The sequence below is a fragment of the Dasypus novemcinctus genome, chromosome 8 (assembly GCF_030445035.2).
Source record: "Dasypus novemcinctus isolate mDasNov1 chromosome 8, mDasNov1.1.hap2, whole genome shotgun sequence".
Classification (NCBI taxonomy): Eukaryota; Metazoa; Chordata; class Mammalia; order Cingulata; family Dasypodidae; genus Dasypus; species Dasypus novemcinctus.
The window spans coordinates 2,571,319-2,643,407 of NC_080680.1; positions in this window are offsets into that span (position 1 = coordinate 2,571,319).

The window sequence follows — 72,089 nt, forward strand, 5'->3', positions numbered from 1 at the left end:
GAGAGTGTTATTTAACTTCCATATATTTGTGGATTTTCCAGTTGTCACCTGTTATTGATTTCCACTTTCATTCCAGTATGTTCAGAGAAGATTCTTTGATAATCTCAAACTGTCTGAATTTACTAAGACTTGTTTTGTGATCCAATATATGGTCTATCCTAGAGAATGAGCCACGTGCACTTGAGAAGAATGTATATCCTGCTATTTGGGGATATAATGTTATGTAAAAGTCTGTGAGGTCTAGTTCATTTATCATATTATTCAAGTTCTCTGTTTCCTGTCTAGATAGTCTATTTATTGCTGAGAGTGGTATTTGGAAGTCTCTCACTATTATTATATAGGTGTGTCTTTCTCCCTTCAGTTTTCCTAGTGTTCACCTCATGCATTTTGGGGCACCATGCTTAGGTACATATATATTTATGACTGTTACTTCTTGGTGTACTGCCCCTTTTATTACTATATAACATCCTTCTTTGTCTCTTATAAAGCTTTTGAATTAAAGTCTATTTTATCTAATATTAGTACAGCTACCCCAGCTCTTTTTGGCTACTATTTGCATTTCCATCCTTTCACTTTCAACTTATTTCCATCTTTGGGTCTAATGTGTGTCTCTTATAAACAACATATAGTTGGATCACACTTCCTAACCCATTCTATCAACCAGTGTTTTTTTATTGGGGAGTTTTATCTTTTAACATTAGTGTTATTACTGTAAAGGCAGTACTTACTTCAGCTATATTGTCCTTTGGTTTTTATATGTCGCATCTATTTTCTCTCTTTTCCTTTATTGCAACTTCCTTTTCTATATTTTTATCTTTTGTCATGTATCTAACTGAAATCTTTCTCCTTTATAGCTCTGTATATTTTAAAAATAATTTCTTTGTGGTTACCCTTGGGTTTATATTATACAACCTACATCTATACCTACTAATTTGAAAAGATATCAACTTAGTTAGCTTCAGTAGCATACACATTTTCTGCTTCCCTCTCTTTCCCCTCTTTATGTTGTTTTATCCCAGTTTACTACCTTATAGCTTGAACATTTGAAATCAGGAAATATATATTTCTCTTGTTTATTTGTACTCCAATTCTCATAAAAATTAGAGTAGATTTGTATTTTGAGGATACAGTACTATTTTGTTTTGAATTTACCCTTTAATTACCCTTACTGTTGATCTTCATTTCTTCACACTACTCCAAGCCGCTCTCTCCTGTCTTTTTCTTTCAACCTGCAGATCTCCCTTTAGTAATTCTTATAGAACAGGTGTTTTGTTTACCAGCAATCTCAGTGTCTGTTTATCTGTCAATATTTTAAACTCTCCCTCATTTTTGAAGGGCAGTTTTTACCAGACAATGCATTTTTGGCTGGCAGTTTTTCACTTTCAGTACCTTAAATATATTGTATTTATACTGTCTTCTTGCCTCCGTGGTTTCTAATAAGAAATTGGCATTAAGTTTTATTGAGTTTCCCTTGTATGTGATGAATTACTTTTCTCTTGCTGCTTTCAGAATTCTCTCTTTGACATTTGACATTATGGTTAGTATATGTCTTGGAGTAGGTCTAGAAGTATTTATTCTGGTTGGAGTATGTTGTGCTCCTTGAGCATGTATATTTATATCTTTCATAAAAGTTGGGAAATTTTTGGCCATTATTTCTTCAAAAATACTTTCTGCCCCTTTTCACTTCTCTTCTCCTTCTGGGACACCTGTTATGTGTCTATTTATGCACTCTGTGTTGTTGCTCAATGCCCTGAGACCATGGTCAATTTTTTTTCTATTCTTTCCTCTCTCTGTTCTTCTGACTGTGTAATTTTCAATTGTCCTATCTTCTAGTTCATTGATTCTTTGTTCTGTCTATTCTACGCCCCTAGTGTATTTTTTAAATATACTTTTTAAATTAAAAAATATATATACTTAGATTATATAAATGCTACATAAAAAATATAGGGGATTCCCATATGCCCTGCTCCCTACCCCTCGCACATTTTCCCACATTAACAGCATCCTTCCTTAGTGTGGCACATTTGTTACAACTGATGAACACACTTTGGAGCATTGGAATTACGGGTGGATTATAGTTTACATTGTAGCTTACACTCACTCCCACGCACTTTTGTAAGTTATGACAAGATATATAATGCCTGCATCTGTCATTGCAATGTTGTTCAAGACAGTTCCCAAGTCCCAAAAATGCCCCATATTACATCTGTTTTCCTCCTCCCTCCCCTCACAACCTCCAGTGGCCACTGCTTCCACATCAATGATAAAAGTTCCTCTTTTGCTAGAATCACAATAAGTTTATACTAGAATACCAGTAAGTCTACTCTAGTCTATTGTCCATTCCCCAATCATGTGGATTCTGGGATGGTGATGCCCACTCCACCTTTAATTGAGAGAGGGCTTAGATCCCATGGGGCAGATGGATGGGACTATCTTGCTTCAGTTGTAGACACTCTATGTTCCTTGGGATGGTCATTGATCATCGTCTCCTTGTTAGTTGTCCTGGGTGAGTCCAATGAACTGGAGAGTAGGTGTTGCAACTCTGTTGAGATTCAGGACCCAGCTGGCATATGACAGCCCAAAGATTCAAGTCTCTTGGATAAGTGTATACCTATCATGTGGGATGGGGTGCACCTGGGGCAGGCTTCTAGGGACTGTGTGTATGTTCTTCTAGTGTATTTTTTGATCTCTACTATTGCAGCTTTCCTTCCCATAATTTCTGCTGTGTTTCTTTTTTTATACTTTCAAATTCTTCTTTATACCTTGTCTTCTTAATATCCTATAGCTCCTCATAAATATTCTCCTTCAACGCCTTGAATTTATTTAGATTTCTTTGAACATCTTTGATTAGTTGGTCCAACTTCTAAGTCTCCTCTGAAGTTTTCATTTGTTCCCTTGACTGAGCCATATCTTCCTATTTCTAAGTGTGGCTTGTAATTTTTTGCTGAGGCTAGGAATCTGATTGTTGTGATAAGTTAAGCCTGAAGTTCTGTTTCTCCCTCTTGTCTAGGGTGTTATTTTTTATTAGTTTTGTGTTAAGGCTTTTCTTTGATACTTGGTTCAACTCTTCTAGATCTTTAGAATAGCCCATATTAACTGTTCATATTTTCTCTGCTCTTCTTCATCTTATTCTAGTCCTGGTGCAATCTTTAAGATTGCACTTTTTGTGCAGTTGTTTCACCTCCTTAAGAAAGCTTCCTTTCCTCTGTTCTTTCTCCAGGAATCTTGATTTGATCTGTTTCTTGGGCAGAATTTTCTCCCCAGCTCCTGTGATTTAAAAAACAAAATGTTCTCCCTCACTCAGTGCCCCATTTTCTTTGTACTTTTCCATTCTGGGAACCTCCTATCTTAAAACAGCTCAGTTTTAAACCCCCCACTTTTTTTTTTCCATGAGAATATTCTGCTGCGACTTTTTCCCCATTAGGGCCTCCTGAAATGAGGAGCCAGATGGGGTCAATCCAAAAAGTGAGTCACTTCAGAAAAGTTGTTTTTGAAATTATGTGGGTCCAGTTGCCTGAAACTGGATTGAGTGTGAGCTGAACAGCTCTTGCCAGCAGTTCTATTGTGGTCTCTCTTCCCAACCCCAGGGGCCATTTTGTATGCAGCATTCCTTATTGGCTTGTGTTCCACCCTGGATAACTGTGGACTTCATTCCAGTGCCTGGATATGAGTGCAGTTCTAACTTGCTGCTGTGAGTCATTCTATATACTTTGTCTGCAGTGAGAAGGACCTGGGCTCTGGGGAACTCCCAAGGTGCGTGGGACCAAGTGAGGGGAAGGGAATAGGAATGAACCATCGTTCTGGGATGAAATTTTCCTACCTGATCTTTTTCTTCTTTTTCAGTTAAGTATTTGTGGAGTCCTTCTCCAGTCTCTACCATACTCCAGAATCCTAAGTAAGTGGAATTTGTCCTTTTTTTTTTCACTAAAACTCAGGGCTGTCTTTCAATGGATGTCTTATGCTGCCATGTTGATGATATCACTGCTTGGTACATTTTTATATCCTTTTTACTGGGCATATAGTGGTATTTCATTGTGGTATAATTTGCATTCCTTAATGACTAATGATGTTCAGCATTTCTTCATGCTCTTATTAAATATTCATTTATTTTCATTGGTAAAATGTTTAATCAAATCAATTATCCATTTGAAATTTCTTTACAGCCTTATAAATGAGTTTTAAGAATTCTTTTTATATTCTTGAAATTAATTCTTTATCAAATATATAAATTGTAAATGTTTTGTCCTGCTTTCCATTTTTTCCTTCCATTTTCTTAATGAATCTTAAGAAGGACAAAAATGTTTAATTTTGCTGAAGTTCAAATTCTCAAGGTTTTGTTATAATGATCATGCTCTGCTGTTGTACCTTAAAAATCATTGCCTAATTGAAACAAGATTTCCTCTTGTATTCTTTCACAAGTTTTACAGTTTTAGCACTTACAGTTAGGTCTGTGATCCACTTTTAGTTTATATTTGTATATAATGCAAGATAAAGGTCTAAGCTCATTTTTAAACATGTAGGTATCTAATTGTTGAAGCATCATCTATTGAAAAGATTATCCTTTCCCCCATTTAATTGTCAGCACCTCAAAAACATCAATTGCCATAAAGGTTTTATTTTTTGACTCTATCTCTGTATCTTGATGACTATGACTTTAAAGTAAGTTTTGAAATCAGGTTATTTAAGCCCTCAAATTTTGTTCTTTTCAAGATTATTTAGGTCTTGTGGGTTCATTGCATTTCCAATAAGTTTTATGACTACCATGTAAATTTCTTCAAAAATAAATCATGGTAAGATTTTGATAAGGACTGCATTGAATGTTTTTATCAGTTTAGGGGGAAATTGCCATCTTGATGATATTGAATCTTCCAGTACAGTGTTGAATTGAAGTGGGGAAAGCAGTCACTCTGACTTGTGCCCAGTTTTTGAGGGAAAACATTTAGACATTCTCCAATAAGTATTATTTTGGTATAGGTTTTATAGCTGTCCTTAAATCAAGTTAAGGAAGTACCATTTTATTCCTACTTTGCTTAATTTTTTATCATAAATTGATGTTGGATATTGTCAAATGCATTTTCTACATTTATTGAAATGATCATTTGGTTTTGCCCTTTCTATCATTATTGTATATGACCTTAATTGATTTGCAGCAATTAAAACAATTTTGAATTCTTGGGTAAAGCCCTCTGGATGATATTATTATATCTTGTTAATAACTTTTACAGTAATGAAGGATATTGGTCTGTAATTTTCTTGTTGTTGCTGCTCTCCCCTTGTGATGACTTTTTCTCTCTTTGCTACCAGGGTAATGGTAATACTGGCTTCATAGAATGAAGTGGGAAATTTTCTTCAATTTTCTGAAAAAATTTTGTGAGGATTGATATTATTTTATTCTTAAAATATTTAGGAGCAGTCAATAGTGAAACTCTCAGGGCTTGGGCTTACTGTCATGAAAAGATATTTAATTATTAATTCATTTAATTGGTATGGACTTTTTAGGTTTTGTATGTCTTCTTGAATCAGGTTTTGTAGTTTGTATTTTTCTAAGAATTTACCATTTCATCAAAGGTGCCAAATTTGCTTGCATAATGTTAGTCATAATATTGTCCTATATTCTCTTTAATTTCTATACTGTGAGTGATGATGATCATATTTCATTCCTGCTTCTGCTAATTTTTAATCTCCTCTCATATTTATTGGTACTTTACCTAAAGATTTGGCAATATTTTTTTCATCTTTATAAGCTGATTTATATTTACATTTCATATAAATGGAATTATACAATATGAAGTACTTTTACTCTGTCTGGTCTCCTTCACTTTGTATAATTTTTTTTTTGTCTGATATTAACATTTTTGTAGTATTAACTTACATTTGCTCATCTTTAAAGAAAAATGGTCTTATGTACGCATTTCTACCCATATTCATATTTCACATAATATATTTATATTTCACATAATATATTTAGTTCAAAATAGAGCAATCATACCATGTTTGTCCTTTTGTGTCTGGCTTGCTTCATTCAACATACTGTCCTCCAGTTCATTCATGTTGTCATATGTTTCATGACTTCATTTCTTTTTATGACTGCAATTGCATAATATCCATCATGTGTTTACTCCACAATTTGTGTATCCATTCATCAGTTGAGGGACACCTGGGTTGTTTCCAGCTTTTGACTAACATGAATAACACTGCTATGAATATCAGTGTGCAGGCATCTATTCATGTCACTGCTCTCAGTTCTTCTGGGTATATACCCAGCAATGGTATTGCAGGATCCCACAGCAAGTCTACATTCAACTTCCTTAGGAATTGCCAGACCATCCTCCACAGTGTGTCTACCAATCTACATTCCCACCAACAGTGAATAAGCATTCCTATCTCCCCACATCCTCTGCAAATGAAGATGGGGAAGTGTTGGATTCCTTTAGATTATTGGCTGTGTTGCATAAAAGAATTTAAGACCATGCCAGTTTAATCAGATCAGTAAAAAAGACTTTATTGGGAAATGGGAGAGAAGGACAGAAGTACACACCCAGATTTGGAACAGGCCCTTCTAGGCAAAAAGAGCAAGCTCTGCCTTGTGTGATTACCTTTTGAACTGTTAATTATTCCTCCCTCTTGCTAATGTTAAGAGGAGGGACCCCAGTTGTTACTGGTTACTCCGCCAATGGTGGTGGACAATGGTGAGGACTGTTTGGAATATCCGGGGCCAAGAGGAGGTCCGGGAAAGAGAAACTGGGACCTCAGGTTTAAACTCAAGGTCTCAGCAGGTCTTGCAGCCCTGTTGTCTGTTGGACATGTTGTGACTCTTCTCCTCACTTCCCAGGCTAACCTGCCTCACCTCCCCCCTCAGAGAGCCCATGCCCTTATTCCTAAGGGGGTGCCGAGAGGCAGTGATCATTCTTCTATAATTACTTCCTGCTGGTTAGGACAGACAGGGTGTAAACCTCTTTGGCTATTCTATTGAGGTTGAGGAAAGACGGGTTTGACACTTGGCTGGAACTGGCTGAAATACCCGTGCAGCTAATATCTTAATTTAGAAGGCATTCGTTCTGGAACAAATAAACTTGGTTAGAATTTTGAAGATACATGGTCCCACTGAAAGGGTAAAGTATATGGTGGTAAGTGGGCCCCAAAAGTGGGCCTGCCATAGTATATTAAACCATGAGAGTGAGAAAGGCCGGTGCCTTCAGGGGCTGCCTCCGCCAAAGATGGCGGGTTTTGTTTTGCAGGTGTTGAATGCTGTTTAGAACTATTTCAGAGTGATTTACATAAAGACAGCATTCCTTTTTAAGGAATGGCCATGTTCCTCTCTGTGCTGTTGTCAGCATGCTGAGTGCCCTAAGGTTCTGCAGCACCACAGCAGCAAGAAGGTCCACTTGCTGTCTCAGAGCTTCTAAGGCGTGACTAGTTTCTTCTACGCTCCTAGCTATAGGGAGAGATTGTAATTTATCTTTTCATGAGCTACCTTTTGGTTTTATTGATATTCTCTTTTGTTTTCTGCTTTCTCCTTCATTGATTTCTTCTATGAACTTACTTATTTCCTTTTGTTTGCTTTCTTTGGCTCAAATTTTCTCTTCTAGTCTTTAAGGTGGGAGCTTAGGTATTCATTTGAGACTATTTTCCTTTACTTACTTTGGCATGTACAACTATTAATTTCTTTAGCTGTATCTCATACATTTTGACACACTGTTTGCTTTTTTTTTCATTTAGTTCAAATTTTCCTTGTGATTTCTTCTTTGAACCATGGATTATTTAGACGTGTGTTGTTTAATTTCCAAATATTTGGGGATTTCCAAATTCCCAATTGTTGATTTTTAATTTAATATCATTGTACTCAGAGAATATTCTTTGCATGATCAATCCTTTTAAATTACAAACTTAAAAAACTACCTAGACCAAGAATTATCTGGATGTTGTTCCATGTGCTCTTAAAAAGAATATGTATTTGGCAGTCATTGGCTAGAATGTTCTAAATTTATTATTTAATTCAAGTTGGTTGATAGTATTGTTCAAATCTCCTTTATTCTTCCTAATTTGCAGGCTATTGTTTGCCCAGTTACTGTGAGTGGGGTATTGAAGTCTCCAATTATGATTTTATCTATTTATTTTTATTAGAGAAATTGTAGGTTTACAGAAAAATCATCTGGAAATTACAGAATTCCCATGTGCTGTGACTCCCTCACACACACAGGTTTCCAATAACTAACAATTCACATGAATGTGGTATATTTGTCACCATTGATAAAACAATATTTTTATAATTACACTTTTAACTGCAGTCCAAGTTTACATCAGGGAACTCTGTTCCTTTCTACAATTCCATGGTTTTTAGAATTTTTTATTCTGGTAGCATACTGACAACCTAAAATTTTAACAATTTTCAACTATACATTTCAGGAGTGTTATTATATTACCATTACCACTATCCACTACCAATTATAATTTTTGAATAGTCTATTTCTCCTTTCAATTTCATCATGTTTGCTTTGTATGTTTTGAGGCTCTGTTTGTAGATGTATATACACTTAAATTGTAATACCTTTTTGATGTATGTACCTTTTATCATTACAACAAGATGTACCTTTTATTACAAAAGGATGTACCTTTTATCATCACAAAATGTCCTTTTTAAAAAAATCTAATAATACTTCTCATCTTAAAGTTTGTTTCCTCTGATGTTAATACTGCCCTTTAGTTCTCTTATGGTTACTGTATGCACAGTACATCTAATCCCATCTTTTTACCTTTGCTTTCAAACTATTTATGTCTTTGCATTTAAGTATGTGAATTATGATTGTGTTCATTTTTTTTTTACTTAGTGTGACAATCTTTGTTTATTTACTGGGTTGCTTAGACCACTCAAATTTAATGTGATTATTGATATAGTTCATTTATAGATTCCATTTTGATGCTTGTTTCCATGTCTTCTGTCTTCTCCCGATCCTCCAGGACTCTCTTCATTCACCTGGACCAGGATGCTGGGCATTATCACATGTCCTGGATGTTGGACAAGAGCGCCCAGGCGGGCACCTCTGAGATCAAGTTCTTCAAGTCTACGGCCTGCTGAGGATGTTCGGAGAAATAGTGAGGCGAAGCCATAACCCATCCTATCCACAGTTATCGTGGAGCACCAGGGCACGGGGTGCTGGCCTTGGGCATCAGTGTAGTGGTCTGCTACCTGGCCCTTAGTGCCGAGATCCACGCCCAGGCACGAGGCTAGGCCCCAGTCCTCCTTCCTTCTTCCAGTAAATGACCTTGGGCCGCTGTGAACACAGTGGGATGGGGATGATTACTCTGCGGATTTCAATGTAATCATTCCCTTAAATGATTATCAGGCATCCTGGAAGCATGCTCAGTTTTTTATTAGAAATGCTCACTCCCTCTGTGTTCCATGTCCAAGGGAGCCACAGAACTCTCTCGGCCAACCAGGAGGCTGTCCCAAGTATCAGATCCTAGAAATGGAACACATCAGAGGTTCCACCACTGACTCGCAATGCACACCTCAAAGACATGCATTTTTCTCAGTTATGCCCTTCAAAGTCCTACTTTATAATAACTATCTTATTTATAGGACTTAAGTGAGAACTAATGAATAACAATCTCCTTGCAAGCAGAAAAGTCATAGATGACCAAATGAAGCTATGCTTTACACTTACAGATATTATTATAGTTGTATTCATTAGTATGGAGCAAAAGTATACCCAGTTCTCACCAGTAGAGTAAGTGGGACAACTCTCTCCTCCACTCCAAATGTTCATCTCAACTTTAACAACCATGTAAGATTGGACAAACCTGACCTAGGAACAAATAAAACATTCCCAAGAATAATGCAAACTAATGGTAACACAAATCCTGCATTTATAATGATTCCCATTTAGGTTTTGAATGGATTATTCACTTATTGTCTGGTATATTGACACCGAGCTCTAATGTGATGATTTTTATTTATCCTAATGAAACAAGCTCTGCTTGGCTCCATGGGGGCTTGTTGGTATTAAAACAGCAATAGCCAACACATTTTTCTCCTATAGTTCACAATATCAAGGAACACACAATGACTCATCTATAGGCAGCAGAGGGAATAAAAGGCAGATTTTTAATCTATATTATTCTCCAACCTCACTGCATTTTTGTTTTTCAAAAAACACCATGACTAAGTGTACAAACCTAAACTTATTAATTACACAGTGTAATGTATACCACATTAAAAGCTGATTTCTTAAAGTTTAATTCTAGATCCATTTAGGAACTATATTTATTGAATATTTTATAATTAATTATGCTTCACTATTATAGAGGCAAGATTATGGATTTTCAATGAATTATGAGTAATCACATTGATTAAAGTTAAATTAAAAATCTACTCATTGGGCAGTATTAGATTTCACTGTTTCATTTCCTATCTTACTTTAAAGACATCAAAAGCCAATGTTGCCTAAATTAGTAACATGGAAGTATATGTGTATACTGAAAAAGATTTAAAGACTGCTTTTTTCCTTTGATGAATAGTAAGCATTTCTATTAAAAAATCTTATAAAAATGCTTGCCATAGTAATTTTTTTGCATTCTGTGTAGTACAGTAATTTTATTGATAGATATTCTTTTGCTGTGTGTGTTTCAAAATATTGATTGTGTATATTTCGTTAAGAGTGGCTATTTTCCAAGGCAGTTGCTCTCCTGATTAAGGATCCTTTGATTAAGGTTTTCTAGATAGTGCTTACACATGATTGCCTTAAATATGAGGTGTCAGAAAGTAGTTCATAATATGGGTAAGTATTTAGCCTACTGAAGGGCCACGCAAATCGATCTTCCTGAACATCCTTCCAGAGTGGCAGTTCTTGGCCAGCAGAGCCTCTGCACACTCGGGTCTACAGTCTGGTCCAGAAGCAGATGTAGTCTTACATCTGCCAAGGAGTAGCTGTGTGACTTGGACAAACTCAGGAACGTTTCTGTCCTTTGTGTCCTCTTAATAGCTCATTCATTGGGTGGCAGCAAGGATTAAATGATGTAGTGTACATAATGTGCTATAGACCATGCCAGGAACAAAGAAGTGTTATTAGACATTGTAATCACTGCCTGTGTTATTAAGACAACCATCCAGGCCTATAACCTTGAGTGGCTTGACCTCTGTGGGTCTGGGTTCCCGCATTTATAAAATAGGAGTATTGCACTGAACAGCCTTTGATTTTATGGTTTACTTCTGAACAAGGGAAAAAGCAGCCCTTGACATCCAGAAATGGATTTGACCTCATGGCTAGGCTTCAGTGTTGTTACAGACATTCCCCAAATTACCCAACAAAAACCCAGTCATATTTTTGGTGGTTTGGAGCTATGTACCCCAGAAAAACATGTCCTTAAACTTATTCTATTCCTGTGGAAGAAAGCTTTGTAAATAGGACCTTTTGATGCGGTGCTTTAGATAACACATGACCTAGGATGGGTCCTACCCTAGTGCTGCAGACCTCATAGGGAAAGCCATGGTGATAGTGTGAAGCTTTTTGTGGATTCCAGTAAAGATCATGTTCTTGGAGCTGATCTATTCCTTTGGGACCCTTTGATTGGATTGGATTCAGTTGGGGGGCCATTGATTGAATTGCTTCAGTGAGACATGACCCAAGATGGGTCTTGGAGCTCTCGTGGGAGTCCTTTATAAATGGAGGACTGAAAGCAGAGACACAGAAAAAACCCCACAGAGGCAGAGAAACCCTGAGAAGGAAGTCCCAGAGACCAAAGGCAGGACTCAGCAGAGCACAGTTGCACAGAAAGAAGCCCGCAAGAGCCTGAAAGCAAGGAGGCCAAGAGGAGATGGGAGAGGTGAGTCACATGGCCAGTCACCTACAGCTGAGCTCAGGGAGTGACCCAGACTGGACAGCTCACTTTCCATGTGGAAGGAGTCCAGGATCGCCTTCAGCTGAGCTTCGATGAGACAGCATCTCTGATGATGGCTTGATTTGGACATTTTCACAGCCTCAGAACTGTAAGCTTTTAACCTAATAAATTCACATTATAAAAGCCAACTCATTTCTGGTGTATTGCTCCCAGCAGCTTAAGTAAACTAAAGCAGTCACACACAGAGAAAAAAAAACTACAGAGGGAGCAGCCAGAAGCTGAAAGTCAAGGGAAGCTGAAAGACAAGGCAGAAGCCAGGAGAGGTCACCATGTCCATTGCTATGTAACAGGGGATCTCAGGACCAAAGGCCACTGGCATCCAGACCCAGAATGCCAGTCTTCAGGAAGAAAGCATTGCCTTGATGAAGCCTTGCTTTGGACTTCTGCTAGCCTTAATACTAAGTTTAAGTCAATCCATTGCATAGTGTTTGCTTGAGCAATGAAGAAACTAAAACACATATATTAGGTTGTTTCTAACACTCTCTTAATGAAACTTCCCACAGTTCCCCATGGTGTGTGTTCTCCATTGCAGTTATGGGTAATAAGCCCAACTTGTTCTGGTGTCTTTGGATGAATGATATTAACCCCTCTTTCAGGCAGTCACTCAGAGATAGACATCATCCCAGTCCTTCTCCACGAAGTGCTTCTGTCTGATGTCCTGGCGGTCATGACGTTTAGCTCTGTGGATACCTAGACCCACCACCATCACATTATTGGCTTTGGGGAAAGGAAGAAATCACAGATGACCCCAAACTGGACTAATAAAAACTCCTAAAATCAAAACTACAGAAAAAAATGCGAAAAAGCTAGTTTAATGCAAAGCCTGGGACTATGAAGTTTGGTTGGACTTTTCAAGACTTCCACATGCTCATAGATGTAAGGGGGTGAGCCAAAAATTTCATAGCCTTCCCCCATCTTGTACCCCATTTCCCTATGAAACCTTCTTCTGCCTTCCCCTCCCCATCTAGAGTCTTTTCCCCAACTTCCTTCCCAGGGACTCAGCTAGCATTGCTACCTTCATGGCCTATCTGAGTGTCACTAGTAAGGATGGGCCTCCTTCTGCCTGGACCAGAAGGTACTGAACACCTGGAATCCTGCAGAGCCAGCAGGTCCATTGGGCAGACATGAGACACCAGTGGATGAGACGGAGTAAGGATGAAGGTGAGGTGCCCTCAAGGATGTCCAAGGTCCAAGGGGTTACAGAGGTGGGCAGAGGGGCCAGAGTAGCTTTCCAACAGATCTTAAAGCATTTTAGAAGCACTGGCAGCTTTCATGTATGAACCCCCCCCCCCAAAAAAAAAACCAATACTCTGCTAACCTTAGCAGCAATAATTATTTTGGCTCCCTTCCCTACCCACCTAGCCTGCTTGCCTTTATCCTGAGGCCCATAGACTTTATATGAGTCTGGTCAGACCATCTGTAATTACTTTTCTTTGTCCTTAGAAGGATTTTCTCACTCTTTTATAGCTGTCTCTCATTAGAAAGCCCTGGACTTGGCAGTTTGTCCTCTGCCTGAGATCTCAATGCCATCCTACCAGGTTCTTCTCATTCAGTTGGGGCCAGTAATCTTTCATTAGACCTTGTTTCACATGGTCCTGCTGGGGAGTCAATGTAGAATGATGCAGCAGTCAGCCAGCAGAAGTCGATGTAGAATGATGTAGCAGTGGGCCAGCAGGATTTGATGGAGAAGGGGACAGCAGCGGACCAACAGGAGTCAATGTAGAATGGTGCAGCAGTGGACTCATGTCAGGGGAGTGAGAAGAATGGTCCAGGTGCTCAGGATGTGTACTAGCTCAGCACTCAGGTCCTTCGAGTGCTGATGGGGAAGCATTTCTCCAGGATCTTGGTAAGTTTTCTCAGGCTACACTGAGTGCTCTTCCCATCTGCAGCCCTCTATCTCACTCCACCCCGACTCTATCCCCTTGCCCTACCTCCCCACCTCCCCTTTGACTGACTGGTCCTCATTCATCCTTGGAGATGAAGCTTAGAGGTCCATATTTATTCTTTTCCCCAGAACCTTAGTCTTTGTTACCTTGCAAGCGCTAAGTTCCAATTCTTGTCTCCCCAGCCACTTGCAACTGTCAAGTCTCTCGGCCCCCAATTTTGCATGATCTCTTGACCCCTCACTTTCAAAAGTGGCAATTCCCTTGAGAGGAAAACAGTGGAGAAAACCAGGACACTGTGATGATTTCCTCTTACTCTGGATTATAGGCCCTCAATTCCTGGATGGCTTGTTTGTTCTGTGCTTTTATCCAGTCTTCCTGTTTTTTCTTGGGTAGAAGTTTGGGCTAGTCCATCATACTTGGTAACAGGTGTCATCATCCAGGAAAATTCATGTTGTTTTTCATAGGGGGACCCACCCTCAGGACTGCGGGTGCAGCCATAATAGAGTGTGTCCTTCAAAGTAATTTGTAAGCATCAGAAATTTGCCCTAACTTGGTCACAAAAGGAACATTGAGGAAAGATTGCTTTTCCTAACACAATTTTTTAAAAGCTGTAAATCTTCCATCAGTTTGTTTTTCTATGTCACTTCCCTCAAGACACAGATTCAAGGAGAGTGTCTCACTGCTGTGACTTACCTAGATGAGTGTGGGCCCTGTGGTTGATATGTCCTTATGGATCACAGCCAATGGAGGAAGTAAACTGAAGTGCTGTTGCCAAAAGAAAAGGTGCGTGGGTACTTCCGCAGATCACAGCACACCTACCTAAAGTGAGAGGGAGATCACCAGCAAAGCAAAATACTTCTCAAAATATGGACCATTCTCTTTAGAATCAATTATGGTTGGTTGGAAAATACCCTAAGGGGCTCAGAGAAAGAAGATAAGAACACCCTGCTCTGGAGTGGCCAGGTAAATTCTTCTGGTCTGTTTTTGTTTCCTTATCCTGTTAGCTCTAGCAGATGCTCTGGCCTGGAGGTGAGGGCTGTCTTCTTTGCATCTCAGCAGTGTCTAGGGATTCACAAGAAGGTGTGCTAGTGAATAGTTATGGAACTCACCAAAACCGCTTTTATAATCAACTACAAATTCTCAGAACCAGAAGGTTCCATGGTAAAAATTGTTTAATATTATGCATATCTAGATAAAATTACATACCAGTAGAATAAATGAGTTCCAAATATGTAACTTTCTCCACCAATATGGAATCAAACTGGCATGTGATTTCTCCTGAATTGTTCAGTTTTTAGGTTCTCTTGTATTCCTTATATATGGATTTGACTTATCAAACATTTTTATAGATGAGAATATTGATCACTTTTATTAGAAATAATATTCTACAAATAAAATGAGATAATCTTCACCTATTCAGTTTTCATTTCAAATTCAATTTAAGGTACATTATTATATTAGTACCTTAATTTTTTGTAGTCTTATAACCTATAACCTGCTTTGTGAATTCAAAATTCTGAGAGTAATCCCTACCACACCCAAACGTAAGTTTACATCTGAATCCTCTCATGAAAGTGGCAACATACAGATAATGTCTCTAGTACAATAAAAGTTTATTGGATTTTCCAACCCTGTGCAAGACAATAAAGATCAATGTGTCCTAGAATCTTACTAAGCAGGTGCCAGAACTCTGCTCTCCCTAATAAAGAGGAATCTGACACTTGTCATGAATCTAGCTTAATAATAGTAGAAGAGTTCCAGAAACATTTAACTTCTACTTTTAACATGATTAAATACACATTCCCTGAGCACAGAGGGACCGGAAAGGGCCAACCCACGGGTCTGAGGCCCAGTCCCAGGTCCCGTCCTCGTTTAGGCTCATCCATGTAGAGCACCTGCTGAAAAGGTCCTTCTGTTCCTGTGCTTGCAGATTTCTGTGGACATCCTGAAGGCTGAGAAAAAGTCATTCCATGGGTGGGTTAGTGTTTAACACTCAATGGCTCCCATGAACTCTGCAATTGAATGATGTCTCTGAAGAGTGTGTAGGAGAATGCAAACTCAGGAGGTCCTAAGAGAGACAAAGCCATTCAAAGAACAAATGCAAGCTTACTTATTTCACTGCAGAATTTTAACCAAAATCATTATTTTAGGAATTTGAAAATATTAATTTGTCTTTCTTCCTAGGTAGGGTGAGCATTGTTTTCCCAGCTGTGTTCATGCATAAGAACCGAAGCAAATGCTGTGTGGGGACTTTTCATCCATTGACCATGTGGTCCTCATGGAACCTCCATGAGATGGACACTGTCATTGCCCTCGTTTTACAGATGAGGACACCGAGGAGCATGAAGCATGTGACAGCTGTGATTTGAACCCAGGCCATCTGGCTTCTGAGTGCACACTCTCAACTGCTGGCAGCCATTTCTGCATTTGGCTATGAAACTTTGGTTCTAACATAAAACTCCACATCTAATCTTTAATATCAAATTTATGCTTCCATTAACTTGAAAAGTCTTTCTTTTAATATGGCTGGGGATCTGATTTTAAAAGAAAATTATTCTTGTGGACCCTGGCAGCTATTAAATATTTTTGTTGTTGGTCATGTTTAACAGCTTTGGGTCTTGACTCTTCTTGAGCAACTGAGAGGAATCTGCGAGAAAAGAATTCATTAGGAAATATTACGATCAGATTATGCCTTGGATGATAAATTGGGAATAATTCCCAGGCATGGGTCTAGTCTGATATTGACTTGTCTGACTCGGTTATGGAGTTTGCATCCTAATGTGCACTATAACATTTTGTAAAATCACTGGACAACTGCAGGAATAATTTTGTTCAGAAGTCAAGATGGAATTACCAGAAGAGAGGATAAATCTATACTGGAGAATGTTTTAGCACTGCAATTAATTTTCTTAATTCTAAATTTCTATCATCTTACTTTCAACTAGCTGCATCTAAATTTGTTTCAGATTAAAATTCTTGACCTTTATGCACAGACCCTGTAGATTAAAATAAGAATTAAAAACAGGGGAGCAGATATAGGTCAAGTAATTGAATGCCTGCTCCCCATTGTATGAGGTCCTAGGTTCAATCCCCAGTACCTCCTTTAAAAAATTTGAAACAGGCATTTGAGAAAGTGGAAGCTAATTCTACAAGTGTTCAGGTGCATCTGCAATCCATATTTTCTGGCACATTTCACTTAGGTCTATGTAACAACAGTTTTAAACATCAGGCAAAATCTAATTGCTTGATTTATTGCTTATTCAGACAGAAAAAGAAGAGACAGAAGAACTAAGAACAGTGATTACTGGTTAGTAAAAGATCCAATCAATCCATTCTTTTAAAAATAATAATACAATGTTAATCTCATTGTTTTCCTCAATGCACCCCTCAAGAATGAACACAGCTCCAGAGAGATTGTTGGTGATTCACATCTCATTTAATACTCAAAAATAGAATATAAGAAATATGATTTGCTTCATTTTAGAAATGTGCAATCTGAGTCTAAGAACAGTAAGTAGCTTGTGGTGGCCTCTCTGAGCACACCTGCTGGGAGCAGGGAATTTAACCTGGCCCTCCGGATCTAGAGTCCAAGGGCTTAAATTCTCAGTCAAAACCACAAATTATTTGGCAGAAGAGGTTTCCAGCTTATGCGCCTCAACTTAATGATTTGTGACAAAGGGCTTTTAACAGACAAGCATCTTTCAACATTACTGTTACCATCTATTTAGAAATCATTTAAAAACTTATCGCTCACAGAAGGAAGGCAAAGGAGAAAAAGACACTGTTCTTGCCTTTAGAGAGGTGGCAGATAAGCGGTGGGTCTGTGCTATGCGTGGTCTAAGTAGGAAATCAGGTAGGAAGCAAAAAACCCTACTAGAGAGTTCTAGAGACAGAAGGACCCCATCACAGGAAATTCTAGCCTTATTTCTGCGTGGAATGAGTAAAGGTGTCAGAAGACAACATTGTCTGTACACATAGATGAGGAGGCTTATTTCGTTCACCTCAAACAGCAACTCTTTACCCATTAAGCTATAGCTGTCTCTTCCTACCCCACACCTGGTAATGTATAGGCTATTCTACCTGTCTCTATGAAGCTTGCTGCTTCTGGGTATTTCATATACATGAGAGCATACACTTGTCTTCCTGTGTTTGGCTTCTTAAATGCAACATGATGCTAGCAAGCTTCATCCATGTGGTAAAATGAGTCAGAACTTCTTTTTTTATGGCGGAGTAATATTCCTGTTTATAACACATACTGTTTCTCTGTCCACCTGTTGAAGGATACTCAGGTTATTTCCACTTGTTGGTTATTGTGAATAATGCTGCTATGAACTCTGGTGTACAGACATCTGTTTAAATCTATGCTTTCAATTCTTTGGGGTATATATTAACAAGTGGCATTGCCAAGGTAAACAGAAATTTTATTTTCAATTTTCCACAGTGCCTGCTCTGTCTTACAGTGCTACCAGCAGGACATAAGGATTCCCATTTCTAAGGAGATGCTTTTCAAGTGGAGGAATGCAGAGCTCTGTACCTAGCCTGCTTAGCAGGGGAAGAAGGTTAGTGGCAGTACTTTACAGTGGTGCATGTGTCACAGGTAATTCACTCATTCCCAACCACCATACTGAGGCACAAAATATGAAGTAGAAGGTAAGGGACCAAAGGCTTCAGCGTTCTGACAGGCGCACCCATTTCTGCAGGTACATTAAATATGTCATAATGATGTGGGCTATGGGTGGAAGGCTCTTTGTCTCTTCAGAGATAACCGAAGCTGAAGGCTGTGGGTGTGGAACAGTAAGAGGCTGCAGTCCTGCCCTTAGGAACAATGACAACAGGCTCCAGTCCCAGGAAACAGTTTAACAATGCAAGGGCTATAAACTTTAAGTATTTAGGGGAAATGCAAAAAGTAAATATGCTAAAAGGCTTATCTAAAATGTCTGGAGTCCATGCTAAAAGCTTACCTAAGATGTGGAAGATATATATGCTAATTGAAGCCTATTGAGAACTGAAACAAAGGGACCATTTGGCCTTTCCTTTCTGTATAAAAGACGTTTGAAAATCTTGTTCAGGGCTCGGGATTCAAACAGAAGTTCCCGAATCCGGTCGGCTGGCCGTCAATAAACCATTTTTCCTTCTCAAAATCATTCCTGAGTCCTGGCCTCTCTATACTCAAATAATTGAACTTCTCTTAAATTCTACAACAATAATAATAAGGCATGATGGAGAGAGGCAATGGTCTTTTAGTCACATTTAGTCAGACGGGTGCTGCACTTTTAAAACATTATCACCATTATGCGGAAAAACTGTCAGCCAATTAAGGACAAAATTTCATCCTATAATTATCTATGACATCGTTGGATCTTTAAATAGTGCATCACACATTAAGGATCCCAGTGTGTACTTTGAGATTCTCTAGTAAGGTTTAATTCACATACCATACAAATCACCCATTTAAAGAACACAAGTGGAGGTTTTTTAGTATAGTCACAGGGTATGCAATCAACCATCACCAAAATCTGATTTTAAAATATTTTTGTACTCTCAAGAAGAAACCCAGCTCCCATTTTCAGTAACTCCCCTTCCCCTGCCCCCTCTCTCCTGGCTCCTGGAACACAGTAATCTACTTTCTGTATTTTGGATTTGCCTAGTGTCGATACCATACAATACATGGTCTTTGTGATTGGCTTCTCCCATTAAGCATAATTCCTCAAGGTTCATCCAAGTTGTAGCATGTATCAGTACTTCATCCCTTTTCACTGCTGACAAATGCTCCAATGTGTGGATAAACTGTATTTTGTTTATTCATTAGTTAGTTGGTGGAAATCTGGGTTGTTACCTCCCCACTTTTGGGCTGTTAGGAGCAATGCTGTTTTGAACATCCAGGTCCAAGTTTTTGCACAGGCATGTGTTTACATTTCTCTTGAGTATATACTTAAGAGACCTACTAAGGCACATGGTAATTCCACATTTCAACATCTGAGAGACTGCCAAAATATTTTCCAAAGTGGCTGCACAATTTTAAAAATTCACCAGCAATGTATAAAAGTTCAGATTTCCATCGCATTTTATTATCTGTATTTTTTAATTATTGCTGTGAAGTGGTTTCTCGTTGTGGTTTTGATTTGCATTTCCCAAATGATTAATGATGTTGAGCATCTTTTCAGATGCTCTTTGGCCATTTGTCTTTCTTCTTTGGAGAAATGTCTATTTAGATGTTTTGCCATTTTAAAATTTGATCATTGGTCTTTCAATTATTGAGTTATAAGACTTCTTTATATATTCTCAATACAAGTATCTTATTGGATATATAATTTGAAAGTATTTTCTTCCCTTTTCTGAGTTTTTTTTTTCTTTTTACTTTCCTTGGAGTGTTCTCTGACCCACATAAGTTTTTAATTTTGATGAAGTCTAATTTGTCTAATTCCTCTTTTGTTTCTTGGGTCTCTGATGTTATATCCAAGAAACCATTGCATAACCAAGATCACAAAGGTTTACAACTGTATTTTCTTTTATGAGTTTTATAGTTTTAACATCTACATTTGGTTCTATTGTCCATTCTGAGTTAATTTTTGTATATGGTATGAATTAGGGGTATAACTTCACTGTTTTGCATGTGGACATCCAGTTGTACCATTTGTTCAGCAACATATGTTGAAAAGACTATTCTTTCCTCACTGAATTGTCTTGGCATCCTTGTCAAAAATCAATTGACAAGAAATGTAAGGTTATTTCTGGACTTGATTCTATTTCATCAATCTATATACCCATCCTTCAGCCAGTCCCATACTCTCTTGATTGCAGTAGCTTTGTGGTAAATTTTTAAACCAGGAAGCATGAATTCTATAATTTTAACCTTTTTTCCCAATATTATTTTATCTATTTGGGTTTACTTTAATCCCCACATAAATTTTAGGTTCAACTTGTCAATTTTTGTGAAATGTCAGGGCTCAGTATACATTTGCTTATTTATAAACACTAAATGTTAATAATAACTGCCATTTACTGTCTGTCTATCAAGATTATTCACTCATTTATACTTAAGTAATTATTCAACACCCGAAGGCACTGAGCTGGGTAAATAAAGATGAAAATGGCCCCACCTCTTCCCTCAAGCCCCATACATCATGATGGGCATTTGATTGTATTTCTCCTACCTTCACTAATCCATACAACAACCAGGAAGGCTTAGTATCATTACCAATTATTTTCAGTCAGAAAACTGACTCTAAAATTTAAATAACTTACCAAAATCCTAATACCCAATAGCCCTAGTATTTCACCATATGACTTTTTCCCCCTACAGTCTTCTGCCTGCACAGTCTAACACATCTTGGCAGGTAAGTTCAAGAACTGTATTAAAAATCACTAAAAAGTTTTTTAAAAAACCTCCTATAAATAGTGTCTCTAAAACTACAAGTCCAATTTCATTTTTAATATCATCACCTCCAATGTCAGCCGACTTCCAAACAGTGGCCAATGACCCATTGCTGTGGGTGAATCTCCATGTGAGAACCCTAAAAATAATTTTATTAGTCAGGGTTATACAGCGAAACAGAACTAATAAGATATACAGATATAGACATAGACAGATGTCATAGACACAGATGTAGATACAGAGATAAATACAGACATAGCTATAGATGAAGACAAGACACAGATTAAGGAATTGGCTTACCCAACCATGGGGATTAATAAGCATGAATTTTGTAGATCAGGCCATAAGTTGGGAACTCTGATGAAGGTGACATTGAATTCCCCAGCAGAAGCTAGCAGACTGAAATAAAGACAGAATTTTTTCATTCTAACTTCTGAAATCCTCAATGCTGATTTTTAAAATATATTTTTATTATAGAAGTTGTGAACTTTGAAAACAATTGTGCACACGTGTAGAATTCCCATACAGCAACCCTTCACCAACACACCACACTGTTGTGGAACATTTGTTACCGATTATGAGATAATATCATCAGATTATTACTACTAATTATGGTCCATAGTATACATTAAGCATATTTTTTCCATACCCCCTATTATTAACATTTACATCTTTGGCATTGACACAAGAATATTACAGTATTGCTGTTAACCATGGTCCATAGGTTATATTAATTACATTTTCCCCATGCTTCTCCACATTCCCACCACTTGCAATAGTGATGTACATCCTCCATTCTAGTTCCCAGAAGGGCATTCGTGCATTTGTACTGTTAATGACAATTCTCATCTACGTCTGGTTCACTGTGTTATTCAGTCCCTAGATTATTCTCATCTGACATTTTCACCCCTAGACTACCTTTTTCAGCCATAATCCCATTTATAAACCAGCTGCTACTCACTATAATGTGTTACCATCAACTCTATCCATTTCCACACTTTTACAGTTATTTAAAACTTCTACATACATTAAGCATCAGTACTCCTTCACAGCCCTCCTCATCTCCTAAAAATCTATACTCTAGGTTTTAACTCCATGCATTTATTTTTCATATTTAGTCATATTAGTGAGACCGTGCAATATTTGTCCTTTTGTGTCTGGCTTATTTCACTTAGCATAATGTCTTCAAGATTCATCAATGTTATCATATATGTCCAATTTCATTTCTTCTTACTTCAGCATAGTATTCTATAGTATGTATATAGTACATTTTGTTTATCTATTCATTGGATGATAGACACTGGAGTTGTTTTCATCTTTTGGCAATTATGAATAATACTGCTGTGAAGATTAGTGTGCAAATGTCTGTTTGCTTCACAGTTGTCAGCTCTTCTGAATTTATTTCTAGTAGAGGAATTGCTGAATCATATGGTAGTTCTATATTTAGCTTCCTGAGGAGCTGCCAAACTGTCTTCCACAGAGCCTCACCATTATATAATCCCACCAACAGTGAAGGAGTGTTCCTATTTCTCCACATCCTCTCCAGCACTTATTGTTTTCTGTTTTTTTTAATGACAGCTATTCTATGTGTTGGGAGATAATATATCATTGTTACTTCAATTTGCATTTCCCTCATACCTAGTGATAGTGACCATTTTTTCATGTGCTTTTTGGCCATTGCTTTGGAGCAATGTCTATTTAAGTCTTTTGCCCAGTTTTTAAAATGAATTGCTTGCTATTTTATTGTTAAGTTGTCTGATCTTTTTATATAGAATGGAAATCAAATTCTTATCAGATATGTAGTTTCCAAATATTTTCTCCCTTTGAGTGGGCTGCCTTTTCACCTTTTTGACAAAATCCTTTGAATATTGAAAGTGTTTAAGTTTAAGGAGGTTCTATTTATCCATGTTTTCTTTCATTGCTCTTGCACTCATTGTAAGGTTTTTGAATCCACCACCTACCACCAGGTCTTGAAGAAGTTTTCCTACATTTTCTTCTAGGAACTTTATGGTTCCAGTTTTTTCATTTAGGTCTTTGATTCGTTTTGAGTTAATTTTTTGTATATGGTGTGTGATAGGGGTCCTCTTTCTTTTCGATATTGATATGCAGTTTTTCCTGCTCCATTTGCTAAAGAGACTGTTCTGCCCTACCTGGGTGGATTTGACCACAGGTGTGAAGGTCTGTTTCTGAACCATCAATTCTGTTCCATTGGACTATATGTGTATCTTTCTGCCATACCACATTGCTTTCATCACTGTAGCTAGGTAATACAATTTAAAGTTCCAAAGTGAGAGTCCTCCATTTAGCTTTTCCTTTTTAAGATGTTTCTGATTAGTCATGGTCACTTGCCCTCCCAAATAAATTTGAGAATTGTGTTTTCTGTTTGTTTAAGAAATGCTTGTGTAATTTTTATCAGGCTTGCATTGAATCTGCACTTCGGTTAGCACTGAATTGACTTATTAATGATATTTAATTTTCTAATCTATGAGCATGGAATGTTCTTCCAATTATTTAGGTCTTTTTAAATTTCTTTTTGCAATGCATAGTAGTTTTCTGAATACATTTGCTTTTCATCCTTGGTCGTTTATTCCTAAATACTGATTCTTTTAGTCACCATTGTAAATTTAAATTTTTCCTGACTTTCTCCTCAGATTCTGCATTACTATTGTATATAAACACCACTGATTTTTGTGTATTGATCTTGTACCCTGACACTCTACTGAAATCGTTTGCTAGCTTTAGAAGCTTTGTTGTAGATTTTTTGGAACCATTCTAGGTAAAGAATTACATCATCTGCAAATAGTGAAAGTTTTACTTCTTCCTTTCCAATTTGGAAGCCTTTTATTTCTTTTTCTTGCTTGATTGCTTGAGCTGGAATCTCTAGCACTATATTGAACAACAGTGGTGACAGTGAGCATACTTGTCTTGTTCCTGATCTCAACAGGAAAGCTTTCAGTCTTTCACCACAGAGTACATTGTTAGTTGTGGGATTTTCATACATGGTCTTCATTAAGTTCAGAAAGTTTCTTTCAGTTTCTATCTTCTGTAGTATTTTTTCAAGAAACTATGCTGTATTTCATCAAATACCTTTTCTGCACCAATTATAAGATCATGTGATTTTTCTTCTTTGATTTATTGATGTAGTATATTATGCTGATTGATTTTCTTGTGTTGAACCACCCTTGGATGCCTGGTATAATATCCACTTTATCATCCTGAATAATTCTTTTAATGTGTTGTTGGACTTGATTAGCAAGGTTTTTGTTGAGGATTTTGCATCTGTATTCATTAGGGTAATGGGTCTGTGATTTTCTTTTTTCGTAATGTCTTTATCTGGCTTTGGTATTAGGGTGATGCTGGCATCATAGAATCAGTTTAAGTAAGATTGGTATAAAAATCTTTGAATGCTTACTAGAACTCACCTATGACACCATCTTGTCTTGGGCTTTTCATTTTGGGGAATGATTTGATGACTATTTCAATCTCTTTACTTGTGATTGGTTTGTTTTGAGGTCTTCTATTTTTTCTAGGGTCAGTGTATGTTGCTTGTACATTCCTAAGAATGTCTCTATTTCATATAGATTTCTATTTTGTTGGTGTACAGTTGTTCATAGTATCCTCTTATGGTCTCTTTTATTTCTGTGGAGTAAGTAGTAATGTCCCTATTTTCGCTTTTTATTTCACTTGTTTGCATCTGATCTCTTTTCTTCTTGTCAATCTAACTAAGTGTTTGTTGATTTTGTTAATCTTCTTGAAGAACCAACTTTTGGTTATGTTAATTCTGTTTTGTTGTTGTTCTCAATTTCACTTATTTTTGCTCTGATCACTGTTATTTCATTTTTTTCTACTTGCTTTGAGAATAGTTTGCTGTTCTTTTTTCATTTCCTCTGGTTGTGCAGTTAGATCATTGATTTTAGCTCTTTCTTCTTTTTTAATGTAAGCCACTGAAGGCTATGAATTTCCCTTTCAGCCCTGCCTTTGCTGCATCCCATAGGTTCTCACATGTTGTATTCTCATTTTCATTTGTTTCAAGATAAATTTATTGATTTCTTTTGCAATTTCTTCTTTCACCTACTGATTATTTCAGAGTGTGCTATTAAATATCCATATATGTTTGAATTTTCCCTTTTTCTGCCTCCATTTGATTTCCAACTTTATCCCATTATGATCAGAGAAAATGCTTTGTATAAATTTCATCTCATTGAAAATTATTGCAATCTGCTTTGTTACCCAACATATAGTCTATCCTGGAGAAAGATCCATTGACACTTGAGAAGAATGTATATCCAGCTGTTTATGGGTGCAATGTTCTATATACCTCTATTAGGTTTAGTCACTTTATCATAGTATTTAAACTCTCTTTTTTTTATTGATCCTCTGCCCAGATGTTCTATCCAATGCTGAGAGTGGTGTATTGCAGTCTCCAACTATTATTGTACAGATGTCTTTTTCTCCCTTCTGTTTTGTCAGTGTTTAACAAACACTTAGTTGGACTGACAAAGAACAAAAGAGAGGATGCAAATAAATGAAATAAAAAATGAAAATGGTGAAATTACTACTGACTCCACAGATATAAAAGAGATCATAAGAGGATACTAGGAACAACTAACTGTACACCAACAAATTAGAAATGAAGGGCATCCTCCTTCAGTGCATATACATTTATGATTGTTATTTCTTCCAAGCAAATTTCCCCTTTTACTAATATATAATGTCCTTCCTTGTCTCTAATAACTTTTGATTTTAAAGTCTATTTCATCTAATATAAGTGTAGCTACTCCAGCTTTGTTTTAATTTATTTATTGGTTATTGCATTCATGAAATATCTTTTTTTCCAGCCTTTCACTTTCAATCTACTGGTATCCTTGGGTCTAATGTGAGCCTCTTATAAACATGATATAGCTAGGTCATATTTTCTAATCTGTTCTGCCCGTCTTTGTCTTTTAATTGGGTAGTTAATCCAGTAATATTCAACGTTATTACTGTAAAGGCAGTTCTTATTTCACCCATTTTGATCTGTGTGTTTTATCTGTCATATTTATTTCTACCACTCTTTTTACACCTTTAGTTACTTTTACTGTTATAATCTTCATTTCTAGACTCTTTTCCAAACCTCTCTCTCCCGTCCTCTTTTCAGGGTATAGCATTCCCTTTAGTATTTCCTGCAAAGCCAGCCTCTTGGTTGCAAACTCTCTTAGTTTCTGCTTTCTGCAAATATTTCTAAATTCACGCTCATTTTTGAAAGACAATCTTGCCAGATATAAGATTCTTGGCTGGCAGTTTTTCTCTTGTAGTGGCTCAAATATATCACATCACTGCCTTCTTGTTTTCATGGTTCCTGATAAGAAATTGGCACTTAGTCTTATTGGGTATCCCTTGTATGTAATGCATCACTTTTCACTTGCGGCTCTCAGAATTCTCTATTTGTCTTTGGTATCTAACATTCTAATTAGTGTCTTGGTGTTGGTCTATATGGATTTATTCAGATGAAAGTATGTTGTGCTTCTTGGGCACAGATATCTATGTCCTTCAATAGTGTTGGGAAATTTTCTACCATTATTTCTTCAAATATTATTTCTGCCTCTTTTACCTTCACTTCTCTTTCTGGGACACCCATGACATTTATGTTTGTACATCCCTTGTCATCATTTAGTCCCCTGAATCCCTGTTCATTTCTTTCCATTCTTTTCTTCATCTGTTCTTTTGTATGTTCACTTTTGAAGGCCTTGCCTTCAATTTCACCAACCCTTTCTTTTGCATCCTCAAATCTGCTGTTATATGCCTCCAGTGTATTTTTTTATTTCATTTGTTGTGACTTTCATTCCCTTAACATCTGCTATTTTTCTATGTATGCTTTCAAGTTCTTCTTTGTGCTCTTAATAATACTTTTAATATCCTTAATCTCTTCTAAATATCCTTAATCTCTTTAGCCATCTTGTTGAATTTGTTAAGGAGATTTGCTTGAACACCTCTAATTAGTTTTCTCAACTCCTTCATGTCATCTCAAAACTTAAATTGTTCCTTTAACTGGGCCAGATCTTCTTGATTTTTGGGATGGACTCTAATTCTTTGTTGGTATTTTGACATCTGACTTACTAGATGTATTTATTCTGGGTGCAGTTTCTCTCTTTTGTTTAAGGTTTGGGCTTTCTTTCCCTTCTCCCTTGATGGTTGTATAGTAGGAACTGAGGATGTAGTTGGTGCTGCAAACTGTGGAGGCTGAAGCTGTCCCCATTGCTCCAGGAACTGATGAATCTTCTTCTACATTTCTCCTCTACCAGAGTTTAGCAGTTTTATATGGTTATTAATTCCAAAAATAAATATTGGATTATGTTTGTAATCTAGTCTGTACCTGGGTGTGATTAAGTTATGATTAGGGCTTTGATTGGGCCATGTCATTAGGGTGGGGACTCACAGATAAAAGGCATGGCAAAGGACAGATTTGGGGGTTTTCGATGTCAGAGTTTTGATGTTGGAGATTGATGCTGAACCCTTAAGCTGGAACCTGGGAAGTAAGCACAGAGAAAAGAGAAGCAAGCCCAGAAAGAGAGGAATTCTGAGCCCAGGAAGAAGCAAGCCCTGGGAAGAGAGCTACCCTTGACTCAGAGAAAAGGCAATCCAGAAAGAGAGAAACCCAGGAAACCTGAATCCTGACAGACGTTGGCTGCCATCTTGCTCCAACATATGAAAACAGACTTTGGTGAGGGAAGTAACTTATGCTCTACGGCCTGGTATCTGTAAGGTCTTACCCCAAATAAATACCCTTTATAAAAACCAACCAATTTCTGGCATTTTGCATCAGCACCCCTTTGGCTGACTAACACACAGAGTTAGGGAGAGAGTTGCAGCCATGTGTAATAATCCAAGCCATGCAGGCCAAGACCATCTGTAGCTGCCCAGAGAGACTGAGGAGCTTCATGCTCCTTCCTCCCCTGCCTAGGCTGGTGATGGAGCTGCAGGTATGAGCAGCAATCTATACCATGTAGAGCTAAAGTTATCACATTTGCCCTGGTAGCCTGGCCCAGAACCAGCTCCTGCTCCCACCCCCACCCCCACCAAGGGTGGGGATGGTCCCTTTGGAGTTGCCATAAAGCTAATCCATGTGGCCAAATGTGCCTGCAGTTACCCTGAAAGACTGAGGGATAACTGTCCCTTCTGCTCTTTAGGGGGTGGGAATGGACCCACAGGTGCCCAGCAGTTCAGTCCCTATAGGCCAAAATACCTACCATTCCCCAGAAAGGCTTAGGAAACACCAGCCCCTACTATCTATTAGGGGCAGGAATGGGACTACAAGTGTCTATTTATTCAGTCTGTGTGAACCAAAAGCACCTGCAGTTATCCAGAGAAGCTGGAGAAACACCATCCCTTCTTGTCCTATCAGGCATAGGGGTCAAGCCATTGGTGCCCAACAGTTGAGTCCATGCAGGCCAAAATTATGTACAGCTGTCTTGAAAGGTTGAGGAAATACCAGTTCCCTCCTATCCTATGGGGGTGGAGAGGCAAAGATGGAATCAAAGTCATTCAACAAATCAGTTCATTTAGGTCAAAAGTGCCTGTAGCTGCCCAAAAAACCAAGGAAACACAGTCCCTTCCTATCCTATTGGAGTGTGGGGATGGAGCCCCAAGTGTCTGATTATTCAGTCTTTGCTAGCTGAAGGCACCTGCTGTGTTTGTGGAGAGGCTGGTGGAAGTACCCCCAGCTTCTTCTTTGCCAGAGGTGGCGCTGGGGTTTAAACTAAGCTTTCAATCTGATCTGGGTGGAAAAAAGCCAGTCCCTACCATCACTGTGATTTTCAATCAGCCCTACTTTCTCTCATGCTCGGGTTGGAGTTAAATCGTGGCTACTTGTCTCTTTCCAACTTAGGCAGTTTCAAACATTAGCTGTTCTTAGGATTATATTTTAGCCAGCTGGATTTACTAATCAGTAGCTGAAATCAGTGTCTGACTGTTTCTTCTTCCCCTGTTTTTGGGAAATAGAACTTCTAACTCCAACCACAGAATAGCTCCCAAGGTGGCTTGTGCTGCCAGCGGAGGATGGGCACCAGCCTTCTTGGTGTGGAATGCACTACTCTCACAATTCACTGCAGGTTGGCACACTCCTCCTTCCATTCCTTCAAGGATGTTGCAGGATGCTCTTCTGGTCTCCTGGGTCCCCCAAACAAGTGCTTTAGAGAGCCCTGGGTGATTACTAACTGCCTGGCAGGACATGCTGACTCTTGGAATACCTCATTTAGTCACCATCTTGCCTCCCATGTAATCATCCTGATTTTTTAAGGCCTCCAACTAATTGGATGAGAACACATCCTTACTATAGAGGGCAAGCTCCTTTGTTGATTGTAGATGCAATCAGCTACAGATGCAATTAACTGACTATAGATGCAAGCTCCTTTGTTGATTGTAGATGCAATCAGCTACAGATGCAATTAACTGACTATAGATGCAGTCAAGCCAATGCTTACGTAACCAAACAACTAGACACCATAACCTATCCAAGTTAATACATTTGGCAATGTTCAAGCATAGTTTGTAATGAATGCAAAGAGTTGGTGGAGGAGTGAGGTATGAGACCCCTGTATCATATTATTCATGTTTATTTTGTAAGTTTGCAATCTTTACTATAAACTTATTGTTTATGTGTGTTCATGTATGAATGATATACTTCGATAAAATGTAAAAAAATAAAAATAAAATAAATAAATGAGATAGGATGCAGTCTATGACTTGTTTTTTGAACATATCATTTTTCATGCTTTTGATGAGTCATCACAGGAGATAAGTTAACTCTGCATATATATTTAAATTTATGAAACATGCCTATGCTTTCACCTTTACAAATTACTCTAACACAATAAAAAACTCTAAGTTTCATTTACTACACACTTGCAATATATTTCTAGCATTGTACTAATGAAATAAGCAAATTCCGTGATAATGGTTATGGGCATGATAATTTTCACATTAGATATTCCTGGAGAGGGCTTAATACAACTCTACCACCAAATTCAGATATATTATTTCCATGAAGGACCATGAAGTATCCATTTTTTTCCTGAACATGATAATATTTAATAATTTAAATATTTTATGCTTCAAACAGTTTTTAAAATGCTAAAATCTAATCATAACACTGGCTTATGAACCTCAAGTCATTTGATTCATTGGCCTTAATTACTTTTATTAGTAAATTTCTTTATGGATGCATGTGGGATAGAATCAAATTAATATAACAGCCACTGTATGCTTTATTCAAAATTTTCTCTTTAATTTCTATGTTTTACACTCTTAGGGTAAAAAATGAAAATATAAAATGGAAGATGTCATGTACAAATGAACTGATTGGGGCAGGTTTCCCAAAAAAAAAAAAAATTGGATCCCATATTTCCATGGTAAGATGAACAATTACAGTTTAAGAAAGTGATAAATGAAAACTTTTTGAAAAACCTCCATAATGAGAGATGAACTTGACATTTGTAAACATCAACCCTGCTACTAGAGATCCCAGCCTAGGATCTTTGAAATGATGCATCATTCCTTGTATTTTTATGGAGTGGTCACACAGTGGTGGACAATGATAAGTTATGAAAATAGTGGCTCTATAATGAACTGACATCTGGCATCATAAATAAAGGAACAAAAGGAAAGCTGGTACCCCATCTGATGCAAGGGAGTTGGAGGCAATCCACAGATTACCTGGCATACCTACCAAAGATTGGGCCAGCATCTGGGAATGCAGGAATCAAGTCAGTTCCAAATTCATACAGCACTGGAAACACCATCATTTATATCACCTAAATTTTGAATGATTGGAGAGTCCTGTGAATATGAGTCAGAACAAGCATTGGAAAGCAAAGAGGGAAATCATGAGATGCCGGTAGAACAAGACCAAACAGGACCAGGAATAAGTGTGATTCTCGCTTCTTGGGAGAAGAAGCCTTATTTTTCATCTTTTTCTCCTTTGATTCTGCCTCTGGAAAATTGCAGTATATTTTTAAAATAACACCCAATAAAGTAAAAAACAAACAAAATAAACAATCAGAATTGGAACTGACATGTAATATAGACATTACCAATCTGACTTTTATTACAGCACTCTTAGCCATGTATGATATACAAAAAAAATGTCTTTTGAGCACACTCTGAAACTTATAAAGAGGGTTACCAGATATAGCTTTGTATCCTTCAGGGAGAAATAATACTTTTCAAGGAACCCATATGCAAAGACAGACAAGAGAGAAAAGAAAAGAGAGAGGATATAAATGGCTTATAAATATAGTATAGGTATCAATATTAATATTGATAGATACAGGTATAGCTGTAGGCATATAGATAAAGACAGAGACCTATCGAGACCTAGATAGATACACATATATATCCTACTGGATCTATAGAGAATCCTGACTGATTCACGTCCCAAACATTGCTCTCGGCTTCTTACTTTTCCTTACATGTGATTTCTGTGGAAAAGTGAAAAACTCAGAGGAGAACTTCCACAAGTTGCTGTCCTCACATTTATCTGCTTACCAGCATTTGCACCTCACTTTAGGGCCTTCCCGACTTTTACTGAGATGAACTAACCATATCCATTAATGATATTTCTCTCTCATCCTGAAAATTTTCTTTCTCCTGGAACATTTCCAGTTGGAATTCAAACTTGCTATTGTATCTCCTATCTTAAATAAAACTCTTCTTTTGGCCCCACTCCATCTGCTAACTACTGGCCCACTTTGCTCCCTTTTGTAGCAAAATTCCTTGAGAAAGTTGACTGTGCTTGCTGTCTCCAAATCTTCTGCATATTTTCTTTTGTGAGTGTGTGTGTTTGTGTGTGTGTGTTTTAATTTATTGAAATATATCACTCATACATAAACATACAGTGTATTTTCTTAAAGCCACTCCAATGAGATGTTTGACTCTCCACAAAAACTACTCTTGTCAGGTCACCAACAGCCTTCACATGGCCAAAGCCCATCATCAATTGCCAGTTTCCACATTGGATACAGCTTACCACCCTGCCCTGAAACACATGTTTCACTCGTCCTCCAGTAGGACACCCACAAGGTGTGTAAGTGCCTCACAGCCTGACAGTGCAGAGCACCCATGAGAGAAACGAAGGAGGAAGTGGAAAGCCATATCGACTCAATCACACGGTGTCCTTCTGCCATATGCTTTTTCACTTGAAGCGAATCACAAAGTCAAGCTCATGATCCAAGGGAGAGGAATTAGCCTCTACCACTGGGCATGCCAAATAACTCTGGACATATTTTAAAACCACACTCTGATGAGCTTAAAGCAACTTAAGTTACTAAATCTAGGCTCATAATGATTTTCATTATTTCCATGGTAAACATAAGAACCAATGGAGAAATGAGGGAAAAACAATTTGGAATGGTGAGATGGGATATTATTATATTTTAAATATTTCTTAGCTATGAAGTTGAGACTAGTGCTACCCCCGAAAGAATTTATTGTCAGGAAAATCAAAACCCAAAACTAGACGGCTGGTAAACTTCCTAATAAAAGACCTTTATCCTCTTAATATTCAAAGATGTTTTCATGTTATATGGTGTGATACAACATGTCAGCACACAAAAAGATGATTCATAATCATTCCCTGTTCTAATTATTTACCAGCCACATTCTGGATATTTACCATGTTTTGAATGGCCCCATTGCCTAAGAAATGGAATCAGGTTCTCTGAAATGTGCATGAAAACCAGTCATAGTTTGTGTGAATAATGGGGCTGTCGCTTTGGAGTATGAACAGAGAGCAAATATCAGATAGTTAGAAATTCCATTTCCTTGGACTGATTTAATCATACAACATGCCACACTCCTTTTCCTTTATTAAAACAACGAAGTGTTATACTGTTCTGTGTCACAAACTGCCAAATGTCACAAAATAATCTTATTGTCTCCTTGAAGTCACTGATGGCCTTGAGGTTCTGGAAGATTTAAAGTCATGGCCAAATCATAGAGAATCTTGCAATAAACTTTTCTAAAGGTAAATCAAATAAGGAAAATTGACGAGCTGGTATTGAAAGCCTGATTCCTTCAGAGATAAACTGTGTGGGTTCTAAGAAAATGGAAATTCATCAGAAAAAAATTGCCGATCCTCCCATGGCACACGCACCTACGTGTGCTCCCCAGTTGTGACAGATGAACTGTCAGTGCCTCCTGCAGGAACAGCCCTCCTGATGTGCACACAACCTCACCGGGGATTCTCCCCAGGTCAAGTTCTCTCTCTACCGTATCTGCATGGATACAAATATGCGACCATCTCTGCTCTCTTCCCTCCACTTTCTCCCATAGCTCTGTACTGTTTCCCCAATTCTCTCCTTCCTTAACAAAAGAAGTTCCCTCGAGTGCAGGTGTTGTAGATTAAAGGCACTTAAAAGACACAGGTTTCTCTCTGGCTTGCAGATTCCCAGGGTCTCTCACCAGGCACTTTGCATGCAGGTGATGGAAATGTTTCTGGGTTTTCTTCTCTGCCTGGTAAACCCCTCCTGGTTCCTCAAAAACCACTTCTTCCACACAAGGCCATTCTCCCACCTGTAAGAGGCAGTCACTCTTGCCTCTGCACGTAACGTTGCCTTCATCCTGCCCCTTCCGCCATGTAATCCCACAGTGAAAACCTAGTATGTCCTCCAGTCCCCGGTTGCCACATATGCACTTTAGTAATGCAGGGGTCTAGATCCATTCAATGGAGCCCCAAAACACATGACTAACCCTTGGAGAAGAACAGCTGATTTAGAATACAGAGGCTGGGTAGGGTACAGATTAATCAGGGGGTGAAAGTGCTCCTAAAACTGATGTAAGCCACGATAATTTCCATTTGTTCAGGGGAATAATGTTTGAAAATTTTAAAGAAATGCCAAAAGAGGTACAGCATGGCATACTTAAAATGGTAACATTAAACAATTAGGAATGTCTCATGATGATGGAGGAGATTGTTGTTATGGGGGGAGGAGTGGGGTGAGGCGGGTGGGGGGTATATGGGGACCTCATATTTTTTGAATGTAATATTAAAAAAATAAATAAAGACAAAAAATTAGCACTTTAACGTGAATCAGTATATAATTGTGCTGTTTACAAGATGACCGCAGAATGAATAAAAACATGAATTCCTCATGTAAGGCAGACATTGTGATCAAGACTTCAAAAACATGTTTAAGGAGCTTTCTTTCAATCTTGTCTGGATATCTCTGTGGCTAGACAAGTAATCACAATGGGAAATGACATCCAGAATATAAATTTGCAACCCTTCATGAATATTTAGCTCAGGGCAAAGGAGTCCCATCTCTCCCTGTGGAAAGCGTGGGAGAAGAATCAAGGCTAGATGACCAAAATCGGGGAGGGGCCTGGTCTTCTCCTGGAAGAAGATGCATATCCTTGTAGGACAACCTTTCATCTAGGCATGTGTGACTACATGTGCTAAAAACATTCAGCTGTAAGACCAGGACATATGTTAGATCAATAAATGCAAGGAAAGGGTCTGCAAATACAAAGCAAATGTTTCCATTTTATTTGTAAGATAGAAATGATCTCATTTAATAGTTGAGTACGATGATGCTTTCTTTTAGACGGACTTTTTGTTGCTTTATAAACTGACTGAATTTTATATATAAGTTGAGTTGGCCATATCACAAAGTCAGTCTTTAAAGCTTGCATGTGAATTGCCTTATAGTTACAAATGCATTTCATATGCTCCTTTTTATCTGTGTAGAAAATAGAAAGAAAACTGAAGTGCAACTCTGCCCTGTACATACTGCAAGGAGAGACTGCAGCAGACCTTGACTCAGTGCTGAAAACAGCTCCCTCCTCAACTGGGTTGCACTTCCCTTTTTTCCAAAATTCCCACTCACACACCCATAGGTAAATGTGTATTCTTAACAGCTCCAGCCTAACTACCCTTTACTAGTGTTAACCACAAAGATATGTGCAGTTAAAATTAAGTCAACCTAGAAGAAAACTTTGCTTAATTTTAATGGTAAAAATCACACTTACTAAAACTGCCACCTACTAAGGCAGAAGAATAACCCCTCCCTTCTCAACTTGTTGAAACTTTCATTTCTCTCTTTTAAGAATAATGAGGGACTTATCTAACCCAAGGACAAGTTCCAGCTTTTTTCTTTCCCACAGAACTGAGAGTAGCAAAGCATGTGCAAAGCTTAAAATGAGTGTAATTGAAGTGGACAAGACACCAGGAAAGAAAATACAGGGCCTGAGAGAGAGCAGGAGGCCCCGGTGCAACTCTGAGCCAAGTCCTTAAACAATCAGTCGTTAGTATTGATGCTTGCTAGGCAATCCCAGTGTGCCAACTGCTCTAACAGCCCATCCCACCTCCTTTGTTTAAATCCATTAAATATCCCTCAACTTCCCCGCTCAGGACAACTGATCTGAGGGAATTCCTGTCTCCCTGGAGGCTAACCTTTGCTAAATAAACATTTTCTCAGCTCAAAAGCCCTGTTATCTACCACATAAATCGAAGCACATTGAACAGAACTCATTTGGATACAAACAAGCTTAGGGCCAGGAATGGAAGCTGGGGCCCTTGGCTGCCAATTTTTATTCACTAATTAAATCTGAATGTGTTTGCCCTTATAAATGTCATTAATTAAATTATTCACTGGAAGAAATAGTATTAATTGTGACATCATTGGAATGCCTTTTTTCCAAAGGGCAGTTTCAAATTAATCACAGTAGCTAGATTCATTAAGACTCGTCCTTAATTAAATGAGACATAACAGAACTGATTCCAAGACTTCCAAGAAAATTCAGAGTGTTAAATCACATTGCTGATGATTCCATAAATGACAAATTTTCTTCAAAGAACGAGATCTGTGATTCAGCCTATTGAAGGAAGAGCTCACACTCGGTATCTGAGACCAAGGGGTGAGCATATGATTAAAGCCGGAGGGAGGCTGGCTTATATGGCGCAGCTTCTCTGGCTGGAGAAGAGAACGTCCCTAACGTTGGGTGTTTCCTTTGGTTTTTAATATTTTGTTTATTTACAAGTTAGAATCAACAGACAACGAAAAAAGATGATCATCCAGGGGCCTTACCTGGAGAGGGAAAGAAAAAGGGAAAGCTGAGTAGAAAAAATAAGGTTGGCATAAAAAAGGAGAGTCCCCTTCTTCCACCCCCGGAGGCTCAGGGTCCCCCTCCCCAGCCTCACCTAGCTTAAATCCCCTGCCCTTACCAGGGATGGGGAGCCCCGGTCTCCGGGGATCCCCTGCCACGACTTTGCCCACCCCCACTCTGCACCCCTACCCTACCCGCGTCATTCTGAATGGGGGCTCTGTGCCCAAAGGTCACCTCAATGGGGATGGGAACTCAGAATCTTATTTTGTCCTTATGTCCCCTCCTTTGGGGACATTTGGTGGCTGGCTGACTTTAGCTGTGGAAGAGTGGGTGCCAGCATGGATCTGAGGTGACTCGTCATTATAGCAATTAAGCAGATTTAAAATAGGGTTTAGTGGTTACTTGTGTCCCCAGAACAATCAGTTTTATCTGAGGACCCTGACTTGTTCTTTCTCAAGCTCTCTTCATTGCTCAGCATCTCCCTCAGCCCATGTGGTTTGCACATGTGCCTTCCTTTCCAACCCCTTGACTGTCAGTCTTTATTTTCACTCTTTCATGCTCTTTTGCCCCTTTTAACCACTCTATAAATGTGTTCGGTAGACGCACATTAACACACGGTAAACCTCTATGGAAAAACCCCTCTTCTGGTCAAACAGTCCTGACGGATGGTAGACCTTCCATTCCACTTTTCATATTAAAAGGCGAACGAAGAGCAAACTCACGTAGAGGGCCTCGTCTTCCACGTGACTATCCTACAGAGCAGATTAGCGTGGTCCAAACCGGGGCAGAACCCCTCTCTCCACTGTCACTCTCTTTATTAAACATTTAGATAACTTTAGGGAAAAGGAAAAAGATGAAATTACAGAGGGGACTAAAGAGATTTTGAAGTTGTTTTTGTTAAGAAAAATATATGTGAAGTGTTGGAAACAAAAGTGTGAAGTGTTGGAAACAAAATATATAATATTATTAGAAGAAATATACATGAAACTTTGAAAATACAATTTATTAAACAAGAAACAAGAAGGTATTAAAAGAAATTGAAATTGACTAAAACAGGAAGCAGATTTGGCCCAATGGTTAGGGCGTCCACCTATCACATGGGAGGTCCGCGGTTCAAACCCTGGGCCTCCTTGACCCATGTGGAGCTGGCACATGCACAGCGCTGATGCGTGCAAGGAGTGCCGTGCCACACAGGGGTGTCCCACCCATAGGGGAGCCACGCGTGCAAGGAGTGTGCCCAGTAAGGAAAGCCGCCCAGCACGAAAGAAAGTGCAGCCTGCCTAAGCATGGCTCTGCATACAGGGAGAGCTGACATAAGATGATGCAACAAAAAGAAAACACAGATTCTTGGTGCCACTGATAAGGATAGAAGCGGTCACAGAGGAACACACAGCGAATCAACACAGAGAGCAGACAACTGGGGCAGGGCGGAAAGGGGAGAGAAATAATTTTTTTTAAAAAATCTTTAAAAACAAGGAAATTGATTAAAAGGATAAACAATGTAAAACTGTTAAAACTAGTTCATACTAGTTATATTAATTAATAAATATGTTTGTGTTTGAGTTCAGGGATACGGAAAGAAAGAGAGACAAAGTGTCAGACAGATGGCTTCGGCTACAAATTTGTGGGACTTAGTGTAGAATGAAAATTTGGGATCTCTTTTTCAAAGAGCTGGGGAAAGTTGCCTTTAAAGGTTCTAAAGTACAACGATTTTTCTTTCTTCCATGGCCTATGAATAGTATCTGAAATCAGATCTTCCTAAAGCACTTGTGATTGTGAATTTTCTGAGCCAGGAGATATGTCACTAATCATAAAAGATTCTAATGGCATAGATGATTTTTCAGGTTACAGATGAAGATGTAAAGACATTTTCCTACCCTTACATTCAGCAAACTTCCACCTCTTCCCCCAAGATCCAGACTAAAAGAAAGAAAGGCAAATCTGCTGAACCTCCGATTCCCCAGAGTGATACGCGGCAAAAGACGCCAATAGAGCAGAGCCTACAAAGTTTGGGAAGAGAGAAAATATGACCTAAAAGCTTAGCAACAGCTAGCTTATCTGCCAACTGCAAGATAAATATATATAGCAAGAGTTTCAGAATATACCGCTGGAAGCCTCCTTGGAGCCACTGAAATCCAGTAATTTTAGAGATGAATTAAGGTCAAGAACTCAGGGAGGGAGGTGGGAATAGGGCTCGATATTAGGCAAGGAATCCTTTTAAATAAAGAATGTAGTACCCAAGTCTAAGAAGCGTGGGGATTAAGATGAGAGAGGAGAATAAAAAAGTCACAGTTCACAAGTAAATATATAGTAATAAAATTAGGATGTGGAAAAGTCTAGTGACCTAAAGGTCATGTTTCATATAAGGTAGTCAGTAGATACAGTCTAAACTTACAGTGTGTATTTTGAAAGGGACTTGCTGCTATTACTAGCATTCAAACTTTTTTTCATTATTATGTAGAAATATTTTGGGCACTAACATATATCATATTAAAGAGATATGCAGTGGAAGTTTAATAATCACTTCATATTCAGACAAATGAACAATTATCCTGCTCACATAAAATTATTTTCACAACTTTTTATAAAAGTAGGATATTTGTAAATAAAATTATATGTTGACTGTATTTCTATTCACTCATATTAAGAGACATCTGGAATGTGACTTAAAGAATTCAAGTTAATTCTTGGGAATGAGATTTGAAATGCTTTGTTTTCTACTTTCTTTCTATAGTTTTCTGTAATGTTTTCATTTTGAAATGAAACCATAGCCATTTCACAATCTATTATAATTTCTATCTCTGGCTCTACCAAACCTGCTATTTGATATGTGTCACATTTGAGAACTTTCTTTTCTATATCTACAGACTGAAAGTTGGACGAGATGATCTATCCTCTTCTACATTATGAAAAGTGTGATTCTCTTTTTCATTTAAATAAGGCTTTCATCATTCTCACTTTCAAGGGTATGAACTCTAATGTTATACAGAAACATCACCAGCCCTTCTATTATATAGAAATAATATAGGTACTCTTACAATTCAAAGAGGGTTGCTTTTAGCCAATGACATTTTTTAATTAAAATTTAAAATGTCCAAACATGTTACTGTGACTGTAAAATTAAAGTCCAAAGATTAGTTCTTGACACAAATGAATAGCTGGGAAAATAAACAATCAAATGGGAAGATGGCAGAATGCAGCAGACCAGAGAACAGTTGATCCCATGCACAACCTGATTGATGTCTTCATCAAGAAAGAAGTGAGCCTAATGAAGTTTGGGTTCATCATTTGAGGAACAGGCTCTCTGCTGTGTCACACAGAACTGGGGGAAAAATGTAAAGCCTGAAATCTGTCAAAGGAAAATCCCAGTATATGTAATGATACCATCTTTGATAGATTTTCACTAAACATGCCTGCTGACTTTTGGAAGAATTATAATTACATGAATGGAATGATAGGGACTTCCAGCAGTTTCCATGGGTTTTATAGTTGTGATGGTTATAAAATTGTGATGTGTCAACTTGTGTATGCTCCTGGGTTGAGTTGTTTGGACAAGTACTCGCCTGCTTGTTCCTGTGAGGGTATTTCATGGATGGGATGAACGTCTATAATCAGCTGTTTGCATCTATTATCAGTGGATTGTATCTATAAAATTGGCAAAGGATAAATAGCAATGTCAGGAGTCTCCTTGTCCGATCAATAGGAGGTCGTGAAAAGCAGAACTGAGGATTTCAGAGGTCAGAGGAAGAATGGCTGCTCCAACTTCAACAACGGCTCTTGCTGGAATTTCTAGCCAGCTTCCCCTCTGGAATTCAGACCATGGACTTCCGCATCACCTTCATCAAAGTTTCCAGACCTGCAGCCTTTCTTCTGGAGTGGGGACTTGATGGCCCCCAAGGTCGTTGAGCCAATTCCTTATCCCAGGAGTCTGTTTTCTGGAGAACGCTGACTAGTGTAATCAGATTTTGTCAAAGTTCTTGACTATGCTGCAGAAATGAATTTCGAGAGCATGGAGGGTTAGTTAGGCCAGTAGTTTATTAGGGTAGGGAGGGAAGAGAAATAGGAAAAAGTAACAGATCATGGGTCCCAGGTAGAGAGGAAGGGGCTGAAAAGTGATAAAGCGGGCTGATTTACCTACTACAATTCCCTGTTACAGATGATAAATGCCCAGGTTTTACTTGCATGGCCAGCATGGCAGGGGAAAAGTGGTGAGAGCAGGGCGCAGAGGGCAAGGACAGGCACATGGATGCACTGGGGCAGATTGTAAGCAGAAGAGCTCACGAGAGCTTGGCCTTGCATTTTAAACCATTAATTAATTATTCTGCCCCTTTGCTACTGGCACAGGTGTCCCAGCTTTTTGTTGTTTTGATTGATTACCCAACCCATGAGTCCCCCGGGAGAGCTCAAAAATAAGCCTCTGGAGAATATTCAGGGTTTCTCCTGGCTTCCAGAGAACTCATTCTGAATGGCAGGATCCTATGAGGGCCTCCCAGCAGCCATCCTGGGGTTCTTGATGTCCATGTGGACTTCTTGCCAGGGTCCAGGTCCACCTATTGATTCCCGATCTTACTAGCCAGCTTCACTAGTAAAACAACACACAACATAGGAGGGTGATGGGAGCGCAGGAGCATTGATGATTAATGGTGTTGGATGTTGGAAAAAGACATAGCCTAATGCAGAGGAAAAATGAATTTTGACAAGTTCAGATTTCCTCATGTCCAGTGCATTCAAGATATATGGGATTTCAAAAGTAGGATTGTTGCAGAAGTTGAGAGAGGTTCAATTATTTGCGAATAGAAAGGCCAGGACTCAAGAATGATTTTGAGAAAGAAAAATGATTTATTGATGGCTGGCAGGATTCAGGAGCTTTCTATTTCAAACCCGAGCCTCGAACAAGATTTTCAAGTGCCTTTTATACAGGGTGGGAAGGCAAATGGTGCTTTAATCAAAGAAAACCACTTTCTTTGTTAGTTAAGTTTTTGCCTGAGTACCAGATAGGTTTTGAATTAACATATCGCCCACATTTCAGGTGAGCCTGAATTAGCATCTTGCCCACATTCCATCTGGATGCAACTTTGAATACACATTCAGTCTTTCACCTTTTCTGAACATTCAAAGCCCCTATCACTTAACTGGATTTCTAGAGACTAGGCACACTTGGATACAGAATTAGATGATTTTGAATTTATGCACAGGCTATATTATATTTCTCATTTGAGGCCAAGTCCAAGTTCCCTTAAGTTTCGGCATCACCACCATCAGAGTTTCCCTGGACTGACTGGTATGTATATAGTTTACACTACTAAATGGCCTCCTGGGACTGGAGTCGTTGCCATAGTCACCAAGAGCAGGACTGAAGCCTCTTACCGTCCCACACCCACAAGTCAGGACAGACAGCTTAGGTTAAGGTTATCTCTGAAGAGACAAAAGGGCCTCCCACCCATAGCCCACATCAGGATGAGATCAATAGATAAAAAAAAGAAATACAGAAAATACAGAATGTAGGAAAATATTTTGGTTGTGTACCTGACAAGCAATTTTCAGGAAAAAGCATGAAAAGTCCAGTCTATATACATTTACCATGTAAAGAGCCCAGAGAAAGCTTTCAAAGTGGACAGAAGAACCTGAGACCTGGGAGGTGAGGTGGCCAACCAAGCCCAACAAAAAATTTCTGGTTGTGGGTCCTAGGAACCCAGGGTTCCCAGGCCTGGACTGCTGCCGACTTTTGGTAAAGAAGTATTTGGCTCTGACTGATGAGTGAGTCTAACATAGGGAGGCAAGGGTGAATCCCTGAGTCTCATCTAAGTTGTAGTGGGGAAGGTGATTCTTTTCAATAACCCATTTTCTGGAACACAAAGGGTGAAGGGATTTCTTAAACATTGCTGTTTTCTGGCACCATAGGGCTCAGGTAAAATTCAACATTGGCAACTTACATATTTAACATAAAAATGGATGCTTATTTGGTGTTTACAGTTCTGTCTACCTCTTTTCCATTTCTTTTCTTTTCATTCATCATATGCCTTTGTAAGAATCTCCCTCCCTGAGGCTCTAAATTCTTCTACCTTTTTACGTTTTCTCCAGCTCTTTGATGATGCCTTTCCTGTTTCATATGCTGGATACAGTGTCTTCTCTTGTTCTTACTCTGTGGATAGTTTATATTCTAACATATTTTTTTAACTGAACCACTTCCATGATGTCACACCTCTAAATCTCTGGCCCCAACTTCCCACTCTACCATCAACACAGCAACTAATATAGCCTGTGCATGAATTCAAACTTACCTAATTGAGTATCCAAGTGTGCCTAGTTTCTAGAAAGCCAATTAAGTAGTACAGACCCTATATGCTTTAAATATTCAGAAAGGGTGTATGTAGACTAGTTGTAGAATTTGAGAGAGGTTCAATTATTTCAGTAGAGAGAGGCCAGGACTCAGGAATGATTTTGAGAAGGAAAAATGGTTTATTGATGGCTGGCCAGACTCGAGAAATTTCTGTTTCAATCCCAATCCCCGAACAATATTTTTTAGTCCCTTTTATACAGAGAGGAAAGGCCAAATGGTCCTTTTGTTTCAGTTCTCAATAGGCTTGAATAAGCATATATTTCCACATCTTAGGTAAGCTTTTAACATGAACCTCAGGCATTCTAGATAAGCTTTTAGCATATTTGGTTTGCATTTCCCCTGAATACTTAAAGTTTATAGACCTTGCATTGTTAAACTGTTTCCTGCTCACTAAGGGCAGGACTGCAGCCTTTTATCATCCCACACCCACAAGTCACAGTAGTTTAGGTTATCTCTGAAGAGACAAAGAGCCTCCCACCCATAGCCCACATCATTTCCCCCTTTTGCCAAAGTTTAACTTGCTAAGCTTTGGCATAATTATTGTTGGAGCTATGAGGTGGATGGCTGTTTGTTGTTTTGATTGATTATCAATCTTTAGTGTAGCATCCAGGACTGTTTTTAAAAGTTTAGAAGTTTTCATTCTGGACAGCAGAATCCTGGGGCGGGGGCCTCCTGCAGCTATCCTGCAGCCACCAGCGCTCACGTGGATTTCCAGTAAGGTTCCAGATCCATCTATTAATTTCATTTTACCCTTGAAGAGTTTACACCTTTAATTTAAAAGGGGTGCTGAAGGGAGACGATCTCTTTTTTGTAACTGCTTCCTGCTGGCCATGGGCTGTAGTCATTGCCTAATAAGGTGTAAAACTCTTAATTTATTTTAACTGGAGGAAGATGGATCTGGTGTTCTGTACAAAGTTGGATGAAGTTTTCATATGGTTAATAAGATGTTCACTCTGAAAGAAACAAACTTACTTAAAAATTTGGAATACCTGTTTTTAAAAGAGGACATTGGATTACAGAGGTAGACAAGGTTAGTTGCCTATAAAGATGGCACTCCTTCTTAAAAGCTGGTGGGAATAGCATATATATTCTTTTTAAGTTATTTATCTTTAGAGAGAAATTGCAACAGACACTTAGCTTTGTCTGAAGACACATTCCAAGCTGTTCAATGATTGGCATTCATTTGCTCTGTCAGATGCTCCTGGTGAACTGGCACTCCTTGGGCAATTGGCTTCACTCAGGATTAGAACACTAAGTTGGAAATTCCTCTTAGTTTTCACCTGTGGGAGTGATCAGAACTACAGATTAAAGGTTTTTTTACACCTTGGTTTTAATTGTACAATTTCTAGCAATTTTGACTTGTTCAATAGGTGACTCACCATCAGCAAGCAAGCCTCACCTTTGCTACACAGCAGAGTACAGTAGAATATAGAAGTTGACTGAGACTGGCTGAGACTGCCACCTTATTCTATAGACATGTTTTTAACTGTTTAGAAAATGATTTTATCAGGAATTTAACATGTCTAATATACTTCTGCACTTGATCCAAAATAGAAAAGATAATGTTATAATTATTAGGCATATATTTAGTACAGGATGAAAGTACAGCACTTAATATTAAGTAATGTATTACTTAATGCATAAGGACTCAGAGTTGCAATTATTAGTTTTGAGTTTCAGGTTTGTAATACTTTACATGTTATCTCTCCATGAGAGCAGGCCATAATGCCAATTGTGTTTAAGTTTCACTTACAGTATCTTGGTATCATGGCTCCACTTAGCATATTCTTCAATGCAGTGAGCAAGTCACAGCATCCTTGATCTTAGAGAGATTTTCCAGTATTCTACTAGCCTGGTGCATAGTGCTCTCTGGCACTATGGAACAGTGTCAGTCAGGAGGTGATATCCATTGTACCCTTGGCTGTACCGAGTGATTATTGGCTGCTGCAGGAGCTTGAAACTGCAACATAGTTCCCATCGACTTCAGGAGCAGAACCAGAGGCTGATATAGCAAATATTTTTAATTGAGGGGTCAGTGACCAGCCTAGCCAAAAACTCGCATGGAGACGCAAAATGCAATGTATACAAGGCCTGGTTTGAATGCACAAAAGAGTTTGATAATGTTAAAGTTTATTCCTTGTTTTTATATATATATTTTAAACAATTTAATGCAACATATCATATATTAAATGACTGTTTACTTACACAATTTTACCATGAAGATAAAAGTAGGTACTTTACTTTAGTAATAGAGGGGAAAAAATTATTTTTCATTGTTAAAATGAAATTAGAATATTTCCAATAGCATCAAGATAACTTTTTATTACCATTTACTTAAATGTGTACTTTGCAGTGGCCTTCAGACAGCTTTTATTATCATGAAGTTATTTCTGCTACCAATACCAATCTAAGTTTTTTAGTTGACAATGACTTCTAGAACTAGAACTATTTAAACATTTTCAGTTTGGAAGATGTTTTACAAACTCTTTATAATTGACTATAACCACATTGACTAGCCACCTCATGTTTAAATAAACTTATTAAATTACAATTACCAATGAAAGAAATTTACTCTATTTATTTAAGAGAGCATATCTACAATCTTTTTCCTTTAGCCTAATTTCACCATTGTGAACTTACAATTTTCATTACTCTAAAGATTTCATACATATAATGTTAATTTAGTTTATAAATTAACTATGGGAGATTACACTCAAGTTAAATAAAATTGAAACCATAATAGTTTATGCAAGGAATGTTCTCTTTCCCTTACAGGAAGCTAAAAACTTTTCTTTGTTTAAGTTATGAAAATGAATATTTTAAAAGCATACTGACTACCAGGTTTTAAAACACATTACACAATTACTTAATTTTTAAAATCATAACCCAGGAAAGATCTCTCCATAGTTTTTATGGACTCTCCTTTACTTACTGAAATTTGTTAATAGAGCCACTAATTATCTTCATTTTGTTGGAAAGAAATCTTCTGGAAGAAAATAAGGCTCACCAGATTGTGGAGAAGAAAAGAATTTATTCTCAATCTTGCAAGAAGGGGCACAGAGCCAGATATGGCTGGTGCCCCAAACAAAGAAAAATGACACAATTTATACCCCTAAGCCTAGCATGCAAGCTCTTCCTCTATTTCTCCATAGATTGGATACTTCAGAAGTTACAGCTTATCTGTGATCAACTTTCCCACACAAAAGTTTGTGATTTAACTGCTTCCTCTATCACATTCCAACCATTTTAGTTTTTACCTGCTCCCCTTTGTCAAATAAGGAATAGAATTTAGTGCTGAAATGGCACCGACTTAGGTCCTTCTTGGGCACCCTTCCACTGCCCATAGGACTGGCCTAAACTGGTCTCCTCCACTGCTGTCCAACCCGGGAGTGGGAGACTGAGGCAGCAGGCCACCAGGTTACACCAATCAACATTTTTTTTTCTTTTATGTGAAAACTAACCTAATCTTTGTTTGTTTGTTGTTTGTTTTTACATTTTATGGCCAACAAAAGGTTTAAACTGGGAAATTACAGGGCAAACTGATTCTTAATTCCCTACCCTAGTAGATAGGTTTAATCTGCCACACCTAGTCTTGCCTTTAAAGCTCTTGCAAAGAGGAGGCCCTTTCCCAATTATTTCTATGATCAGATTTCTATGACTTTTTCATCCTGCTTAGTTTAATTTGGGCTTTAAGAATATTTACATATATAACTGCATATTTAATTAACAATTTGAATAGAGCTCTTGTAAGAATTTTCATTTGTTAATTTGATATTATTATCCTGATATATGAAGACATACACTGAGCAAATGGGCAGACACAAAGAGTTAGACACAGAAACAAAACTCATTGATATCATTTATAATTTGCATTATTTTATAAACTGTTTAGCTTAATTTTGGGGTCCCAAAATATATATTACTTATAACTGCATATTTAACCTCAACAATTTGAGCAAATAGGCAGACATGAATAGTTTGACACAAAAACATAACTTTAGTTACTTTAAACTTCTAATTCTTGCAAAACAAGTGTGACTGCAAAACATTTCAAAGACTCCTGAAACTTCTTAATTTGCACTATGACTGTGCAGTTTTATACTATGACTATGCAGTTTTACACAAGAATTTTCTTTCTTAATTAATGGATTGTAACCAAAATGTTCTCAATGCTTTAGCACTATTTTTTGTTTCAGAACTTTATATTTTACTTTGAATTTAGCAGAATTTTGGGTAAGCAACAAGATTAATCTTATATATATTTACTGAGGCTATTTGAAGCCTCAGGGAGACAGACTGCTTTCTCTCATGAATTGCCACTCTTAGGAGCACTGACTATCAAGGCAGGAGACTTCTCCCCCTCTACCCCCCTTTTTTATTTTGGAGATAAATCTCCAGTGGTCATTTAACCTTATTCCATCAGGCAGCAATTTATTTAGTTTACACTTTAATTCATGAGAGAATGGGTTACTAATACCAGGACTGGAGACAGGGATGTCCCAGCTCTTCTCTGGCCTGTAGGGGCAGAAGCTATTATGAAATAACCATAGGCAAAGGCAAGGGGTGAAGTCAGGCTTGAAGTAACCATAAACTAAGGAAAGGTTAGTTTAGAGTTTACACTAAAATAATAATTTCAGGCTAAATTCACCCAGCTATAATTTCAGTTATTATCTTTCCACTGTTTTATAATATAAATGCATTTATAAATGATTTTAACTTAGTTACAGTTTTTATTAATTTTTAAAATAATTGTTAATTTTGTAACACCTTTAGACACCTTTTATTCAACTTATAACATACTAAATGAACTTAACTATTTCTTTAGTTTTTCTTTTAAGGTAAAAGAATAAATCTCTTGCAGTTAGTTTGAAATAAAAAGCTACTTTTCAGGATTTGATTTCTAGAATATAATGTTCTTTAAAAGAGAAGACCCTTTCTTTTTCAAACACTGAGGAAATGATGAGGTTAATGCACAAGAAGCTATTTTAATAAAACAGATTCTTTGTATATTGATCTTATTCAATTTTAATCATAAAAATTTTCCTTCCACAAAACTTCTACACTTTCAGTATTCATTCAGTTTTGTCCCACACTCTACTCTTTCCAATAATCAATCATTTTATCTTAGGACAAAATCATCTTCTGTTTCCTTAACAATAAAAACACATTCCATATATCCCACATACTAAGTTACCAGGCAAACTTCTTACAGTATATAATTGCCATTAATACTAAACAAGCTTGTTAAAATAATGAACTTTTCTTCACTTTAAATACTTAGTAGCATGTAATATCAGAAACAGTTTTTTGGAATCAAGTTGGCAGGGAAGGCTGGCTGTCAACAAATTTTCTTGTTATAAAATTACTTTTTATTATTATTATTAATTCAGGTTTGTTTAATAATGACTTTCTGCAATTAGCCATTTAGATACCTTAATTTAAACAATGCTTTGTTAAACTTTTATAATTATTTATACCCTTAAGACAAATTTTACTTTCACGGAACACATTCTCTTACTTAAAGTTACTACAATCCCTTCTAAGAACCTGGGCAGAATGCAAATGTAATTTGGCTTTGACCCCCTAGGGAGGGAACTTTACTGCATTTATTCTGATTCTGCTTTTCACCCCTTTCATTTCCCCCCATTCCAGGCATTCGGGTGCACAACAATCAAACAGGAATGCGGCTTATGAATAGAAGGTGTGGACTCACTGGAAAGGGGCAAGCCGCTCCCCCCTTTCCAGCTTTCAGCCAAAATAGGCAGACAGAACCTACTCAAATTCAGCAGCTCTCCAGGGGACCCAGCCACCCTGACTGGGGCATCCCCAACAAACTTGGGTGTGTGGCGCGGACACAGATGGCCTTTAATCCCCGGCAAAGGGGCAGACCAGAGGCAAGACAGCAGAGCATGCACAAGCATCCAGACTCCACAAACATCCAGACTGCTCAGTTTTGCCCCATAATCATTTCACCCCCTTGCCAATGGCAAGGGAGGGTTCTAGCTCTACTGCATTCTACTTTACATAAGGACACAACTCCAACACTAGCATTGAGCTGACACAGACAGAAGCACAAAGGTCACTAATCTGACCCACAAGTTTATATATATATATTTTCACCATGGCTGCCCCCACAGCCATCACAAACCTCAGAACACTTAACATTTGGTATAAAGCGAATTCATTCACAATTTAGCACCATAACAAAGGATTTCAGCTAGACTTTTTCCACTGTTTAAACTTTACACCCAGACCAAGCTCCACTAGAAAAGCCAATCCATTTCCCTGTAACCAAGTTTTGTTTTGTTTTGTTTTGTTTTAATCTAGACCAGTTTCCAGGACATTAGGACTTGAACCTATAAATAGCCCTTCCTATTAAAATCAAGCCTCCACTCCTTTAGTGGATATAAGACTAGTACCAGATTCTAACATGCAGTTAGACAAACCCAAAACACCAGGGCTTTTCACCGGTTTTCCTCCTTTTCCCAGGCCTAGAGAGGATGGCTTCCCCCCAACTTTCTGGGGCTACTAGGATTCTCTTGGGAGGTGATCAGCCTCCCCTTCCTAGCAATTAAAACTAGGGCCTTCTAGACTGTGCTCACCTGGGGAGTCTTACCTTCTTCCATGTTCAGAGTTCTTTTTTGTTTCCAGAATCTTTCTCTTCAGACCTTCCATTGCCCTCAATTTTTGTCGGGAAGACTCTGGCGGAGCCCACATCTTTTCTGGATTAAATTTAATCCAGGGGCGCCCAGATTTGGGGTTCACCCGCATCCTCCCAGCTTCCTCGGGGATTTGGAAGGGGCAGCAAAATGCTACTGTCTCTGGCCTTCATTTGTTATCCCTCCGTGGTTGCCAAAAATGTAGTAGAATTTGAGAGAGGTTCAATTATTTGTGTAGAGAGAGGCCAGGACTCAGGAATGATTTTGAGAAGGAAAAATGGTTTATTGATGGCTGGCCGGACTCGGGAACTTTCTGTTTGAATCCCGAGCCCTGAACGATATTTTTTAGTCCCTTTTATACAGAGAGGAAAGGCCAAATGGTCCTTTTGTTTCAGTTCTCAATAGGCTTGAATTAGCATATATTTCCACATCTTAGGTAAGCTTTTAGCATGGACCTCAGGCATTCTAGATAAGCTTTTAGCATATTTGGTTTGCATTTCCCCTGAATACTTAAAGTTTATAGACCTTGCATTGTTAAACTGTTTCCTGCTCACCAAGGGCAGGACTGCAGCCTTTTATCATCCCACACCCACAAGTCACAGATAGTTTAGGTTATCTCTGAAGAGACAAAGAGCCTCCCACCCATAACCCACATCAGACTGAATGCGTATTCAAAGTTACATCCAGATGGAATGTGGGTGGGTGATAAGTTAATTCAAGCTTACCTGGAATGTGGGCTGTATGCTAATTCAAGCATAGCTGGTATTCAAACAAATGGCTAAACCCTAAAAAACCTACAAAGAAAGTCTTTTTGACCCCTAAACCTCTCCTGGCCCCAACCACGTGTGTCTCTTGTGTAAAAATAACCTGAAACTTCTACTCAGGATTTGGTTTTTTGGACAGGAGTCCACCAGGCCCAGCCAGTCGTAATACATCTTCCTTCTCAGAGGTTCCTGAATCCTAGCCTTCAATATGTGATCACTGAATCCTCTGCTTCCACTACAGTCAGTCTCATCTCTTCATGTCTGCTTTGAGACTGACTACTTACCTTCCTCCCTCTACTCTTTTCAAGGTTACATTTCCTTTAACATGTGGAAAACAGGCCTGATTATTGCTGAGAACACCATTTTTGTTTCAAGAGTCCTTAATGTTGTATTCTGCCAGTCCCAACATACAAATGAGAGGATTCTTCACCCCTGTCTACTCTGCTCTTTGAACCCTGATGTGGGTACTTTTGGCTTTTTTACTTCTGATTCCATTGGAAGCATATTTCTAAGGAAAATATCCTTTAGAAGTGAAGGGAAAATCAAGACATACTCAGATGAAGGAAAACTAAGAGAATCTGTTACCAGCAGAACTTCCTAAAATAATATTTAAAGGAAGTTTGGTAAATAAAAAGAAATGATGAAGGTGGAACCTTGGAACATCAAGAAGAAAGAAGGGACATGTAAGCGAAAAATGGCTAAATATAAAAAGATTTCCTTTTCCTCTTGAGTTTTCTAAACTATGTTTGATTGCTGATGAAAAAAAGGTCTGATGTGATTCTCAATCAGTGTATATAGAAAAATATTTAAGACAATTATATTATAAATAAGAGAGGATAAGAGGTAATTTTTCTGTACTTTATTGAACTGGTAAAATGATGACAGAAGTAGACTGTGATAAGTTATGTGTAATCATGCAATACCTCCAGCAAGCACTAAAAATCGACACAAAAAGATGCATATAAAAACATAGATGACTCAAAATGCAATTGTAGAAAATATACAAGTAAACTACATGAAGGTAGAAAACAAAAAATGGAGAAACAAAAACAGAGACAAATGGAAAATAAAAAATAAAATGACAGACTTAAATCCTCATGTATCAATAATGATATTAAATATGTATGGCTTAAATATACTAATATAGCCTGTGCATGAATTCAAAATTATCTAATTTTTATCCAAGTGTGCCTAGTTTCTAAAAAGACACTCAAGTAATATAAACACCATAGGCTTTAATTTTCAAAAAGGATGTAGACTGAATGTGTCTTCAAAGTTACATCCATATGAAATGTGAGCGATATGTTAATTCAAGTTTACCTGGAATATGGAGGATATGTTCATTCAAAATCTATGTGGTACTCAGACAAACACTTAAAACCCTAAGAAACTAACAAAGAAAAGTTGTTTTTTCATAAAAGCACTGTTTGGCTCCCCCACAGCTACATCCACTGTATAAAAGGGACCCAGAAATCATATTCCAGGTTCGGGTTTTTGGACAGGCGTCCCCAGACCTGGCCAGTAGTTAATAAATTTTTCCTTCTCAAGAATATTCCTGAGCCCTGGCCTTCAGTACATGATCATTAAATCTCTCTGCTTCCACAACAATACCAATTAGAAAACAGAGTTGGCAGATCATATTAAAAAACCATGACCCACCCTTATATTGTCTACCAGAAATTCACAACCTATTTTCTAATGCAACGGCCTGTATGAAATTCAAGACAATTATGCTGAGGAAAAAAAAAATCTCCAAAGTTTATATATTCATGATTCCCCTGAAATCACATTCTTGAAATTATAAAATTGTGGAACCGTAAACTATGCTATTGGTTCCCAGGAGCTAAAGAGGGATAATGTGGAAGAGGGTGGGAAACACAAGGGAGCTTTGTGCCGATGGCAATGTTCTCTGCCATGTCTATGCTAATGTCAATGTCCTGGTTTTCATACTGTAATGTAACTTTGTTTTGTTTTGTTTTTTTAGGAGGTACTGGGGATTGAACCCAGGACCTTGTACATGGGAAGCACATCAAGGCATTTATTTTTATGTCAAAATAAAAAGTTTAATTTTGAAAAACCACTAGCCCCATGGAAAAAAATGGCTAATGCTTTAAATTCTAAAGACATATTCACAGATTGTTGTCATATTTGCATTTCTAGAGGGTGAACCTGACTGGGAAACATAGCAAAATGAAACTTTTTCCTATGGTTAAGAATGTTTAACTTTGGAATTTAGTTCTGCCATGCTCTGCATTTTCTCACAGTTGTCATTTTGAAAAATTTCCTGCCTGACCCGAGATGTTAAACCTGAACACACGCAACGAGCTAGTCTTCACAGCTAGACTTGGGTGGTTGTAATCTATAGAATGTATTGGGGTAACTCAGTATTCTATGACAGGTTAGAAAAAATAATGGCTGTCGATTTAGCACCACAGGGCATGTTTGATTAACTAATCCCACTGTTGCCAGTTCTCCAGTTGTCTTCATATAATATCAGAACTACGAATAGTAATTAAATAAGAGCAACAAGAACAATATTTATATATATTATGTACATCATATAATGTGTAAAAACACATCGAAACATATCCCCATCTGTAAAATGAGAAAAACACTCCCAACTCCACGCTGTGGCATGGGGGCATATGGGAAATGTGCATGTGGTGGACAGAACACTGGCCCCACTGTCCACACCCTGGTTTCCAGAACCTGTGACTAGATAACCTTACCTGGCAAAGGGGAGTTTGCAGGTGTGATTGACTTGAAAAGGGGAGATTATCTGGATTACCTGGGAGGGCCCAATGGAGGCACAGCATCCTTATAAAAGGGAGGGAAGAGGATCAAAAGTGAAAAAGGGGCATGTGATGGCAGAAGCAGAGGTGAAGTGATGCTCTTTCAAGAGGCAGGAAAGAGCCACAGGCCCAGGAAGGCAGCCAGCCTTGAGAAGCTGGAAAGCCAAGGAAAAGGATGCTCCCCGGAAGCCTCTGGAGGGAACGCAGCCCCACCAAACTCTTTTCCAGAACAGTAAGGGGCTAAATAGGTGTTGTTTCAAGTCACTAAATTCATGGTAATTCGTTCAAGTGGCATAGGAAACCAAGGCACTATATAAATTAAATACATAGGGTCGGGAAACGGACTTTGGCCCAGTGGTTAGGGCGTCCGTCTACCATATGGGAGGTCCGCGGTTCAAACCCCGGGCCTCCTTGACCCGTGTGGAGCTGGCCATGCAGCAGCGCTGATGCGCGCAAGGAGTGCCCTGCCACGCAAGGGTGTCCCCCGCGTGAGGGAGCCCCACGCGCAAGGAGTGCGCCCGTGAGGAGAGCCGCCCAGCGTGAAAAGAAAGAGCAGCCTGCCCAGGAATGGCGCCGCCCACACTTCCCGTGCCGCTGACGACAACAGAAGCGGACAAAGAAACAAGACGCAGCAAATAGACACCAAGAACAGACAACCAAGGGAGGGGGGGAATTAAATAAATAAATAAATCTTAAAAATAAATAAATAAATAAATACATACATAGGGTCAAGACGGAGCAATCAGATTTACCCTTCCAGTCAAAATCAAAGAGACAAAATGTTTGTAACAATGGTATTCAAAGCATTGGATATCAGGCCACAAAGGGCAGTAAACTAGAGAGGGACGGGAAACGCAGGAGGTGAGCCTTCTGGTTATCCCAGATAACGTCCCTGAGGGGGATTCCAGGCTGTGGGGCTGGGAGGGAAACACAGAGTCCAGTGGACTCCCTGAGGTAAGAAGAGGAGTTGAGGGTCCAGAGAGACCAAGGCAGAGAGAACCACACGGGTATGGCTGCTGTGAATTAATCCATGCACTGCCACAGTGCCTTCCACACAGTAAATATTCCCAGGATGTTACTTACTGGAACTAACACACCCATCTCCACAGTGGCTGGCAAACACCCATGGGAGAAACTGGGCCCATCAATTTGCATCAGATTTTTTAAAGGCTACCCAATTATTTCTAAAATGTAAGACATGAAAATGCTTTTCTTAAAGGAAAAAAAGCCACATATTTTCCCCCTCTCATTGAATGGAAAGGATTTGCTTTTGAATTTTCCCCTAAAAAATTAACTTTTTATTAACTGGCAAAATGTCATACGATGAAAATGCAAATTTAATAAAGAAATAGACCTTTGAATTTACAGCCAGTGGCGGCAGGGTTCTCTGTCTTCAGGAGGGTGAGAAATTGTGGTGAGTTACTCTGTTCCCACTTTTAAAGAGCAAAAAGTTCATAAATAATAAACTCAAGTGGCGGCTGGCAAGTGCTCTCAACTTCTCCAGGCATCGGTCATTGCCACAGCAAGGCGCTTTTCTGGGCATAGATTATTCCCAATGATTTATAAATGTTCTGAAACTCCCTCCAGAAGAGTCTGAACCAAGGGTGACAAATGTCTATGTTCCTTCTTGGAAGAAAGGAATATATGTCATTTAGCTGCCTGCTACTATTGTTTCTTCTGACAGAAACATCCTTTTTCTGGATATCATATTTTTGAAAAATAAACTGTGGGATTCCAGAAAGAAATGCAAATGATGAAAATGTCACTTCATAGCTATGTGTTCATAAAGAAATCTTCAAGTGTGTTGGAGATATAAAATATATATATATATCTCAGTTCCTTATTAAGTCTGACAGATTCATGGAACATATGAATCAAGTCTCAACTGAAGAGTCTGTTCTACTTCTTAAATCCTTCAAGAGTGCAAAATGTACCAAGAAATTTTTTATATTTTTCTGTTATCAGAGTATAATTTTCAAAAAGTTAAAAATATAAATCTATGCAAATGTAGAATGAGTACATGCCAAAAAGTTTTTCTATTCACTAGTAAGGAAGTAGAAGTAGTAGAGCATTTCAGAACTTTTTAAAAAGAACTCTGTAATATGATTTCTAGATCAGATACAACAATAAATACTTTGCTTTCATCTTATGCTAGATAGAAGTCACCTGCCTCTCTACTAGTCACAATTCTACAAATTAACAGAGAACCTCACAGAGGCTGGGCTTTAATCCAATAGTAAGGAGTAAAGTCAAACTCATTCTTAGAAAGTTAAATAATCCTTCCTTATTAACAACACCTGGTACACAGATGATATTCAATTAGCTTCATAACGGGAATAACCCAGTGGAAAACCACAGCCATTGGAGGTGGATTTAATTCTTCAAAATACCTCCATGCTGTTTGGCTTGCTGAAAGTCTTGGGAAGCTGACTCTTTCTGCCCATTTCTAGTAGATTATCCATCTGACCAAGCTGACTTATAAATTCGATGCTCAGCCCCATGAAAATGTTCATTCAGGTTGTGTCTGCAGAGATCGAGCGTGTATAACTAACTGCCCCGTCTTTATTGCCCACAGACACAACCGCAGCAAACAAACGGGGAAGCAAAGCAGCCAGCTTGAGGAAATGAAAATGTTTTTCAGGTCGCGTGAATGGCTTGCTGGGAGCCCCTTTAGCCTGAGCAGCACAGTTGCTTTCCTGGTCCCCATCTGCTGGCTTGGGCTAGCCGCGATGGCTATTACTTGTGCACAATCAGGAAGGCCGTTTTTACAGGGCAGGATATTTCAAACAGCATAATCTGCAGCCACGGAAAAAATCAGAGCACAGTTCTGGAAAATCAACGAACATTGCTGGTTGTTACATATAAGAAAGTTTGAATTTGCTTTTTGGTTTTTTTTTTAGTCTTGGGTAAACAATCAAAGTTAAAAAAAATAGTATTATGCTAAACATTGAAGTCTTCACCACCGGAGAACAAGCAGAATGGTGGACTAAAATAGTGTAGCATTTTTTATTCTGCAAACTTCATTCAAATTCCAATTTACCAATAACATTTTTACTCAGCCTTAATTTACTAAATTCTTTAATAACCTTATATTAGTACGGGGATGCTAGAGAAAATTCATAAGAGATTGTAAAGTCCTTTCAAAGATTTATCACTATATTTAATTATTTTTCCTTTAAGTTCAAACTATATGAAGACCTGAAGCATAGGATTGTACTGAGAATGAATTATGATAATTTAAGGTAGAGAGAGAAAAAAAACAATCTATAAGTCTTATAAATCATAACAATTCAGAACAGGTCACAAATAGAAGCTTAAGGTGAAGGGTAGATTAATGATTAGAGATCTTCTTTAAAATATAAATACTTAATGATATGAGTTTTCCTGTAAGCCCTGCTTTAGGAGCATTTCAGATTTCATTATGTTATATTTTCATTTTCCTTAAGCTCAAAATATTTTTAAAATTTCCTTTGAGACTTTTTCTTTAATCCATGGGCTATTTATTTTTCTTGTTTAACATTCAAGGAGATGTTCCTGTCATTTTTCTCTTTTTGATTTCTATTTTGTTTCCTTTATAGTATGAGAATGTACTTTTTACAATTGCAATTATTGTAAATGTTTATGACATAGGATATAGTCTGTCTTGGTTAATGATCATATGCAATTGAATAGAATATGCATCTGCTGTTTTGGGAAGGGGAGGTCTGTAAATGTCAGTTAGATCTAACTGGTTGATAGTGTTGGGTTCTTTTATCCTTGTTGATTTTTTTTGCCTACTATTTCCATCTATTACTAAGAGAGGAGTAGTAAACTACCAACTATAAGATGGATTTTTCTACTACTTTAGGTTCTGTCAGATTTTCTTTCATAGTTTTAAACTCTGTTGGTAGATGCATAAACGTTAGGGTTGTTGTTCTCTTTGGTGAATTGACACTTTTATAATTATGTAGTATTCCTATTTTGTCTGAAATCTACTTTATCCAATATTAATAAAGCCGCCCCATCTCTGGGTACCAAAATTTATGCTAGTCATCTATTGCTTCCTGACAAATTACTCCCAAATTTAGAAGCTTAAAGCAACAAATAGTTATTATTTTTCAATGTTCTCAAAGACAGAAATCCAGAAGCAGCTTAGCTGGGTGTTTTGGCTCTGCTGGGCCTGAGGTCATCTGAAGGGACCGAGGCTGTGTGTTCAAGCTCTCACACGGCCCGCATCAGGAGGCTTCAGGCCTCACTGTGCAGGCTGCTCCACACAGCTGCTCAAAATATGGGTGCCGGTTTTCCACCAAGAATGTGATGAGAACGATGGAAAGAGAAATAACGAGAAAGAGCAAATGAGAAATTGTAACAGAAGATGCAGAGTCTTTTACAACAAAATCTGAAGTGACATACTATTACTTCTGTCCTTCTGGTCACATATACTCCAGTACAGGAAGAGAGTGTGAGTACCAAGGGGCAGTATCATTGGCAGCCATCTTAGGAGGTAGCTGCCCCAATAGTTGTGGTCTGCTAATCCCAATATCTGGATCTCTCAGTGTTTGTTTCTACTGACTCTTTCACCTTGTAAATTTTGGGGCAGGGTTTTCTGTTAATCTGAATATTTAGTAAATTTTTATTCCATATTATGGAGTGTTGTAGATGACATATTGCAGAGACCCTAGATTGTGGAATTTTTCTCAAGAAAAGTATTGGGTTTTCATAACGTAAGGTAGAAAATTTATCAGCAGACCAACCCCATCATATCTTGGTCTGGTTTATGCCTTCTAATGACAGTTCTATATCAGTTTTGCATTTTTTCCCAAGAACATAGCCATTGCTGCTAGATTTTAAGTGTTTCTAGGTTCTCAAATGAATGCCAGACTTTTTCACCAAAGGCTCTCCACTCAGGGTGAAACATATATTATCCCACCACCATCTGGTGGCACAAATTTCTGCTTAGCTCTCAGCATTCCTATAGCTAGTATCTACCAACCCTTCCTGAGCTTTACTCCAAGCTTGTGTAGTCCAGGTGTCAGCTGAGGACTTGTCCAGAATTTCCACACAGACTACTGAGGTTCCCTCAAAGCTCCTCCGATCCCTCTGGAACTCTACTTCCCAAATCCACCTGCCTGAGCTGCCCCTAACTCTGAATACTTGCTTACTGCTCAATGAGATTCCCTTTCATTGTTTGGACTCTACCTCCTTGTGTTGCACCCAAGGAAACGTCCTCCTGAGAAATTTGTATAAATATATGTCTCACTTCACATATTTCCTTAAGAATTATAACCTTACATTTGTTACTGCACAGTGTCTGAAAATGATGGTTTTACATGATTTCCAGAATTTGTAGTTTGACAATTACTTAATCCAGTATTTATTATTTAAAGTCTTTTAAATCACCTCTCAAATACCTCTTGCACTTATGAAGTGAGGCTTTGACATTATTAGCCTGTATATCATATAATGTATGTATGTGTATGTGTGTGTGTAAAAAGAAGTATACATGTATACACACACAGAGACACAGGTATTAGAGGTCTTTTTTAAAAGATCTGGGCAACTCTTGACCAATCTGAGAAAAAGAATGTAGGTGACTAATCTGAGAAAAAAAATGTAGGTGCTACATTACAAGCAAAGCAAGAATTTCCAATCATTGTATACACTATGTAGCATATTTTATTCATATCTTAGTGCAGCAGGAATATAGGTAATATGGAGAAAGTAAAATATAAGCAAAGTGGGAAAATCTGTTAAAAGAGGCTGCATGTGTCAGACATAATACTAGCAGCTATAAACAATATCATCTTTAAAAGCAATAGACACTGGGAGATGACAAAATCAGGATCAAAGCCCTTAAATTAACATTTGTGGATGCAAAGGGGATATTTTGGCAAACGACCTATAAAATGTGGCATGTTCTCCCACGATTCTTGTTAACTATGCAGTACAATGCACAGGGATGGTGTTACTCACTCAATTCTGTCAGTTAGCATGGAATTTTGTATTTTCATCTGTCATTCATATTCTCAGAAAAAAGAGCTATTTTCTTTAAGATGTATTTATTTATTTATTATTTACTTTATTTTTCTTTATCTATCTCCTCACCCCCTTCTCCCAGATGGTTCACTCGTCCGTCTGCTTGTCTTCTCCAGAAGACACAGAAACTGAACCCGAGACCTCCCACATGAGAGGGAAGTTCCCAATGGACTGAGCCACGTCCGCTCTCCGTGGGCCACAGTGTCTGCTGGCTTGTGGCCTCTGCTTGTGGTGGAGTGTGTGGAGTCTAGCTCTGTTGTGGCGGCATCTAGCTCTATTGTGGTGGGAGGCAGTATCGACTCATCTTCCTTTAGGAGGCACCAGGCCCGAATCCAGGACCTTCATGTGGTAGGCAAGCACCCAAGTGGCTGAGCCACATCCACTTCTCAAGAACTATTTTAAGGAGATCTAATGCTTCTAACAATGTGACAAGAGATAATCCAATGTCATTTGGAAAACACTATAGGGTAATGACATAAAAGTTAAGAACAAGTGTAAGGAAAGAAAACTCTCATCTATTAGGAATGTAGAATGGTGCAGCCATTGTGTAGAACAGTTCAGTGGTTCCTCAGGAAGCTAACTATAGCACTGTCATATGATCCAGAAATCCTACTGCTGAATAGATACCCAGAAGAATTGAAAACAGGTACATGAACAGATATATGCACACCAGTGTTCACAGAGTCATTATTCACTCTGGCCAAAAGTTGGAAGCAATGCAAGTGTCCACCAACAGATGAATGGATAAGCATATTGTACTATATACATACAATGGAATATTACTCAGCTGAAAAAAGGGATGCTGTGTTAACACACAAGACAACATGGACGAATCTTGAAGTCTTGTGTTGAATGAAGCAAGCCAGTCACTGAAGGACAAATATTATATGACCTCACTGAAAAGACCAGTGAATTGAAATTGCAGACTCACAGAGCTAGAGTCTGGAAGATATGTTCATAGGAGACAAAAAGGGAGTAGAGTGAAGTGAGCAGATGCTCAGGATGGGCAAAATCTATGATAAGGTGGAAGGGAGCATTTGGGCAGTAGATGGGGTGACAGTGGTGCAGGGATGTATTGGAGTCAAGGGTGCTGGAATGTGAGGTGGAATAGTGGGGGGGGGGTTGGGTTGGATTGTCCATAGAACTGAGAGGAAGGCTGGAGAAAGGAACAGGTGAACTCTGGGGATTTGGAGATCTGTGGTTAAAACTGCATTGTTGGGGGAAGTGGACTTGGCCCAGCGGTTAGGGCGTCTGTCTACCACACGGGAGGTCTGCGGTTCAAACCCCGGGCCTCCTTGACCCATGTAGAGCTGGCCCATGTGCAGTGCTGATGCACATAAGGAGTGCTGTGCCATGCAGGGGAGTCCCTGTGTAGGGGAGCCCCACGCACAAGGAGTGCACCCCGTAAGGAGAGCTGCCCAGTGCAAAAGAAAGTGCAGCCTGCCCAAGAATGGTGCCACCCACACGGAGAGCTGACACAGCAAGATCACGCAACAAAAAGAAATACAGATTCCCGTGCCACTGAAAACAACAGAAGCGGATAAAGAAAAACACACAGCAAACAGACACAGAGAATAGACAACTAGGGTGGGGGGGAAGGGGGGAGAAATAAGTAAATAAATATATTTTTAAAACTACATTGTTGGAAATGTTCTTTTGGCAAATATTGAAGGGGAGGGTTACAGGTATAGGATGTTGGATGTTGAGGGCTATATGGGACAGGGCACACCTGGGTCAGGCTTCTGTGGAATATGAAAGTGTTGATCTTGTTTTGGTGTATTATATAAGTAGGTAGAGACCCACACAATAAACAAGAAAACATTAAACTCCCATCCTGAGAAGTCCTGCTATGGTCTCAATTAGAAAGGCAAGAATCTCTCAAGAACACAGGCAGTGCCTAATAAAAGAAAAGAGGCTAATATGTCAAGCCCGCAATATTAATGCATGTAACTATGAACTTTATTCTTCAAAAAATGAAATTTAGTGTGTACCATAGGTTCCATGGGGAGGGGGAGTTAAGAATAGAATAGATGAAACATGGGGCATTTTTAGGGCATTGTAATTGTTCTGCATGCTCTTGCAATGATAGACAGAAGCCATTATAAATTTTGTCAAAATCTGTAAAAGTGTATGGTGAAAAATGTAAACCATTGACCATAGTTAGTAGCAATGCTTCAGTATTTGTTCATCAACTGTAATAAATGTATGATGTTCTTCTAAGATGCTATTAATAGGGGGAAATGTGCGAAAAGGAGGCAGTGGGCTACATGAGAATTCTCTATGTTTTCTATATTACTTTTCTGTAATCTAAAGCTTCTTCAAAAATAAATTGAAAAAAATGAAACACCGGGGGAATATACAGAAGAAATTGTCACTGTACATAAAAGATAACAGATCTTACAGGGATGAAAGACAAAATGAATTATTTTTATTTTTTACTCTTGTATTTTATTTGTTATTTTTTTTACACTGGGGAAATTTCAAAAACTTCCATCATATTTCCTAACAGTTTTTAAAAAATATTTGTTATTACTATTCTATTTTATTATCACTTTTATTTGTTTGGTTTTGTCTTTCTTTTGGGGGAAGTTTTAGATCACAGAAGAGTTTCATCGGTGGTGGTGGGGATCAGTGGTATGGGGAGTCTGTGATGGGGGAATGTGTGGGGAGTGTGTACTTGGGCATACCTCTATGGAATATGAATATGTTCAAGTGGTCGTATGGTGACCAAATAATAACCAAAAGAATATTGAATTCTCATCCTGGGGAGTCCTGCTATATTTTCTAATAGAGCAGCAAGAATTCCAAAAGCACATAGGCAATCCATTACAAAGGAGGACAGACCAATATGCCAGGCCTTTGATACCAATGCTTGTACTTATGAACCTTATTCTTGTGGAATTGAAACCTAGTCTAGTTGCATATATTGCTTAAGAGTTACCTGCTGAAAGCCTCCTTGTTGCTCAAATGTGACCTCTCTCTATGCCAAACTCAGCATATAAATTTACCATCTTCCCCCTGGAATGGGACATGACTCCCAGGGATCAGCCTGCATGGCATTGAGGGATTATCAATAAGCACTAACTAGCAATGCATCCTAGACCAAAATGTGGAAGTATTAAACATAAAAGAGTTTTTGCGCCTAAGAGATTTCAAAGTGAGTCCAGAGTTCATTCCTGAGCTTACGCTTATGCATGTCTCGTAAGGATCTCACTGACTGCCACAGTAAATAGTGCCTCAAACAGGGGTGCTCCTGAGGGTTCTACAGACATCAAGACATTATCGGCAGGGCAGACAATCTCAGGAATTTAGCATGCTGTCTGTGGGCTTACCTTGGAATATATGTTCCCCAAATGTAACAGAGTTTGACTCATTTATAATTACCCTACATATGGCTCTTCTACTCCTTTTACATGAAACTATAATTAGCACTATATGCATTAATTGTAAGTCCCAGAGATTTAGACCTTCTGTCTGTTCAATGCTGTTGAGTCCTAAATCTCAGCAGAACTGCAGCCAACACCTACTCTCCAGTTCATTGGATTCACCCAGGAAAACTAACAAAAGGATGATTATGGACAATGTCCATCCCAAAAAACCAAGTGTATCTACAACTGCAAGCAAGACAGTTCTATCCATCTGCCTCATGGCATCTAAGCTCCTTCGCAATCAGAAGCAGAGTGGGCATCACAATCCCAAAATCTTCAAGACTAAGGAATAAACAAATATAAGGGGGAATATACTAATATAAAGACAGTGGTCATCATCAGAGTTTCTGAGGGGAGGGAGTGGGAAGAATTGGTGTAACTTGGGGCATTTTTGGGACATTGGAACTGTTCTGCATGACATTGAAATGATGGATATAGGCCATTATTCATTTTGACAAAATCTATAAAATGGTGTGGTGTAAACTGTAAAGTATAATGTAAACTATAGACCATGGTTAGCAGCAATACTTTAAAATGTTTTCATCAATTGTAACAAATGTACTACAAAAATGAAAGATGTTGTCAATGGAGAAAAGTGGGGGTGGGGTGGGCAAAGGGTAGGCTGTATGGGAATCTCCCTATATTTTCAATGTAACATCTATGTAATGGAAAGCTTCTTTAAAAATAAAATAAAGAGATGTGTAGTTGCTGCATTTGAGAAACCTCTAAAACAGGGGTTCTTAACAAGGAGTCTGTGAACTTGAATTGAAATTCAAAAAAAAGCATTATTCTTGTGGGGATGTGCTGTTGTGGGTAAGATATATTTATTAGATAATACACAGCATAGTGTGGACTTAGTATGGGTAATAGTTTTTACCTGACTGGCGAAGGAGCCTGTGGAACAAAAAAGGTTAAGAACCCCTGCTTTAAAAAATCCCCCCAGCTTGTCAATATTTCAAGCAGATTGGAGAAGACTTATTCTTAACTGTATTTTTAATATTTCATCTTTTTTTCCCAGTGATGTTTTCTGCTGATGATATGAGATCCCAAAATCTCTGAAAATTATCTTTCAATCTTACTTCTTATTCAGATAAGTAATTTCTGAACATATTTATTCATAGGACTAACAACTGAATTTTTGGCTCCTAAAATGGACTGAAACACAAAGAGTTTCTTAGAAGTCTGGAAATAACTATGTGACTATATATGTGATTAGAAATCCTGCCTATTTAGAAGCAAATAAAATGTGATTTGGCTGCTGTAAACAAGACATGCAAAGGTGACACATCAATAACTTTCAGTAGAAACAGTGCAGAATGAATTTTTTAAAAAGTCATACTGGAGAATATTATGTATTCCCTACATATGCAGAACAAAAGTTTTAAAAATACAGTCATATTTGAGATTCACAGTTTCCAGTTTTCGTTGTCTGCCAATTACGCAAAAATATAAGTGGATATAAAATAATCGAGCGTTTGTTTGATTAATGTGCTTGAAAAAAATCCTTATGGAAACAAAACTACATGTGTGATATAATTCCATTTGTAAAAAATGTTTGTGAGAATTTAGTTCTGTATTTGCTAACATAGAATTTTTACTTTTTGTAATGTTATGGATGACTTTTTGTCAAATTTAATTTTTCCTTCTTTCCAATTATATAAAATGGCCTTTACTAACTTTTGTTTTGACCAGACCCCAAATGATTTTACTTAAAGTATTTTGGAAATCCAGGTAGTTTGAACACATTATGCTAAGTGAAAGAAGTTAGACCAAAAGCCATCTTATTCTATTAATCCATTTACCTTAAATGTCCAGAATAAGAAAATCCATAGAGACAGGAAGTAGATTAGTGTTTACTAGGGTCTGGAGGAAGAAAGGAGCAGAGAGTAACTGCTTACTCTTTCGGGGTTGATAAAAATGTTCTGGAATTAGATAGCAGTGTTTGTTGCATAACTTGGTATATACTAAAAAACCATCGAATTGTACACTTTAAAAGGGAGAAATATATATTATGTGAATTTTTTAAAATTTAAGTCAACTTTTTGAAAAGGGAATTGAGGTAGTTTAGTAATTAATAGCCTTTACTACTATTCTTTTCTAATCATCCATTTTCATTTTTCTTGCACTTCTTAATCATACTAACTTTACTCCCATGTGATACAAAAATTTACTACTATATAGCTCTATTCCTTCATGCTCTTTCACATTATCAAATAATATATTTTGTCTCTATTTGTTAACAAACCAAATAGTCCATTGGTGTGAATAACAGAAAAGAAAGAACAGCCAGTATATATTTCTAGAGTTTGTATTTACCCTGCTTGGAGCTTGTGGAGTTTCTTGAAAGTATAGATTAATGTTTTCCCTCAAATTTAGGTAGTTGTCAGCCATTATTTCTTCACATATTTTTTCTGCTCCTTTCTCACCTTTCCTTCTGATCCACCCATCAAGCAAATACATAGATACATTTAGTACAGTCCTGCATTTTTCCATGGCTCTTTTTATTTCTCTTCTGTGTATTGCACACCCAATTTTATATCGATTTATCTTCAAGTTCACTGATTCTTTTATCTGTCACCTCAAATCTATTGTTGAGAACCTCCAGTAAATTTTCATTTCTGGTATTGTAGTTTTCAACTCCAGAATCACTCTTTGGCTCTTTTATATATATATATAATTTCCGACTCTCTGTTGAAACACCACTGCATCAGGCATTGTCCTCATACCTTCCATTTATTTTTTAAATGTAGCTTCCCTTAGCTGTCTGAACGTATTTTTCATAGCCTCTTTGCAGTCCTTGTCTGCTAAGCTCTCCTCAGGGCTGGTTTTTTTCCTATGTATGTGTCACATGTTCCTGCTTCCCCACATGTTGAAAACTGGACATTTTCTATAATATAATGTTGACATGCCAAATACAGAGATTCTGCCTCACTCTGCTTGTTCTTATCATCTGTTTGCTTCTTAGTGACATGACTGCACTTATTCAGCGACCTCTTTTGTCCCTGCTTGGAATTCTTTCCCTCAGGTTTTATCTTTAAACCATGTGTTGCCCCTGGGTCAGCACCTTTCAATGGCAGACACTGGTTCTTCAAAGGTTGTACTCGAATCCCTTGAACCAGTGAGATTGATGTGGGCTATGGGTGGAAGGCTTTTTGTCTCTTCAGAGATAACTAAGCTGTTTGACTTGTGAGTGTGGAACGGTAAGAGGCTGCAGTCCTGCCCTTAGGGACAGTGGCAGCAGCTCTAGTCCCAGGAAATGTTTAACAATGCAAGGGCTATAACCTTTAAGTATTTAGGGGAAATGCAAAAAGTAAATATACTAAAAGCTTATCTAAAATGTCTGGAGTCCATGCTAAAAGCTTACCTAAGATGTAAAAGAGATATATGCTAATTGAAGCCTATTGAGAACTGAAACAAAGGGACCATTTAGCCTTTCCTCTCTGTATAAAAGACGTTTGAAAATCTTGTTCGGGGCTCGGGATTCAAACAGAAAGCTCCCGAGTCTGGCCGGCCATCAATAAACCATTTTTCCTTCTCAAAATCATTCCTGAGTCCTGGCCTCTCTATACTCAAATAATTGAACTTCTCTTAAATTCCACAACATTTTTGGTGACTCTAGTGGGATAACAAATGAAGGCCAGAGACAGTAGCATTTTGCTGCCCCTTCCAAATCCCCAAGGAAGCCGGGAAGACTTGGGTGAACCCCAAATCTGGGCACCCCTGGATTAAATTTAATCCAGAAAAGATGTGGGCTCCACCAGAATCTTCCTGACAAAAATCGAGGGCAATGGAAGGTCTGAAGAGAAAGATTCTGGGAACGAAAAAGAACTCCGAACATGGAAGAAGGTAAGACTCCCTGGGTGAGCACAGTCTGGAAGGCCCTAGCTTTAACTGCTAAGAAGGGGAGGCTAATCACCTCCCGAGAGAACCCTAGTAGCCCCAGAAGGCTGGGGAAAAGCCGTTCTCTCTAGGCTTGGGAAAAAGAGAAAAACCGGGAAAAAGCCCTGGTGTTTTGGGTTTGTCTAACTGCATGTTAGAATCTAGTACTGGTCTTATATCCACTAAAGGAGTGGAGTCTCGATTTTAATAGGAAGGGCTATTTATAGGTTCAAGTCCTAATGTCCTGGAAATTGGTCTAGATTAAGGGAAACAAAACTTAGTTACAAAAAAATGGATCGGCTTTTCTAGTGGAGCTTGGTCTGGGTGTAAAGTTTAAACAGTGGAAAAGTCTAGCTGAAATCTTTTGTTATGGTGCTAATTTGTGAATGAATTCGCTTTATACCAAATGTTAAGTGTTCTAAAGTTTGTGATGGCTGTGGGGGCACCCATGGTGAAAATAAATATATAACTTGTGGGTCAGATTAGTGACCTTTGTGCTTCTGTCTGTGTCAGCTCAATGCTAGTGTTGGAGTTGTGTCCTTATGTAAAGTGGAATTACAGCTGAGCTGGAGCCCTCCCTTGCCACTGGCAAGGGGGTGGAATGATTCTGGGGCAAAAGCTGAGGAGTCTGGATGTTTGCGGAGTCTAAATGTTTGTGCATGCTCTGCTGTCTTGTCTCTGGTCTAGCCCTTTGCCGGGGCTTGGAGGCCATCTGTGTCCGCGCCAAGCACCCAAGTTTGTTGAGAATGTCCCAGTCAGGGCGGCTAGGTTCCTGGGAGAGTTGCCAAATTTGAGTAGGTTCTGTCTGCCCATTTTAGCTGAAAGCTGGAAAGCAGGGAGCGGCTTGCCCCTTTCCAGTGAGTCCACCCTTCTATTCATAAGCCGCATTCCTGTTTGTTGTGCACCCGACTGCCTGGAAGAGGGGGAAGTGAAGGGGGTGAAAAGCAGAATCAGAATAAATGCAGTAAAGTTCCCTCCTTAGGGTGTCAAAGCCAAAATACCTTTGCATTCTGCCCAGGTTCTTAGAAGGTATTGTAGTAACTTTAAGTAAGAGAATGTGTTCTGTGAAAGTAAAATTTGTCTTAAGGGTATAAATAATTATAAAAGTTTTACAAAGCATTGTTTAAATTAAGGTATTTAAATGGCTAATTGCAGAAGGTCATTATTTAACAAAAACTGAATTAATAATAATAATAATAAAAGGCAATTTTTTAACAAACTTATTCAGCAGCCAGTCTCCCCTGCCAACTTGCTTCCAAAAAACTGTTCTGGTATTACATGCTACTAAGTATTTAAAGTGAAAAAAAGGTTCATTATTTTAACAAACTTGTTTAGTATTAATGGCAATTACATGTTGTAAGAAGTTTGCCTGGTAACTTAGTATGTGAGATATATGGAGTGTGTTTTTATTGTTAAGAAAACAGAAGATGATTTTGTCCTAAGATAAAATGATTGATTATTGGAAAGAGTAGAGTGTGGGACAGAACCTGAATGAATACTGAAAGTGTAGAAGGTTTGTGGAAGGAAAATTTTTATGATTAAATTGAGTAAGATCAATATACAAAGAAAATCTTTTATCAATGGCTTCTTGTGCTTTAACCTCATCATTTCCTCAGTGTTTGAAGAAGAGTCTTACCTCTTTTAAAAGAACATTTTATGTTCTAAAAATCAAATCCTGAAAAGTAGCCTTTTATTTCAAACTAACTGCAAGAGATTTATTCTTTTACTTAAAAAAAAAATTAAAGTAATGGTTAAGTTTATTTAATATGTTATAAGTCAAATAAAAGGTATTTAAAGGTGTTATAAAATTAATAAGTTTTTTTAAAAAAAATTAATAAAAACTGTAACTAAGAGTTAAAATCATTTATAAATGCATTTATATTATAAAACAGTGGAAAGACAATAACTGAAATTATAGCTGGGTAAATTTAGCCTGAAACTATTATTTAAGTGTAAATTCTAAACTAACCTTTCCTTTGTTTATGGTTACTTCAAGCCTAACCTCACCCTTTGCCTTTGCCTATGGTTATTTCATAATTGAGAAGAGCTGGGACATCACTGTCTCCTCTCCTGGTATTAGTAACCCTTTCTCTCATGAATTCAAGTGTAAACTAAATAAATGGCTGCCTAATGGAATAAGGTTAAATGACCACTAGAGTTTTATTATCTCCAAAATCAAAAAGGGAAGTGGAGGGGGAGAAGTCTCCTGCCTTGACGGTCAGTGTTCCTAACAGTGGCAATTCATGAGAGAAAGCAGTCTGTCTCCCTGAGGCTTCAAATAGCCTCAGTAAATATATATAAAATTAATCTTGTTGCTTATCCAAAATTCTGCTAATTTCAAAGTAAAATATAAAGTTCTAAAACAAAATGGTGCTAAGGCATTGAGAACATTTTGGTTATTACAATCCATTAAGTAAGAAGGAAAATTCTTGTGGTAAACTGCATAGTCATAGTGCAAATTAAGAAAAGTTTCAAAAGTCTTTGAAATGTTTTGCAGTCACACTTGTTTTGTAAAAATTAGAAGTTTAAAGTAACTAAAGTCATGTTGTTGTGTCAAACTATTCATGTCTGCCTATTTGCTCAAATTGTTGAGGTTAAATATGCAGTTATAAGTAATATATATTTTAAGACCCCAAATTAAGCTAAACAGTATATAAAATAATGCAAATTATAAATAATATCAATGAGTTTTGTTTCTGTGTCTTAACTCTTTGTGTCTGCCCATTTGCTCAGTGTATGTCTTCATACATCAGAATAATAATATCAAATTAACAAATGAAAATTCTTAAAAGAGCTCTATTCAAATTATTAATTGAATATGCAGTTATATATGTAAATAAATATTCTTAAGGCCCAAATTAAACTAAGCAGGTTGAAAAAGTCATAGAAATCTGTTTATAAAAACATTTGGAAAAGGGCCTCCTTTGCAAGAGCTTTAAAGGCAAAACTAGGTGTAGCAGATTAAACCTATCTACTAGGCTAGGGAATTAAAAATCAGTTTGCCTGGTAATTTCCCAGTTTAAACCTTTTGTCAGCCATAAAATGCAAAAAAAAAAAAAATTAAGTTAATTTTCACATAAGAAAAATGTTGATGTAACCTAGTGGCCTGCTGCCTTAGTCTCCCACTCCCGGCTTGGACAGCAGTGGAGAAGACCAGTTTAGGCCAGTCCTATGGGCAGTGGAAAGATGCCCAAGAAAGAGCTAAGTCGGTGCCATTTCAGCACTAAATTCTATTCCTTATTTGACAAAGAGGGGAGCATAAAAACTAAAATGGTTGAAATGTGATAGAGGAAGCAGTTAAATCAAACTTTTGCGTAAGAAAGTTAAATCTCAGATAAGCTGTAACTTCTGAAGTATCCAATCTATGGAAAAACAGAGAAAGAGCTTGCATGCTAGGCTTAGGGGTATAAATTGTGTCATTTTTCTTTGTTCGGGGCACCAGCCATATCTGGCTCTGCGCCCCTTCTTGCAAGATTGAAAATAAATTATTTTCTTCTCCACAATCTGGTGAGCCTTATTTTCTTCCAGAAGATTTCTTTCCAACAAAATAAAGGTAATTAGTGGCTCTATTAACAAATTTCAGTAAGTAAAGGAAAGTCCATAAAAACTATGGAGAAATCTTTCCTGGGTTATAATTAAAAAAAAAAAATTAAGTAATTGTGTAATGTGTTTTAAAACCTGGTAGTCAGTATGCATATGTTTTAAAACCTAGTAGTCAGTATGCTTTTAAATTAATAATTTTCATAACTTAAAGAAAAGAAGTTTTTAGCTTCCTGTAAGGGAAAGAGAACATTCCTTGCATAAACTATTATGGTTTCAATTTTATTTAACTTGAGTGTAATCTCCAATAGTTAATTTATAAACTAAATTAACATTATGTATAAAATCTTTAATAAGTAAAATTAGGCTTAAAAAAAAGATTGTAAATATGCTCTCTTAAATAAGGAGTAAATTTCTTTCATTAGTAATTGTAATTTACTAAGTTTATTTAAACATGAAGTGGCTAGTCAATGTAGTTATAGTCAATTATAAAAAGTTTGTAAAACATACTCCAACTAAAAATATTTAAACAGTTCTAGTTCTAGAAAAGTCATTGTTAACTAAAACTTAGATTAGTATTGGTAGCAGAAATAACTTAATAATAATAAAACCTGTCTGAAGGCTACCGCAAAGTACATATTTAAATAAATGGTAATAAAAAGTTATCTTAATTATATTAGAAGTCTTCTGTTTTCATTTTAACAATGAAAAATATTTTTTCCTTTATTACTAAAGTAAAGTACCTACTGTTATCTTCAGAATAAAATTGTGTAAGTAAACAGTCATTTGATACATGTGTTGCGTTAAGTTGTTTAAAATATATATAAAAACAAAGAATAAACTTTAACATTGTCAAACTCTTGTGCATTCAAACCAGGCCTTGAATATATTACAGGTGGCCTCTCCATGTGAGTTATTGGCTAAGCTGGTCACTGACCCCTCAATTAAAATATGTGCTATATCAGTCTCTAGTTCTGCTCCTGAAGTCAATGGAAACTATATTGCAGTTTCAAGCTCCTGCAGCAGCCAATAATGACTCGGTACAGCCAAGTGCACAATGGATATCACCTCCAGACTGGCACTGTTCCATAGTGCCAGAGAGCACTATGCACCAGGCTAGTAGAATACTGGAAATCTCTCTAAGATGAAGGATGCTGCAACTTGCTCACTGCGTTGAAGAACATGCTAAGTGGAGCCATGATACCAGGATACTGTAAGTGAACTTAAACACAATTGGCATTATGGCCTGCTCTCATGGAGAGATAACATGTAAAGTATTACAAACCTGAAACTCAAAACTAATAATTGCAACTTTGAATCCTTATGCATTAAGTAATACATTAGTTAATATTAAGTGCTGTACTTTTATCCTGTACTAAATATATGCCTAATAATTGTAATGTTATCTTTTCTATTTTGGATCAAGTGCAGAAGTATATTAGACATGTTAAATTACTGGTAAAATCATTTTCTAAACAATTAATAACATGTCTATAAAATAGGGTGGCAGTCTCAGCCAGTCTCAGTCAACTTCTATATTCTGCTCTACTCTGCTGTGTAGCAAAAGTGAGGCTTGCTTGCTGATGGTGAGTCACCTATTGAACAAGTCAAAATTGCTAGAAATTGTACAATGAAAACCAAAGTGTAAAAATCTTTATTCTGTAGTTCTGATCACTCCCACAGGTGAAGACTAAGAGTATTTCCAAATTAGTGTTCTAATCCTGAGTGAAGCCAGTTGCCCAAGGAGTGCCAGTTCACCAGGAGCATCTGACAGAGTGAATGAGTGTCAATCATTGAACAGCTTAGAATGTGTCTTCAGACAAAGCTAAGTGTCTGTTGCAATTTCTCTCTAAAAATAGATAACTTAAAAAAGAATATATATGCTGTTCCCACCAGCTTTTAAAGAATGCCATCTTTATAAGCACCTAACTTTGTCTACCTCTGTAATCCAATGTGTCCTCTTTTAAAAACAGGTATTCCAAATTTTTAATTAAGTTTGTTTCTTTCAGAGTGAACATCTTATTAACCATATAAAAACTTCATCCAACTTCGTACAGAATGCCAGATCCATCTTCCTCCAGTTAAAATAAATTAAAGAGTTTTACACCTTATTAGGCAATGACTACAGCCCATGGCCAGCAGGAAGCAGTTACAGAAAAGAGATCGTCTCCCTTCAGCACCCCTTTTAAATTAAAGGTGTAAACTCTTTAAAAGTAAAATAAAAGTAATAGATGGATCTGGAACCTGACTGGAAATCCACGTGAGTGCCAGTGGCAGCAGAATAACTGCAGGAGGCCCCTGCCCAAGATTCTGCTGTCCAGAATGAAAAGTTCTAACCTTCTAAAAACAGTCCTGGATGCTGTACTAAAGACTGATAAATAATCAATCAAAACAACAAACAGCCATCCACCTCATAGCTCCAACAATAATTATGC